Source organism: Enhydra lutris, unplaced genomic scaffold (genome assembly GCF_002288905.1).
Source record: "Enhydra lutris kenyoni isolate GAN:26980312 unplaced genomic scaffold, ASM228890v2 scaffoldscaffold35, whole genome shotgun sequence".
Taxonomy (NCBI): domain Eukaryota; kingdom Metazoa; phylum Chordata; class Mammalia; order Carnivora; family Mustelidae; genus Enhydra; species Enhydra lutris.
The window spans coordinates 18,439,776-18,507,840 of NW_019154119.1; the positions used below are offsets into that span (position 1 = coordinate 18,439,776).

Genomic DNA, 68,065 nt, shown 5'->3' on the forward strand with positions numbered 1-68,065 from the left:
TATACACACCCTCTCGTTTCACAACGGGCCCCCTAGCTTGTGCTCCCGCATTGTCCTCTCTGCCTGGAGCACCCTTGTCTTGGTTCTTGTGTTCCTTCTCTTGCCTCCATTCCTGACCTAATCCCTACTAGTCTTGGCTCTTAGATTGTCCCGTGGTTGCACCCCAGGTGCCAGGTTGATTCAGCTTCGTACCTTAAACACCCAGCATGGAGTCTGGTACGCTTTCGGTGCTTATACTAAAAAGGTTGTTGTTTTTGCCTCTGTGGTGCTGGGAGGATTAAGTCACCTGTGTAAAGCACCTAGCATGTTAGGACCTCGATGCCTGGCAATGCCTCTGTTTCCTCCTCCACCGTTTGAACCTACACCCCTCACCCCTCAGTCCCATTTTCTCTTCCTCCGGGAAGCTCCTCCAACCCCTACTGACCTATGGGTCCCTCTGCTCTCTGAACACCTCTGTCCGTTAACAAATACATGCTTAACTTTTGCTCTTTGGGGAAGATTCCCATGAGAAACGCCACTCTGGTTCTCTCCAATTCCTACCCGCCTGCCCCCAGGGACGATTACAGCCATAGCAGCACTACCTAAAATATATTCAGATGGATGGAGGGCAACTGGGATCTGATCATTCTAAGACTGTTAGGAGTTGTACGATCTTAACTCCAATCCCCATAGGAAGAATGAAACCACACTACAAAGCAAACACAATAACTTCCCATCCATTATGCTTATGCTCTCCGATGGAGTGGTCAGAATGGGGACTATTGTCACGATTTGGTAAGTAAACCTGAGACTCCAAGAAAACGCTCATCTGAGGTCATTCAGCTAATGATGAAGTTAGGATAAGATCCCAGGTCTCCTGACCTCGACAACCTGGTACCCTCTGGAACACTCTTGCTCGAGGTTCCATCCAATTTCTGCTCCTCCAGACCAGAAAGTCCTTCCTCGCTAAGCTGTCCCTAAATCTTGCTTCTGGAATGCACCACAGAACGCTCACTCTGCAAATGCAAGCTTTAGTGGGCATCAGGGGCTGTGCTTGAAATGGGGCTGGACAGGCTGAGTGAGAATGAGTCGGCCATCAGAGAGTTTGGATATAATACAATGCTTGGTGTCCCCGTCTCCATTAGGGACATAGAGAGCTCTGTGTGACACAAAGACAAAGCTTGGTAGCTTTAACCCTCTGGCTTTGCCACCACTCTGGCTGTAACGTTCTTCCCAAAGCCTCCCTGCTCACCTGTAGCTTGCCTATTTCTTTGTTGAACACCAGACCAGTGGGAGCCCTCAGGGGCCATGTTGTGCTGCCCCGGGCAGGGAATGTTAGGGATCTTGGCAGATTGAGGCTCCACAGAATTAAGAGCTCCAAAGGGAGCTTGCCCACATGCTGCACCAGGCACACGGACTGTGGGGCAGCTTCTGCTGCTCAGGGTCCGTGGTCCCGAATATAATGCACATAGATACCATCACTCTGACTCCTCCAAAGTAGACATGGAGGCAAGGAGGGGACCACCACTGGGGCAGGGGGGAAACCATGGGATGAGAATTGAGTACTGGCTTCAAGAACCGTCCACAAAATATGCAAAGGGAACTCCCTAACAGGAGGGAAAGCTTGTGGGGTGCTGCTGGGAATGCTGCTCAGAGAGTCCTGAAGGCAGAAAGTGGAACAGGGAGTTGCTGCAGAATCCACAGCGACAAGGACCTAGACGAGATTTCCGAGGCAAATGACCCTGAGGTGGAGCAGCAGAGTGAGCTGAGTCGGGCAACAGGCAGGGAATGAAACTGCACCCTAAGAGCTCCTCTCCCTTCCAGACCTGCATCTGCTTTGCCTTCTGCACCTCCCCACAGTAGCTGTTATTTTAATTTAATTTAATTTTATTTTATTTTTTGCAGGTGCTTTCACTTACGCTTTGCAAACCAGAAGTTTGCTTGGCTGTAACTTTCCTTCTTTTCTGTCCCTCTGCATTGTCTGCTTCTCCTAACTGGTGTTTGTTTGTAATAACTTCCCATCTAGTGTCATCTGTGAGTTTCATTAACATGACGATTACTCTTTGTCACTAATGTTAAAAAATTAAATTATTATTTAACACTCACTGTGCATGGCCTTTGAATCCATGGTGCAGAATAGAGAAACAGGTTACACTTTAACTGCACCCTTATCCTCCTGTCCCAGAAAATTTCTCCAGTAGCTGAGTGTGGTTGCGTTTTTGTCCTTTTCCCTTTCTGTATCACAAGGTTTGTTTTTCAGGATCTTCACTGTTATGTGCAAACAGAACACAAAATCTCCAGAGATTCTCCCTTCCTACAGAGACATTATGTAGCCTCATTAGTCACTTCTCATCTATTGCTTTTGCCATTAAGAATTCAGATCCTGAGGGGAGGGGCAAGTTGGTAGAGGAGTAGAGGACCTAAATATCATCAGGTCCCAGGAGTTCAGCTAGATAGTTATCAAACCATTCCAAACACCTACAAACTCAACAGAAGACAGAAGATAAGAAGAGCAGCAATTCTAGCAACAGAAAAGTGACCACTTTCTGGGAGGTAGGATGTGTGGAAAAGTGAATGCAAAGCAACTGGAAAATAGACCAGGAGGTTGGCGGTGGGGGGAGGGGGATGGACAGCTCCCAGCAAGCAGTAGAACAGTGGAGCACAAAATCAGAACGTTCAGAAACCTGCTCCACTGAGGGACGTCGCTCCAGAGGCTAAGCAGGGGTGGAGTCCTCATGGGGACAGTGTGGTCTCAGGACCCACAGGGGCACAGAAGGACTGGGGGTGCCTAGGTGTGACAGTGTTCCCAGGTATCAGAGCGGGGATGCTGGCTACAGAGACAAGGCCAAGGTGGGGGCTCTCAGGTCAGGCTTACCTTAAACTGTGATCTGAGGCACTGTTGGACAACTGTTCTTCAAGCAGGGACCCCACAAGCAGCAGATCTAGGGATACTCATTTCCTTCCTCAGGAGAAGCGGTGCAGAAGCGCCATGCAGGAACCTGCTGGGTTTGGAGACTCCAAACGGGGCTGAGCGCCAGAGACAGAAACAATTGGTCACAGGCTAGGTGAGCACAAGTGTGGCTGGAGACCGGAGAGATGGGAGGGATTGACTACTTTTCTCTGACAGTGCACTGAGGAGTGGGGCCCTGAGCTCTCAGCTCCTCCAGGTCAGAGATTGGGAGGCCGCCATCTTCATTCCTGTCCTCCAAAGCACTGAAAGCAGAGAACAAAAGCTCTGAGAGCAAACCAGAGAAGATTGCTTAGCTTGGCCCCTGGCAAGGGTGGTGTGATTCCGCCTCAGGCAAAGACATTTGACAATCACTGCCACAGGCCCCTCCCCCAGAAGATCAGCAAGAACATCCAGCCAAGACCAAGTTCACCAATCAATGAGAACAGTGGAACTCCAGAGCTAGGGGAAAGGAACACATAGAATTCAAGGCTTTTTTCCCCATGATCCTTTAGTCTTTCAAAGTTAATTTTTTTTAAATTTCATTTTTTTCTTATTCTATTTTTTAAATTTTTCCTCTTTCCTATTTTAACGTTTTTAAGTATTTTAAAAATCTTTTTAAATGTTCATTGTTATCGTCATATTTTATCCCCTCATTGTATTTAATCTTATTTTTTGTATATATATGTCTTTTTTTATCTTTAAAATTTGGGATACATGTGGTGTCTGGGTGGCTCAGTTAGGCATTTGCCTTCAGCTCAGGTCATGACCCCAGCATCCTGGGATTGAGCCCCACACTGGGCTCTATGCTTAGTGGGAGGACTGCTTCTCTCTCTCCCACTCCCACTGCTTGTGTTTCCTCTCTCACCGTGTCTCTGTCAAATAAATAAAATCTTTTTAATAAAAGTAGGATACAATTTCTTCTAATAGATCAAAATATACCCTAAATCTAGTGCATGGCTTTGTTCTAGTCTCCAGCCAGCTCACATTCTTTCCTTTTTTTGTTTCTTTTTTTTTTTTCAACCAACTTCTTATCTTCTCAATTCCTTTTTTAGAATCTTTTTAAGTTTTCATCGTTAAGTCACATTCCATTCCTTCATTGTGTTTACCCTTACTTTTGTATATATGTAAGTTTTTCTTTCTTTAAAATTTTGGGAGGCAGTTTCTTCTAACAGACCAAAATACATCAAAAATCAAGTGTGTGGCTCTGTACTATACACAGGTCTAATATATACATATATATCTTTTTTCTTTTACCCCCTTTCTTCTTCCCCCAGTTTCAGGTCTCTTCTGATTTGGTTAATGCATATTTCTCTAGGGTTGTTGCTACCCTTTTAGTATTTTGTTCTCTCATTCATATGTTCTTATCTAGATAAAATGAGAAGGTGGAAAAACTCACCACAAAAAAAAAAAAAAAAAAAAGAACAAGAGGCAGTACCAATGGCTAGGGACCTAATCAATAGAGACATTAATAATATGTCAGAACTAGAGTTCAGGATGATGATCATCAAGGGGCTAGCTGGGCTCAAAAAAAGCTTGGAAAATATTAGAGAATCCCTTTCGGGAGAAATAAAATCCCATTTTGGAGAAATAATAGAAGTAAAATCTTACCAAGTTGACATTAAAAAAAGCTATTAATGAGGTGCAATAAAAAATGGAGGCTCTTACTACTACTCTAAATGAGGCAGAAGACAGAAATAGTGATATAGAGGACCAAATGATGGAGAATAAAGAAGCTGAGCAAAAGAGAGACAAACAACTACTGGACAACAAGAGGAGAATTCAAGAGATAAGTGATACTATAAGATGAAACAATATTAGAATAATTGGGATCCCAGAAGAAGAAGGGGGTGGCAGAGCGCATTTTGGAGCAAATTATAGCAGAGAATTTCCCTAATTTGGAGAAGGGAACAAGCATCAAAATCCAGGAAGCACAGAGAATCAATAAAAATAAGTCTACACCCCATCATCTAATAGTAAAATTTACAAGTATCAGTGACAAAAGAAAATCCTGAAAGCAGCTCAGGACAAGAGGTCTGTAACATACAATGATAGAACTATTAGATTGGCAGCATACCTATCTACAGAGACCTGGCAGGCCAGAAAGGACTGGCATGATATATTCAGAACACTAAAAGAGAAAAACACGCAGCCAAGAATATTATATCCAGCTAGGCTGTCATTGAAAATAGAAGGAAAGATAAAAAGCTTCCAGGACAAACAAAAACTAAAAGAATTCACAAACCAATCCAGCCCTACAGGAAATATTGAAAGGGGTCCTCTAAGCAAAGAGCGAGCCTAAAAGTAACAGACCAGAAAGGAACAAAGACAATATACAGTAACAGTCAACTTATAGGCAATACAATGACACTAAATTCATATATTTCAATAGTTACCCTGAATGTAAATGGGCTCAATGCCCCAATCAAAAGACACAGGGTATTAGAATGGATAAAAAACCAAGACCCATCAATATGCTGTCTGCAAGAAACTCATTTTAGACCTAAAGACACCTCCAGATTTAAAGTGAGGGGGTGGGAAACAATTTACCATGTTAATGGACATCAAAAGAAAGCTAGGGAGGCAATCCTTATATCAGATAAATTAAAATTAAGCCAAAGACTATAATAAGAGATGAGGAAGGACAATATATCATACTTAAAGGGTCTGTTCAACAAGAAGATCTAACAATTTTAAATATCTATGCTCCGAATGTGGGAAGAGCCAATTATATAAACCAATTAATAACAAAATCAAAGAAACACATTGACAATAATACAATAATAGTAGGGGACTTTAACACCCCTAACTTGAAATGGACAGACCATCTAAACAAAAGATCAGGGGCACCTGGGTGGCTCAGTGGGTTAAGCCTCTGCCTTCGGCTTGGGTCATGATCTCAGGGTCCTGGGATCGAGCCCCGCATCGGGCTCTCTGCTCGGCGGGGAGCCTGCTTCCCCCTCTCTCTCTCTGCCTGCCTCTCTGCCTACTTGTGATCTCTCTCTCTCTGTCAAATAAATACATAAAATCTTAAAAAAAAATTCTTAAACAAAAGATCAACAAGGAAATAAAGGTTTTAAATGACACATCAGAGCCGATGAATATCACAGATACATTAAGAACATTCCATTCCAAACAGACAGAACACATTTTTCTCTAGTGCACAAGGAACATTCTCCAGAATAGATCACATCTTGGGTCACAAATCAGGTCTCAACTGGTACAAAAGGTTGGGACCATTCCCTGCATATTTTCAGACCACAATGCTTTGAAACTAGAACTCAGCTACAAGAGTAAAGTTGAAAAGAACTCAAATGCCTGGAGGCTAAAGAGAATCCTAATAAAGAATGAATATGTCAACCAGTATTTAAAGAAGAATTTGAAAAAAATTAATGGAAGCAAATGGAAATGAAAACACAACTGTTCCAACTCTTTGGAACACAGCAAAGGTGATCCTGAGAGGAAAGTATACAGCAATACAAGACTTTCTTGAGAAACAAAAAAAGGTCTCAAATACACAACCTAACCCTACACCTAAGGAACTGGAAAAAAAAAAAACAGCAAAGACAGCCTAAACCCAGCAGGAGAAGAGAAATAATAAAGATCAGAGCAGATATCAATGAAATAGAAACCAAAAGAACAGCAGAACAAATCAATGAAACTAGGAGCTGGTTCTTTGAAAGAATTAATAAGATTGATAAACCCCTGGTCAGACTTATCAAAAAGAAAAGAGAAAGGACCTAAATTAATAAAATCATGAATGAAAGAGGAGAGATCACAACCAACACCAAAGAAATACAAACAATTATAAGAACACATTATGAGCAATTATATACCAGCAAATTTGACAACCTGGAAGAAATGGCGAATGCATTCCTAGAAACATGAACTACCAAAACTGAACCACGAATAAACAGAAAACCTGAACAGACCCATAAACAGTAACAAAATTGATGTAGTCATCAAAAATCTCCCAAAAAAGAGTCCAGGGACAGACAGCTTCCCAGGGGAATTCTACCAAACATTTAATAAATAATTAATGTCTATTCTCCTGAAACTGTTCCAAAAAAGAAGAAATGGAAGGAAAACTTCCAAATTCATTTTATGAGGCCAGCATTACCTTGATCCCAAAACGAGACAAAGACCCCATCAAAAAGAAGAATTACAGACCAATATCCTTGATGAACATGGATCAGATCAAAAATTCTCACCAAAATACTAGTCAATAGGTTCCAACAGTACATTAAAAGGATTATTCACCACGACCAAGTAGGATTTATTGCTGGGCTGCAAGGTTGGTTCAACATCCGCAAATCAATCAGTGTGATACAACACATTAATAAAAGAAAGAACAAGAACCATAGGATATTCTCAATAGATGCTGAAAGAGCATTTGACAAAGTACAGCATCCTTTCTTGATCAAAACTCTTAACAGTGTAGGGATAGAGGGTACCTACCTCAATATCATCAAAGCCATCTATCAAAAATACACAGTGAATATCATTCTCAACTGGGAAAAACTGAGAGCTTTTCCACTAAGGTCAGGAACACAGCAGGGATGTCCATTATCAGCCCTGCTATTCAACATAGTACTAGAAGTCCTAGCCTCAGCAATCAGACAACAAAAAGAAATAAAAGGCATCTGAATCAGCAAAGAAGAAGCCAAATTCTCACTCTTTGCAGATGATATGATACTTTATGTGAAAAACCCAAAAGAAAAACCACTCCCAAACTCCTAGAACTCATACAGGAGTTCAGTAAAGTGTCAGAATATAAAATCAATGCACAGAAATAAGTTGCATTTCTATACACCAACAGCAAGACAGAAGAAAGAGAAATTAAGGAGTTGATCCCATTTATAATTGCACCCAAGACCATAAGATACCTAGGAATATACCTAACCAAAGAGGCAAAGAATCTGTACTCAGAAAACTGTGAAGTACTCATTAAAGAAATTGAGGAAGACACAAAGAAATAGAAAAACATTTCATGCTCATGGATTGGAAGAACAAATATTGTGAAAATGTCTGTGCTACCTAAAGCAATCTACACATTAAATGCAAACTCTATCAAAATACCATCCATTTTATTTTCAAAGAAATGGGACAAATAATCCTACAACTTATATGGAACTAGAAAAGACCCCAAATAGCCAGGGGAATGTTGAAAAAGAGAACCAAAGCTGGTGGTGTCATAATTCCAGACTTCAAGCTCTATTACAAAGCTGTCATCATTAAGATAGTGTGGTAGTTGCACAAAAACAGACACAAACATCAGTAGAACAGAATAATAGAGAGCTCAGAAATGGACCCTCAACTCTATGGTCAACTAACCTTCAACAAAGCAGGAAAGAATGTTCAGTGGAAAAAAGACAGTCTCTTCAACAAATGGTGTTGGGAAAATTGGACAGCCACATGCAGAAGGATGAAACTGGACCATTTCCTTACACCACACAAAAAAATACACTCAAAATGGATGAAAGACCTCACTGTGAGGCAGCAATCTATCAAAATCCCTGAGAACAGAGGCAGCAACCTCTTTGACTTCAGCCGCACAACTTCTTCCTAGAAATAGTGCCAAAAGCAAGGGAAGCAAGGGAAGCAAGGGCAAAAATGAACTATTGGGATTTCATCAAGATCAAAAGCTTTTGCACAGCAAAGGAAATGTCAACAAAACCGAAAGACAACTGAGAGAATGAGAGAAAATATTTGCAAATGACATATCAGATAAAGGGCTAGTATCCAAAATCTATAAAGAATTTATCAAACTCAACATCCAAAGAACAAATAATCCAATCAAGAAATGGGAAGAAGACATGAACAGACATTTCTGCAAAGAAGACATCCAAATGGCCATCAGACACATGAAAAAGTGCTCAACATCACTCAGCATCAGAGAAATACAAATCAAAACCACAGTGAGATACCACCTCACACCAGTCAGAATGGCTGAAATTAACAAGTCAGGAAATGACAGATGCTGGCGAGGATGCGGAGAAAGGGGAACCCTCCTACACTGTTGGTGGGAATGCAGGCTGGTGCAACCACTCTGGAAAACAGCATGGAGGTTCCTCAAAAAGTTGAAAATAGAGCTACCCTACGACCCAGCAATTGCACTACTGGGTATTTACCCTAAAGACACGAACATAGTGATCTGAAGGGGTACATGAACCTGAATGTTTGTAGCAGCAATGTCCACAATAGCCAAACTATGGAAAGAACCTAGATATCCATCAACAGATGAATGGATAAAGATGATGTGGTGTATATATACAATGGAATACTATGAGGCAATAAAAAATGAAATCTTGCCATTTGCAATGATGTGGATGGAACTAGAGGGTATTACACTAAGCAAAATAAGTCAATCACAGAAAGACAATTATCATATGATCTCTCTGATATGAGGAATTTGAAAGGCAGGGCAGGGCAGTTTGGAGGGAAAGGGAGGAAAAAATGAAACAAGATGGGATCAGGAGGGAGACAAACCATAACAGACTGTTAATCTCATGAAAGAAACTGAAGGTTTCTGGGGGGTGGAAGGTAGGGATAGGGTGGCTGGGTGATGGACATCGGGGACAGTATGTGCTATGGTGAGTGCTGTGAAATGTGTAAGCCTGATGATTCACAGACCTGTATCCCTGGGACAAATAATACATTATATGTTAATAAAGAAAAATAATTCAGATCCTGCCAGTGTCCCTATACTCTCAGGTAGGACGGTGGCTGGTTTACCCATAGATCCCATTAGACCTTGAGTCCCATGAGGACAGGGCCTAGGAAGCTCTGCATCTCTTGGTGTTCTCGTTATCGGTGACTTCCGTAAAGCAGGTGTCCAGGGTAGGAGCAATAGCACCGTGTCTGCTGTGTTTCATCCATGACCTGCAAGTTCATGCCTGGCCTTCGGCTACAGTGAATCTCTTCCAGAAGGTCCTGAGTGGCCTTTGTCAACATTTACATCTGTGGTTTTCAATTTCATCCTTGCTCTTCTTTTGATTCCATTTCATACCATGGGGAATGTCTATTTCCAAGGTGATTCTGTCCTAGGAAGTACTATGCCATCCTGGAAGCCCAATTTGGAAAGTCCTCATGCTGTTGTGAATTCCTCTCAATCCCAGAAGTGTGGCCATATTCCCCCATCTCTGAAACATTTTCTGAGGAGAGGTTCCCCTTCTCACCATGGGCCCTTGCCCTTGACGTGGCTCTTGGAGTCTTGCTCAGGTCCTGAGTTTTCTTTCCACAAGACGGGAGGTGGGTCTCTGCTCCACAGTCTACTAGTCACTGTTACTGGGCCCATTCTTAACAAGAGCCTCAGTTTCCCTCACCTATAAGGTGAAGAATTTTGACAATAATAATATTTTCTTTTCCAGGGTTGTTATGAGAATAAGTTTCAGCTGTCCACAATGTTGATCTGGAAGGAACAGGAACAGATCCAGAGACCGCGAAAGGTCATGGTGTAATAAATGGGGGGTGATGGTGAGACATGTTTTGTTCAGAGTATCTGAAAGCATCTGAGACAGCCTATGTGCTTCTAGAGGAACTATTTCCCCCTTGAGATTCCCTGGGGCCCCTATTCTCCCTCACTGAGCAGGATAAATATTTGTAGGATCAGGATCTTCTGCCTTCAAATGCAATACTATCTTCAGACCCAGAGTTCCACCACTACCAGGGACAAGACAAAAAAAGCCACCACACACCTGGGAGGGATGTCTCTGCATGTTGACAAAGGTGGGTCAGAAAAGGAAGAACTGAAAAACAGTGTAGAGTGGGCATGCTGGCCCAGCAGGCAGCCCAGGGTCCCTCCCTGTGTGGCTACTTCCTATTGGTGTCACTTGTGGTCATGGCTCCCCAAGACCCCATTTCTTCACTGTAATATGGAGATAATTGTTTTGGCAGGTCTGTGAGCATTCAAATTAACCAATGTAGGGCATAAGCAAAGTTCCTGGATCATAAGAGGGTCTCAATTTATAATAGTGATTTTTTACACCTTTAATGAGACATATACTTCTAGACTGTCTATATACCTCTAGTTCAAATTTGGTGGTTGATTTCTTTAACCAAGTGACCCCAAGTGATTTACCCTCCTTCCCCAAACACACACACACACACACACACACACACACGGCAACAGCTGAACCCCTTCATGGAACAAGCATTTAAAGATTTTATTTATTTATTTGACAGAGAGAGATCACAAGTAGGCAGAGAGGCAGGCAGAGAGAGAGGAGGAGGCAGGCAGAGAGAGAGGAGGAAGCAGGCTCCCTGCTGAGCAGAGAGCCCGATGCAGAGCTCAATCCCAGGACCCTGAGACCATGACCTGGGCTGAAGGCAGAGGCTTAACCCACTGAGCCACCCAGGTGCCCCGGAACAAGCATTTAATAGGTCCCTACTGTATTTCTCACCATAGTAGGAGTTGGTGATACAAACATGAACATCTCCTAATAATAATGTTCAATTCCTAGATAAAATGGAGTCCAATTGTCAGAACCTCTCAAAATTTATTCCCCTTTACATTTTGAGCCTTTCATAAAGGTTGCAATAAGTGGAGGTCCCAAGGAGTGGAAACAGACTATGCCCCACAAGGTCCTTCGGGTGTGGTGGGAAACACTATTATTTATGTTCTGGCATGGATTTTCTAAGTCAGGGACAAAAATAAGTTAAGAGAACAAACCAAAATATGTATTTAAAAAGACCCAGATAATTGCCCAGGGGAACAGATGAATGACTTTTGAGTTTCCCACGTGGAGAATTTTGCCCCATTTTCCTTCGTGTTAACCAGAGCCCTGTATAACCATGCATCAGTGTCCCAGGTAGAGTGAACCAGATGCAGGCAGGAAAGTGGTCAGACCCCATCCGAGTCATGAATTCAGGAAAGAGAACATTCGGGTGGGTGATGCTTTGGTGTTTGGGAGTCAGAGGAGGTGAGTGGGCATTCCTGATAGGACTGTCAACCCCATCACTGCTAGGACTCATTAATGGCTTCACATCTTACCACTCTCCTGTGCAATTGACTTGACCCTCCCCATTTATCCTTAGAAAGATGCTGTGAGGTATTGTTACCTGCGTTTTCAAATGAGGAAACGGATGCCCCACGCAGTCATGTGCCCAGATCACAGCACGTCTGGGACTTGTTTCTGACCACTAGAGGCCCCACCCTGGAGTGGGGAAGGACTGTTTCGGGGAGAGGGGCCTTCAGCAATAGAAGCTTCTGGACCCCACCTGGGCAATACTTCACGTTTTGTTCTTGTCTGCCTTCCCTGATTGGCCTCATCAGGGCAGGATTGTCTACACGTGGGCCATGCTCCCTGTTATGGACTAAGTTGTGTCCCCAGAAAAGATGTTGGAGTCCCAGTCCCCAAGACCTGTGAATGTGAAATGAGGTCTTTGAAGATGATCGTGTTAAGATGAGGTCATCGTGGACTAGGGTGCGCCCAGATACAATGACTGGTGTCCTCATAAAGAGGGAATTTGTACACAGAGAAGATACCAGGTGAGGATGAGAGAGATTAGGATGATGCATCTACAAGGCAAGGGAGGTGAAGGATTGCCAGCCAACCAGGAGAAGCCAAGGAGAGGCTGGGAAGAGATTGTTCCTCACAGTCCTCACCAGCAACACTGCTGGCACTTTGGTCTTAGACTTCCAGCCTCCGAAACCATGAGAGAATAAATTTCTATTGCTTAAGGCCCCCAGTCTTGACAGCCTTTTACCACACTCCCCATAGCTTTAGAATGAAGGCCAAGTCCCCGAGCTCTGCACACTGTGCCCTTGAGCTTGGACACTTGGATAACCGGCCCCCAGGTATACCAGTTGGACCAAACCCCTGCTTGGTGGACTGACCATTCCTTCAAACATTCCTGCCCTGTGTTTGCTTAGTTAATACCTACTCGTTGGCAAGACCCAGGTCACACACGGGGTCCTCCCAGCAGCCTCCTCTGACCTGCCCCCTTGGCTGAGTGCTGTGCAAGTGCCCACCAGAGCACCTGCCACTCCTTATTCTCATCACTGTTCGGCAGATCTGCATCCCCTCCAGACCAGGAGCTCCTAGTGACTAGGAATAGTGTCTTTGTGGCCAGCCATGAATCACTGGCTAACAAAACACACCTCCTCTGATCTGCACCTTATGATTCTAAGGATGGTTTTTAACATGCAACCATAGGACCAGGACCAGGTGCCTGTTCCTAGCCTGCAGCTTCCTGCTAATGAATAAGGTATATATTCTCCCATGAAGTCTAAATGAAGGAATGAAAATGAAGGTGAGTTATCAGAATTACTATGAAAGCAAACAGCATCTGTTTCTGTTCTTTCTTCCCCTAGTAGTAAAACGATGCCCATTGGTTGTCATGGCATGCCCATCAACTCTGGTAGGATTGTAAGTACTTGTCTTGGACTGGGAGGCAGCCAGGGTAGAGATGCTTTCCGATGCCGTGTTACCAGGCTGGCTCCACAAGGAGGAGAGGACACATGACCCTTCCCCAGCCACTCAGGTCCATTTGGCACCAAGAGTTGAGAACACTCCCAGCAGAGAAAACCTCAGAACAGAAACGTGTTTCTTCCAGTGATGGGAGATCCCTCTCCCACAGCCCCTTCTGCTCCCTTCCCCTCCAATCATCGTATTTTCAATCCCCCAGGCTAGGCGTCAACAAAGAACATACAAAAGATGAAGCCAGACAGGATTTATAAAAGTAACCTGTATTCCAGCCAAAATCTCTTTTAAAAAGAAATCCCTTCTAAAGGGGGACAAACTACATAAGACACAATACATTTAAAATATGTATTGAAATTACAAATCAAACTTTCCCATGGGATTCCAAAGTACAAAACACAACATTAAAAGGCATTCAAACAGTTCTTTTATACATCACAGTGTTAGTGGCACAGAGTGGACTGACGTTTCAAAAAACACAAACCAAACTTTTGTGTTTTACCACTGCTTGTCAAATACATACTGTATACATGTGCGTGACCTGTTCATGCATAGGTTTATACAAGATTAAAATACACCCATGGTAAAGTGAGCAAAGAATGAAGGGCGTGTGGCAGGTGCCTTCCCCTCACCAAGGGCTCCCGGAAGTGTGGAAGACAGGAGTACACAAATCAGAAGAAGGACGGAGCTCTCCTGGGACTGATGCTTTAGCAACTATATCTGAGTGCAGGCCCTTCCTTCCATTTGACATTTTTGGCAACACCAGCCAGAATCTGTTCATGTCATGTATTTTCATAAGGGCTTAGAGTAATTAGAAGGAACAAACAAGCTTTGGTATTTTTTTAAAGAGACCTTCATGAAGCTGTATACATGCAAAATGTTTTCCCTTGATGATTTCACTGTGATTTACATATATATATATTTATATTTATATACAGGAGTATTTATTAATAAATGAAAATCTGAGAAATATACAAAAAGCCCTCCCTGGTTCTTTGCAACCCACTAAGTTTTAAAGACCACCAAGGGAAAAATGTCCTCTTCGAATTGGTTAAATAACTTCTAACTCTGCGATATAGATGAAAAAGATAGACTCATCTTGGAGTAAGTTTTGTGTAGCTGAGACTCCCTCTCCCCGTGGGCCCTGGGTACTAATCAGGAATCGGCCTGGTTCCTAACCTGGTTTTATGAAACAGTATGTCGTAAAGAGATTTTGTCCCCCTTTAAAAGGGTGTAACGAGGTGATTCCCCCAGTCTCTGGCAACTCCTGGAGGGTGAGGAAGAACGGATTTGGACGGTGACTTATGCAATCGAAGGATTTGATTATGGCCAGACCATGGCGCTGCATGACCATCTGGGGGGCCTCCTCCTCTGAGGGCACCGGCCTCCGGCGACCAATGCGAAGCTCAAGGGCGGGGCTGCACGGTGCATGACACAGCCAGACCCAGAGACCAGGCACGTCCACTGAGACGGCACGATGGCTCAGAGGGACACAGAGGACCTAAGGTCAGCCGCTCCTCCAGCGACCCCAACCAGACACCAGTCGAGTCAGCCATGGTCTAACGTCTTCCCTCCCCTCCAGGATTCCAAGGCCTCCAAAGGAATAAACATGCATGGGCTTCCAGAAGGCCAGCACGAAACCATCCGTGATAGCGAATGCAATTTTCAACTAAGACAAGCTCGGCCATAGGACAGTCCCCCTACAAAGCACAGACCACCCCCACAAGTTTCCCCTGGGAGCGACGGTAAGATTAAAATCTAAGACGTGGGCCTGCATCCCCATGAACGATGGGAATGGCGTTCCCTACCAAAATCGAAGTAGTCAGCAGGGGAAATCCAAGTTTACGTAAGACCTCAATGCAGTCCTGCTGGTATCTTCCTAAGAACGGACGAGAGTAGTTGACTATGAAAGCAAAGCAAGTGGACGGAAGCACGGTTGGTGCAAAGACTCAGAGCAGGCAGGCGTGACTTTGGCTGCGGCCGGCCCCATCTCTGTGGTCCCCGCCTGGCTTGAAACATGCGCTTGGGAAACGTGTCAGAGGTGAAGGCACGAGGACGGCTGAGGCTATGGAGGAGTGTGATTTGCTTGTGGGTTTCTCTAGGCTAGACGGAAGGCCCAATCCACTAAGACATCTGAGCTCCAGCCCAGAGAACGCCTCCTTACGGTTCCACCCCCCAAGGAGAGGGGTGCTACTACGGGTGGACTTGGAGAACGCGCAGTGGGAGGCAGCTGGCGCAGGAAAGAAAGGTGGACCAGGATGGGGCGAGGCCGGCCCATGGACACTGGAAACAGAGGCACAAGCCTGCTGCTGTCCTTGATAGGCATTTGAAAGGGTCTGGCTACACAAGTGCATCCATGGGTCCCAGTCTCGGCCACCAACTCGATCCTAGGACTCCCAGAGCATCACCGTCTCCAGAAAGCCATCTACCACCAGACCCTGTTGCAACAGTTGGAGCTGCAGAGAATCAATCACTGCCCAGGCTCCACTGAAAAGATGATCTTATGTGCGTTCTTGTTTCGTCACTGAACTAAAAATTCAACCGTGGTCGTAAGGAGAATGTTCTGAATGTGATTTTGACACGGACTAGTTTCCTAATGGCTTCAGGTCATAAAGATAATAAACACTACAAGTGGAGAGTGAAGGGATACTGTGTTCTCATCTATCACACGATAAGAAATCAGGAAGATGCTTCTATACGGGGAAGCAAACCGGGACCCGAGGCCAACACAGAAACGTAGAAGTCAAACACGCCCGGAAAACCACCACATTTTACAAATGTGCTTGCAACGAGCAAACTGGTCTGATTTTGTTTCCATTTCCCTCCTTTGTGGAATGTCTAGGAAGTTTTAAAAAGCGCCACTATAATAAATCTACAATTGCCTTTCTATTAGTTCTGAAGTCCCAAGTTCAATCAGTCAGTTTGTTCCTTAAAAGTGAAGGTGACTTTGAAAGTGCTATTCAAGCCCGCTCTCTCTAAAGAAGACAGTTTCTCCGCTTTTTAAACATCGGCGGCTGCAGTGTGTGTCTTACTGACCCGCCCATTCCGCTGCTGGGGGAACAGTCACCCCCAGCCTGGGAGGAGCTGAATGGTAAGATCTAATCAAAATAAGTGAAATGGAAGGTTTTTTCCAGTGGGGCAAAATGGTTAGCAACAGGGCTTGGAGCTGTGTCAGACACAGATTTCTCCAAAGTAACTTAGTCATTTAAAAAAACTGAAAATCAGGAAGCTTCTCCCCCAGGTCCCAGGAGTCCTCCAGTCTTGCCAGGAAGCCCTGCTGGTGAGGACCAATAGCACTGTTCTCCTCTCACTGTCTACACGAGGAGGTGGAGGTGAGCAGCCAAACCATCGTGACTCCCAGCAGAGCGAGTCCCGAGTAAAGCACTTGGTTTCCAAAGACATTAAAAAGTATTTGCTCATACCTGGATGAGAAGAGAGAAGCCCTGAGAGAGAGAGAGAGAGAGAGAGAAAACAAGAACAAAAAAGGAAAATGTAATGATGAAGATACTCCTCTTAAACACACTGGTATTTTCTAAGAAACGCAACAATAGAGGAACCCATGTTTACAACAGTACACCACTTGTCGTGTTTGAAACGTCGTTACAAGTTTCAAGAAAAACACAAAGAGCGCATAAGGCTTTCTAAATCTCCTGAAAAGTGGCCAAGCCAGAAAAGTCGTTTAACGATATCTTCCTAAAATGCACATTTCCAGAAAGGCATAGGATGGTGTAGATGCACCTTGTTGATTTTTCACTACTCAGTTGGAAAAAGAAAAAAGAAAAAAGAAAAAAGAAAAAACAAACAAAAAAAAAGAACACCCTCTAAAAAAGGATTTTACTAAATGCCATTAGTAATAAAAACAGTTGTCATAAACAGAGTGCTTTTCTCAAGTCAGAATTATCGGATTCTGTCTGAAGTGAGTTGCAATCCTCAAAAGACTTCTTCTCCCAGCAACATGGCACCATCTTGATGCCAAGGAGGAGACGGACGACATTTTGCACAAAAGGGTCTCTTAAGCAACCATCAGACACTCCTAGTCTATCCCCACTGGGAGAAAACCGCCCGGTGCGCTCCGTGCAGCACCTCCCTTGTCAAGTCGGCAGAGATGGATTTTGGTGACGTGCCCTCCCCACGCCAGCCTGCCTTCCCCACACCCAGGTGACTGCCCCCAGGGCCTCAGCAGAAGTTCTGACATTAGTCCCTGAAATCACGGCATCCAGCGTGACACTGTGAAGCTCAATGGGGCACATAAGGCAAGAAAGATGTTTAGTGAGAGGGGACGGTGGGGCGGGGTGGGGGAGAGCCACGCTTCCCAGAGGCAGGGTCTTGTTCCAGCATCGTGCCTTCCTCTAGGTAGGTAATGGGTCGTCGTCACCTTTACTGCACTTACACTTGCAGCAAAGTACAAATGGAGTGGCCAAGAGCAGGAAAGGCGAGGCCACCAATAGCAGGAGCCCAAATCCAGCAAAAATGCCCACGACCTGCAAGAAGGAAACACAGGACAGAGGATAAGGTGGCTAGTCTGCAAGTTCCACAGACGGAGCATAAGCCACACAACCACCCACCCACCCATCCTCTACCCATCCATCATCCATTTATGTGCCCATCCAGCCACCCGTCTACTCATCTATCCGTTCACCCATCATCCATCCATCCATCCATCCATGAACCCATCGTCCACCCATCCCTCACCCACTATTCATCTACCCACACATCCGTTCACCCAACCACCCAGCTATCTATCCACTCAGCCATCCACCCATCCACCCATCCACCCATATATCACCCATCCCTCATCATCCTTCCATCCATCATCTACTCATCCATCCATCCATCTATCCATATATCATCCATCCATCCTCCCATCCACACATCCATCCATCACCCATCCCCCTATCATCTTCCTATCCATCCATCTACCCACCCATCCATCCATTCCTCTACCCATCCATATCATCCATCCCATCAACCTCCCATCCATTCATTGACACACCCACCCAACCATATCATCCATCCATCCTGCCATTTACCCACACATCATCCGTTCACCCAACCACCCAGCTATCTATCCACTCAGCCATCCACCCATCCACCCATCCACCCATATATCACCCATCCCTCATCATCCTTCCATCCATCATCTACTCATCCATCCATCCATCTATCCATATATCATCCATCCATCCTCCCATCCACACATCCATCCATCACCCATCCCCCTATCATCTTCCTATCCATCCATCTACCCACCCATCCATCCATTCCTCTACCCATCCATATCATCCATCCCATCAACCTCCCATCCATTCATTGACACACCCACCCAACCATATCATCCATCCATCCTGCCATTTACCCACACATCATCCACACATCATCCATCCCCCTATCCTCCTCACACAACCATATACCCCCCACCCATCACCTACCCTATCGTGCATCCATCAGTCACCCATTCATCTACCCGCCCATCCACCAATACTGCCTTCCCTTCGCTGCCTTCCCTTCACTCCACCTGCCCTTTCTTTTTCTTCCTTTCCCTTTCCTCCCCCTTTCTTCTATCTAAGCACCCAAACCACTATCTATTTATATATCTAATTAGCCAACAAGCCTCCCCTGAGCCAGACACTGTGCTGGGTATTACAAATACAGAAACACATCGGATCATGGATCCTAGAGGAGCACCCAGTTCACTGGAAAGACACTGAGATTTAACTGATTGCCAATACACTGCCATCACGTTCCAGGTATAAAGGGAGTCCAAGGGTCAGACATTTGCTAAGAGGATGGAGGACTGAGATTACGAAGATGAAGGGGTAGCTAGTGCACCAGAAAGACTAGGATCGGGCATTCCAGATGGGAGAACAGGAGAGACTCAGGCACAGCGTATCAGGGAGGAAGCCAACCCATGACATTTCCGGAGTTTAAACCCAGGACTGCTTTCAAAACTGTTACAAGTTTTGGCTTTGTTTTATAATGCATGCTTAGGCCTAGGGGTGAGTAAATGTAGACAAGCTGTCAGGGAAGTCAGGCAGTGTGGCTGGTCAAAAGAGCCAGGTGTTTCCTCTTTGAAAGCCTCTGGCCCTGGCGGCACACCCCCCAGGCAGAGGGCAGCCCCAAGGGCCATCTGAGGGCAGAGTCAGACCGCCACCTAGTGTTCACAATGATACATACACGACCGCCCAGGCACGCTGTTCTAATTCAGACTCCCCTGTTAGTGTTTCTGTGCCTCATCATTCTCAAAGATAAAATAAACCATCGAGGTACAAGATCTCTAAGAGCCGTTGTCGGCTCTGAAGCTTGATCCCAGGCCAGGGCACCCAGATGTGTGGAAGAGAGTACACCTCTGCTTAGACCTCCTCCTGGAAACTGTCCTGCAGGCGCCACATGCTTCTGCAACCACACCGCTCACGCGAGGAGCCCGGCTCTCCCGCCTGCGGACTACGTCCGTCCGTCTGAACGTAATGTCGATGGTGGGTTACGGGATGTGAAATCAGGTCAGGCTTTGTTAAAATCACGTGCACACCAATACCTCAGAAGAGATGAAAACGCCAGCAAGGGGCTATTTCGAGGGCGTCCGTGCAATCCCTGCCACTGGGAGCACACGGTCAGTCCCAAAGAAGCCAGGGACTCCTCGCAGCCACTAACATACCAAAATCCTTGACCAAACGCTCCCATTCTTGGGCAATAACACGCCTTCGTTTTCACCCTCTCTTGCCTCTTACTCTGCCTGCGTTTCGTAAGCAAGGACACCGATCTCGTGCCGACTGGTGACGGGAGGAGCAGATGTTGCCAGAAGGAAAGCAGCCAGAGGTAAAGAGTGACATAGGGAGCAAATGTCGCAAAACAAAAACAGCCAGTCAGTGAGTGTGTTACAAACGTGTGTCAGGCCCTGGGTCCGTCACTGCAGGAGACACGGGAGTCAGTGGGTCCAGGCTCCGAGGGCGTCACGGCAGCGCAGCACCGCTCGTGCTGGCAATCTTGGGGAGTCCACGGCCTGGCAGGGGTTCTCTGACCGCGCGCGGCCCCCGGCGTCTCCCACAGTAAATGCATCATGGATGTTCAGGAGACGAGCCAGCTGCAGGGAACCGGTAGGCTCTGAGTCACCTCCCCCGGAGAGTTCTACAAACCACACTCCAGTGCTGGGGGACAAGACGCCAAAATCAAAGATATGTGAGGTGAATGAACGGAACGTCTTTAATTCACTGATGCCGGGCATCTGCCTCCAGCCTCAGTGCCTGCCAAGCACGGGCCACATGCGGCAGAAGGTGGGTGACAGGGGTGAGGGACCCAGAGCTGTGGCCGCTCACATGGCTCTTCCCAGGTCCTCCTGCAGGGACATCATGGCGACAGCCTGAGAGAGCCACCGCGGGAGTGTTTGCACCACGCAGCGCTGCAGACTGGGGCGTCCCCCGCCCGGGAGCCAGCAGTTAAATACCAACCATGGCACTGCTGGGGTGTGCACTTGAGGCGAGGGATTCCGGGAGGTACGAGAACCGGCAGTGAGCCGAGGCTACGCCGATGCCCACCAGGGGACAGCACCCGCCTCTCTCCTGCCCGCCTTTGGTAATAGCTCCTCTTTCCTCTGCTGGTGAATATTTTTTGCTCTGAACTCCTGAGGCTCCTCTCTGTTCTCTGAAAGAACGGGTTCTGGTGCGAGGGCAGGCAGACACCAGTCGTGACAAAGGGGTGAAAACTGCCCAGACACGGATTTGAGATGCAGAAAACAGGTGCTTGGAAGCTCGGGGGGCTTCCCTGGGGAGGCTGCAGCTCCAGGCGGCGTGAGCCAGGCGCAGATGTGCTGAGGGGGCCGGAAGAGAGAGTCTCAGACAGTTTGGCTGAGCAGAGGGAACACAGGTAACCGGACGTGTGCAGGCAGGACACTGGGGCGGAGTCCGGCAGAGCCAGACCAGGGAGCGCAGGATCACCGCTCGGAAGCTGTTTGTCATGTTGAGAGACTAGGGAGCAGGTGAGTTCCAGGGGCTTTATGGGGGATGGCCCACAGGAAGGAAGACGGAGCCAGGAGACCCTTCCGGGACTCCCAGCAGGCCAGGCAGGTGGAAGGGAGGAGGATGATGGGGAGGAGAGGCTCGGACCAGAAGACAGTTCAGAAAGCAAAATCAGCAAGACGCAAAGGGATCCAAGAATGCTGCACTCAGTTTTGGCCAGAGGGGACAGATGTGCGACCTCGGTAATAAGAGAAGAACGGTGAGTTCCACTCAGATGTTCTGAGCGTGAGCTACCAGCAGGTCCCCATGTGAAGATATCTATGAGACAGTCAGTGTGTACTTGGGTCTCGAGCTCTGGGGAGGAGCCAGCAGATTTCAGGACCATCAGCACACAGATGTTCAAGCGAGGGACTGCCTCCCAGAGAGGGAGCACAGATTGTGGAAAACAACCGAATTAAGCCATCCCACCATCTGTGTGCAGAAGAGAAGGCCATCTAGAAAGCTGTCATCAGCTCAGGCCACCAGAACCAAGCACCGCAGACGTCTCTCTTTTCATCATCCTTGGGGGCGCGGGGTCTGAGGCCGAGCTGCACCCATCTGCACGTGGCTGGCCCTTTGCACCTGTCTGTGCCCTCATCTCCTCAGAAGGGCAACAGTCATGCTGGATCAGGGCCCACCCAACAGCCCCACGGTCACGTCATCACCTTTCTGAGGGACCCACTTCCAGATACAGTTACATTCGGAGGCACTGGAGCTTTGGGCTACAAGATGTGAATTCCGGGGGGGGGGGAGCTAATTCAGCCCCTAACAAAGGAGGACCCCTGGGAGGAGTATCTGTGTATGTGTATATGTATGTGTATGTGTGCTGCCAAAGTGAGCACAGGATTATAGGAGAGTCAGGAAAAGCTGAGCATCCGGGAAGCCCCCAGGTGGGGTGGGATCGGGGGCTGATGCAGGTCTCACAGGGACGGACACAGGGACTGATGGCACCCCTCTCCAGGAGACTTGGGTCCCATGCGCTGGTTTTTGGGGCCCCCAATGGGCTGCCTGCACCCTCTAGACGGGACTCTCCTCAACTCCCTCTACTCCTATCCAGGCTCCCGAGGGCTCTGGGGCACCCACATTCCAACTCTGCACCACGAGTGCTCTGGGAACCCAGACAGCGCGGTACCTGCAAGATGGGCCATGAGGGCCACAGGGCAGACGGCCGGCCTTGGCCGTGCAAACCAATGCATTTCCAAGAGGGTTGGACAGTGGTGCTGCCTGAGGGGAAGCGGGAAAGGGAGCAAGGCCGGGAGTGGGGTTTAGGGCACACAAAGGAGACACACTGGCTGCAGGGGAGTGAGCCCGGGAGGAACTGGGGGGTCCGGGTCACCCAGGCCTCTTGTCTGAGTGACACGGAGGCTGGAGAGGCACGTCACAAAATGGGGGGCACATGGAGGAGGAGGGGATCTCAAGGGAAAATCCAAGTTCCACTCATACATGTTCTGTCGCCCACATGGGGAAAGCTAGTGGCAGCTGGGAGCCGAGGGGGCTGTGCGGTCACAGGAGGGACCGGGAGTGCACAAGGAGGGCTCCCCTGTCACCGGGGTCACAAGGGCTGGTCCCACCTCCCTATAAACAGAATAAGAAGTCATCGGTGACCCCTCCGTGATAGTCCACTCCGGTATCCTCGTTTCACCAGCACAAAGTCTATGGCCAGAAAGCAACGCAGCTGTCTCGAGATCTGCTGAAGACCGAAGGCATGGGGCACCCTGGGTTAGGACAGGAGCTCTGTGAGACATACCCTCGGGCCGGCTCCCCGCACGGGCCGTCCAGGATGGGCTGCCTGGGGCACGCTCCCGCCCTTCAGCCCGGCCCCGCAGGCGCTCGTGGGCACAGCTCCAGGCACGGGTGTGCGTACAGAGCCCAGTTATCCGCTGGCTCTCTTAAATGCCATCCTTTGGCTAAAAGGGAGCTCCCCCTTCATTGCGTGGGGGGTGGCCCTAGGGTTGGTTCCCTGCTCAGGAGCAAAGGAAGAGCCAGTGTGGAGCAGACCCTCGCCGGCGGGGTGACGGCGTCCTCAGGAGATGGATCTAGGGCGGAGGTCACGGACCTCCACCCCTGACGCCGGACGCCAACGCTGGACCCCGGGCCAGCACCAGAGACAGCGACCGTGTCTAAGTGAGGGTGTCTAAGGGACGGGCGAGGGGCAGAGGAAGCGCAGACACGTAAGCATCTCCTGCTCCCATCGAGCACTCTGCGCGGGGTGGGGGGGCGGGCAAGCTGGACGTCTCTCACACCCTGCAGCCAGAGCCTTCCAGACCTCCCTGCCTCCTGTTCGCAAGACCACTGTGTCCACACGAGACCCTGTGACACCGAATAAACGAAGTGACGTCACTCGGACAGAATGGAATTGTGCGAAACTTTTACGTGACAGACCCTTCTGCTCACGGCAGGACGCCTTGTGAGAAAACTCACGGCGGGGTTCTAGAATGTATTTGGCACGTGATATTTTTAGTCCCACAAAAATATGGGGAGCAGCCTACAAGGAACACAAGGACTCATGCTAAAATTCTCCAAAAAAATCTAAAACAATGTTATCTAACTTCGCATCTAAAATTGGGAAAGCGAAGACACAGGGACTTTGTAACGTCAACAAACGACACACAGTGATCGAACACCACCCCTAGAAATGGGGAGTCACTGCGGCGCAGTCTCCGGAGGAGGACCCGACAGCCCTGCCGGACGCCTCAGCAGCTCCGCCACGCGGGCCTTAGAGACGGTGAGTCAGGGCACTTCCGGGGCCTCTGCCCCAAGACTGGCTCTTCCAACCCCTCCCTGGGCAGCGCCACCTGCCTCAACCAGCCACACAGGGGTGGTGAGCCTGAGGGCAGATGGGGGCCAGCCTCTCATACCATCTCTGACTGCTCTGCTCCACCCCTGCTCTGTCCCCTCAGACCATCACCCCATGGTTCTACCCCCAACCCTCCCTGTTCCCTCTGCCTGTGTCCCCCCATCTGTCCCCCCTCTGCCTGTCTCCCCCCCGCCTGACTGACTGTCCCTCCTCTGCCTGACTGTCCCTCCTCTGCCTGACTGTCCCTCTTCTGCCTGTCTCCCCCTGTCTGGCTGTCCCCCCTCTGCCTGACTGTCCCTTCTCTGCCTGACTCCCCCCTCTGCCCCGTCCCCCACTCCCACAGCCAACTCCTCCTCATCACTGTGAAAATTATCCAAAGGAAACCTCATTTAAAATGGCATCGGGGGGTCAGTAGGTAGACCTCAGCTGTCCTCAGGGTCAGACCCAACAGGAACCCACATGGGGATACTACTTTAGCTACTCCTTTGCTTCCTCAGCAGGAGGAAGGACGGTTTCCTCCTCCCCACTTCCCCCAGGAGCAGCCCAACCACGGAGAGATGCTCACAACTCAGCCAGGGAGAAGCCACGACATTTGGGGCTCGCAGTTTATTCCAAAGGACTTCTGATGTTTGTAACAGCCTTCCCTACGGCTGCCTTTCTTCTATCAAAGGGACTTGCTCTCCTTTGTTCTCCAGACCTGCCTATGGTTTGGCTGTAGCTTGCTTGTCCCAAGTGGCATTCCTATGCTATTCCCCAATACACCCGTTTTTGTCAGTAGAGCCGCTGGGAATTTTACTTTTAGGGCTAGTGTCACTCAGCACTCCGCCATGGGCACCACCTCCAACGGCCCTTCCCGGCCAGGCCCTCCTAACCCATCTCCTCTCCCGCTGACTCCTGGCACCTGTTATCCCTGTCCCTGCACGGAACGCGGGTCCCGCAAGACAGGGACACATCAATCTTATCCCCTGGAGTATTTCCAGCCCCAGAAGAGGGCCCGGCATGCGGCGGGAGATGAATGCATGTTCCAAGTATGGATGAACATGAATGCATGGGCCCTGCGGAAACCCCACCGGCCGCCTAGACACTCCCAGGGAGGGACTTTTTCCATTCTCTCTGTTCCCCTTTCCTGGGACTACCTGGCTTACCCCAAGGCCACTAGAGAAAGATCTGCATTAAGGGCCATGCAAGGATTAAGCCACCCAGAGGCTCACCATCAAAGCCGTGGGTCAGGCGTGGGGAAGCCAGTCTGACCTTAAGGAGCTCTCACGTGCTAATCACGATGCATACGTACTGCCACTTCGGGCCAGGGCTACCCTGAGGGTACCCTGCAACCTAACCCTTCGGTACCCTTAGGGCTACGGTAAGCATGATCTTACACCAAGAAAGTCAGGTGGGACCCATGCTGACCAGCTCTGCTTTTCCATACAGCGTGTCTCCAAGCCCCTGGCGCACCGGGTCTCTCTCCCAGAGATCAAAGTTCCAGGTGAGTCACCTCCTACCTGTGTCCGATGCCAGATGACAGACGCCCTGGAATGGCCCAGCTTATTCCGGCAGGGTCCTTTATCGTAATGGATCAGAAGGAAATCATCCTGCGAAGACAAGAGAGAGAGAGAGAGCAGGGCTGATGGCAGGTTCCTCTTGGAACAGTGAGCGAGTCCTGCCGGGGCCGAGTTTCTTTCTTTAGTTCCAAAGCAAGTGCGAGTCTGAGAGGGAGTGGGTGGCCGAAGAACACGCACCCGTGGTGCTGGGCGGCCCGGTAGGATCTCGGTGCTCCATGGTCCCGGGAGCATCCCTGGAGGGACGCGGCTGTGGGCACTAGAGGGAGCCCTGCCCCAGATTTCGGCCTCCTGCCTTTGCAGACACATAATCTCTGGGATGTGGGGCTTATGAACAAGTAGGTCACAGGCTCCTGCTACCCCAGGAGCGGCTCGGGGGCCCTGGCTGTGTTTGATTCCACTGGAGCACGTCGGCCTTCACATCTTCCTGCCGCCTGCCCGCCCGCCCGCCCGCAGGATTACCCCTGGATTAGAGGATTCCCTTGATCTCTGGCTCGTCCTCCTCCATTACCGTGGGGCTTGTCACCTGCGAAGTGCCTCTTCCTTTCAGCTCAGACCACGAAAGCGGACTCATTACTTAGCAACAACTGGGTCGGCAACCATCTGCCACCTACGGGCCCTCCGATGGTCTGAAGTGAGTTCTGACTCACCGAGACATCCTGTTCCTGCTGCTCCCCACGCCCCCGGGGCTCTCTCCTCCCATCCAACCTCCAGTCGTCCTCAGGCTCTAGGAGTTGGGCCCCCCCAACTGAGGACAAGCTTGAACTATGTGCCCGCCTCCGTGCGTGGCACCCCAACCCTGAGCAAGACCCGCTGAGCCTGCGGGAACGGGTTTTCTACCCAAACCCTCTGCTCCCCGCCCTCCGAACAGGAAGTACCATTTTCTCTCCCTTTAAACAAAGACACAGCTCCATAAACGGTACCCAGGAGGGGCTGACGGCTGTTTACTCACTCAACCAACGGTGTAAACAGACAGCCTCATCCTGAGAAAGGAATAAATAAGCGAACAGGCCCAGTGTTACTGAGGGCGGGGAAGTCACTCTTCCGAGAGTCCTGGGCTGCCGCGCATACAGCCTGGGGTCTGGCCCTTAAAATCAGCCTGGCTTGAACCAGACTGAGGGACCACGTTCAGCGAACCTGGCTCCCCTCTGGAGAACGGCGCCGGCCTGGAGTCTGTGGACCATCCAGGGCCTCCTCCTGGTGCCAGGCTGCACCGTGTGCATCACAGAGCACTAGTCTCTCTGGGGTCGCAGCGGAAGCCTTTGTAGGATGCTGGAAGGCCCAGCCTGCCACCACCTGCCTCCCTGCCCTTCCCTGAGTCCTTTCGACGGTGGGAGGAAGCCCGGGGATAAAGGAAGAGGAAGCCTCTTCCAGCCCGAGCTTCATTGTCTCTAAAACAATTTTTGACATCTGTCCACTGTGAACCTCGCTTCCTTGAATTTCTAATTAAGATTTTATTTATTTATTTATCTATCTATCTAGAGAGCATGTAAGTCAGGGGGAGGGGCAGACGGAGGGGGAGGCTCTCCCAACAGATGCCCCGCTAAGCGCAGAGCCCGACAGTTGAGCTCTACCCTGAGATCATGGCCTTGAGCAGAAGCCAAGAGTCAGTCGCTTAACTGAGCCTAACTGAGCCGCCCAGGTGCCCCTCCTTGAATTCTCAGTTCTGTTTTCCCTTCTGCTGACATCATCATACACGGAGATTAGTTCATTCTCCGTGCCTGGGTCTTGTGTTCCCAGACTGCCTATCACAAAGTTTCGCACTGTAGGCGAACAGATAGCTTCTGAGTTCATTTTCTGAAACAAACCCGAAATGTGTCCGGGCAACCCCAGCTCCTCCTGATCAGGGGCGCTGCTGCTCCGAGTCCCAGGGGCTGAACGGAAGCACGTTCAAATGGTACCTTCCACTCTAAGATGCTTTTTACAAAATATACATGATTTTCTTGTGACTTGAAGTTTATTGGCAAAGGCCTTGGGCAGAACAGCCCCCGGGCCCTGCCAGGAATCCGGCTGTATTTCTGCACGGGACTCTTTGTCTTGACTACTGTTCAGGGAGGTCCCATTAAGCCCCTGGCTGGAAACGGGAACAATGGAACACAGCAGAAAGCTGCCATCACAGAGATATTCAAAGATAAAAATAAATCCCCTCGGGCCTTTTGTGTCAAACTCTGGCCGCTGCTGCTCTAACCCCAAACTGTGGTATTTTTCAGAGACTGAAAGATGAAAGAGTGGATGCGGGTTCGTTCCTCACTCCTCCGGTGCCTTTGGGAAAGGCTGTTAAATCTTCCTGGGTTCCCCTGGGGAAAGGAAATACCTCCCACTCTCACAGAAAGAACGCACGGATCAAATACAATGGGTGTGTAGAGCCAATCGCACAGGGTGGGCACTGAACAATTACCCTAACAAAGATGATCTATGTACTCTCCGAAAAAACAAGAAAGAAAGAAAGTGCGAGTGTCCCTTGCTGGGAGGGCATCCCAGAGGGGATGCGGGGGAGCACTACGGGCGAACCCTTGAGGACCCGGCACAGGCTGGGGAACGAGGCACATGCTGGAAGGAAGCAGCCGCACAGGATCTAGACCCCCCGCGGAGTGGACACGAGCAAGCGAAAGACAAGTGACACGCGTTCCTGTGTTAGAAGCCTGGCCGGCCTCCAGCCAGGCGATCGCACTTGTCTTAAATCACGGTGATGGCCCTCGGTGAACCGCTCCACAGCAGACTCCCTTCCCCTGATAATCTGCGTTCTAAGGCCCCAGGGTCATTTCTCAGCAGCTCTTTGTTTACAAACAGGAAGTGCTTGGCCTTGAGGATGGATGACTTTCACAGTGGAAAAGGGCAAGGCGGCGCCTGAGTCTTTAGTTCAGGCAGAGTCGGGACGGCAGGGCTTCAGAACTCAGACAGACAGACAGACAGGGTGCTTCTCCAGGGACCAGAGCAGGGTCGACAGCCTTGTGTTCCGTGAAGACTGCTCCCGTTCCTGTAGCTTCATCAAAGCAGGGCAGTGATCACGCCCGGAGGTACACCTTCTGCTTCTGCCAGCCTGGGTCCAAGACTTCCCCCCAAAAACTCTTCAAGGAGACTGGGTAACACAGAGTAAAATGGACACTTCCCTTCCACTCCCCTTTAGGAAAAGTCATAAGGAGTGGCACACCGCAGACCAGACACTAGATGATACATCCTAATTTAAAAATCAGTTTTCCCCCTAAAATTGGAACATGGGACAATACAAAACTATATATAGAGAGAAAGACCATACACACACACACACACACACACACACACACACACACACACACATATATTATCTCATATATATACTGTATACATATGTAGTACACAGATCCGAAAACTTCGAGGCCCTAAGGACTTTGGAGTGCTTGAGACAGGCTTCTAGACGTCTCTTCCCACCACACAAGGTCACAGAACACACTTGCTTGGATCTAAGATAAAGAAGATTAATCTTGCCAAACTGATTTCTTAAACTTGACCTTGGATAAGATAATGAAGCCTCCAGGATAGCAAAAGGGTATTATCTTCCCAAGATTTGTTGAGCTACACACAGTTCTACTGTCCCTTTAGTAATTTATAGTTAATAAAGGAAAAACAGACTTCTCAAAACAAACAAACTCAAAAGAAGCGATCTAGCTAACACCTTTAAAGGTGGCCTTTATGTTACAGACCTGTTACCTTCTTTAAGATTCCATCTCAAACAGGCATTTACTTTCTTCCTGATAATCTGTAGACACATCCTGAAGACAACAGGCTAAGTTTCAAAGTTACTCCACTCCACCCACCATTAGGGACCCTTCTTCCTTCACCTTGGGAGCCCTGAGATAGCGGCCCCTTCTTGTCCCTCAGGAGCTAAGCTGACTGCTCTGATGTGGGCCCCAGGAGGGACACTTCCCCTGAAAAATGCTTTGATGTCACAGAGGGACGGAAGCAGGGGCAGGCTGTGGACAAATTCCTAAAAAGGTGAAGCAGGCATCTGTGGCAACCCTCCTTTATTTCAGTTATATCTTAATGGCTTAATACTATTTTTGGAAGAGCTGGACAGAGTTGTCCTGCTGTATAGGACAGACATATATAAATACATAGGACACATGACTTGATGTGCTTTGACAGTCACTAAGCACAGTCATTTTAACAGATGACTATATCTGCTACTTAACTGTGGTTTTAAAAACCTATGTACAGGGGCACCTGGGTGGTGCAGTGGTTAAGCGTCTGACTCTAGGTTTTGCCTCAGGTCATGATCTCAGGGTTGTGAGATGGAGCCTGGTGCCAGGTTCACATGGAGCATGGAGCCTGCTTAAGATTCTTTCTCCCTCTCCCCCTGCCCCTCCCCACTGCATGCATTCTCTCTTTTTACACTAAATAAGTAAGTCTTAAAAACAAAAACAAAAACCTAGGTACAAATAAACTCTTGTAAAACTAAAGTCAGAATGTCATCACTTTGGCAAAATGCCCATTTTCCTAATAGGGGTGAGGAAGGAGAATATGGAACTGAAAAGAAGTGTTCTTTGCATCTGGCCTTGAAACTCCAGAAAAAACAAAACAAAACAAAACAAAACAGGTGCTTCAAGAGGGGAGAGCCAGGCACTCCCAGCAGGAAGTGCAGAGATACTGGGGTACAGAGTGTTTTGGAAGCACTCAGCACAGGGCATACTTGCAAGGAGGTGGCCATATGAGGCTGGGAACTTCCATTCTGCCAGATGGCTCAGAGTGTGTGTTTTTCTGTTGTGAAGGTGACAGAAGGTCAGCAAAGTAACTGTGCCCCCACCACCCCATTTCCCTGTCCCCTGCCTCTGTTTATCCTTCCTAGTGCACTGACAGTCCCTGCTGTGCTCCCTGCTGTGCACTACACATTTGCATCCCCCCAAACTCCTAAGTTGAAGCCAAGTCCCCCCTGTCCCATGTGATGCTATCTAAAGTGGGATCTTTGGGAGGTGATTAGGCTCAAATGAGGTAATGAGATGGGCAGACGCCCCATGATGTGATTAGTGCCCCTGTACAATGAGGGCGAGACACCCACCTCTCTCTCTGCCACATGAGGACATAGTGAGAAAGTGTCCATCTGTAAACCAAGAGAAAGCTTCTCTTGTCTCTCTTGGCACTGGGTCAGATGCCAAGAACCGAATCTGCTCGGATCCTAATCTTGGGCTACCCAACTCTGGAGCATGAGCAATAAATGTCTTGTTTCAGCTCCCAGTCTCTGGCGTTCTGTGACAGCAGGTGGAGCCAAGACTGTCCCCACAGACCAAACCTGAGGCCTGAAGACCCCATCCACCTGGGCTGAATCCCAAGCCCGAGCTGACCTTCTGTTTCCCAGAACTCCTCCTACCACTGCACTGATGAATCCATATTTTCATAAGCACAGAGAAACATCCGATGATGTTACTTCTGTTTCCCAGACGCATTCCCGAAGCTCTTTAGGAAATGGCTGGTGGTTCTCCCCTCCCAGGCAGAAGCTCAAAGTCAAGCTCACGGCTGTACTCACGTCCAGAGACTCGAGGCAGTACCAGCAGAAGGCGTGTTTGCAGTTCTTACACATCATCTGGGCGCACCCCTCGTCCCGCTCGATGTAGACCTTGCACTTGGGACAGCGTTTGATGGGTGCGTCGTCCTCCTCCAGTTTGAAAGCAGAGCTGCGGGGGGAGAGTCCATCAGTGGGAGGCTCAGCAGGGCTGGGTGGGGTGAGAGGGTACGGTCAGGATCGGCGAGGCTGCAACCATTAGTGCAGCTATAGGGGGCCAAGGCCGCTTGTTATTAAATGTTATAAAATGAAACTAAGACTCCGTAAAACATTCACCAAAAAACCATGTGGATCAGCTAGTTGGATTTAAAAGCAATATCAGTATGTACTTAGGTTTAGATATGTGTAGACAAAAGAAATTATGGCAGAGGTTTCTAAAGAAGGTGTCCGTGTCATGGGATGATGGTCAAATTTTGTCTTTATTCATATATTTGTCTAATTTCCAAAGGATCGATGAGAATTTTTATGTACTTTGCTGTTATCAGGAAAAAAATAATAAATGTTAAAAATCCGTGCTCATTGATGAGTTAGATCTACTGGGCCTGTCTTTACAGAGTCACTTTCCTGAGAAGTCTGGTGAGGTCCACAGTGGTTGGCGTGACAGGCTATAAGCCCGGGGTCACGGCTGGCGTGACACAGACTGGCTGTAACAGCCGCACCGGGCCTCGGGCCTCTCAGTGTGGGCACGCTGGAACAACACATGTGACAGGAACACACTGTCACATCGAGCATGGGTGAACTTGGCCATAAACGACATCCAACCTTCTATGTTGCTAATAAAGAGAGGACAGAGACATTTTGGTGTGACCCCAGAAGAATGTTCATCCCATGCCATTAAATTTAAAGAGAAAGCTAAAAAAATGTGCATGGAAACGTCGGGAAGAAAAAGTGGTCAGCCGCTACAAATGGTTACCACCGACTATGAGAACGCATTTGTTGTATTATTTGAACTCACTGCATCAGTCCAACATCCGCAGGAGAAAAACAATCTCCCACTGGAGTGAGCAGCCTTCTAGACCCTGATGCATTCTGGAGCATACGCTCACGGAGAGGAGCAGATTCTGGCATTTGGAGTACATTCTGGAGGAAGGACCTTCCACAAGCCTCATAGTAAACATAACGATTAAAATCGTTTGCCTATAGTATGAGCTATCGGATAATTAGGAGGGGCTCCTCCTCAGTGAGGCGTGGGATCCCGCTGAATGTGGTTCTGTGCTGGTCACTAGCAGGTGGTGACCAGTGGGGACATCCCCGAAGGCGGCAGCGTGTCCTCACTGTGAGGAGCACGGTGTCTAGAGACAGGTCCTGACCATGTGGCTCGGGTACCAGCAGCGTGAGTGTGCCCGTCCCCTGCTCCAAGCGAGGCTATCGGCATCCACCTCGGGGTGCAGCGAGGCCGGAAAGGGTTTCTGTGCACGTGGTACACACACCCAGAGCCCGGCGGGCCGGCAGTAAGCACTCAGTAAGCAGCAGCTGTTATTCTAGTCCCCCTGAAAGGTAACAGTCTCTCCTGCTCTGATTCTTGTCCAGTGTGAAGACAAAACACACAGCAACCAGGCTGCACAGGACGGGACTCGAACTGAGCCAGGGCGGTCACACTCAAGGGCCTCCCGCGGGCCCAGGGAACACAGTCAGCTCTGCGCAAACACGAGCTGTGCCCTCTGGATTGCTGTACTGTGCCCAACAGTCACGGCCACCAAACCCAGGGACTGAGGCTGCCCATCGGGTTAGATAGCACTGCTTCGGTCTGAAAGCCAGTTGAGACCTTAAAGTAATGGAACTAATTTCCTCATGTGATTCATAAGCTCATTTGGAAGGAAATTCCATGAACGGGGACAATGTTATCAGTGGAGAATGAAGACTATGTCTCAGGGAGACTTTTAAATGGGAACAGTTGAAATATGTAAGCTCTGGTGTGGCGCGGCATGCCTAGAAATTCACATGGAATGGACGATGGTTTCCAAACACCTCCAGGCACCTGAATTACATTTCAAATTATTATTAATAACAACCGTTACTATTATAAACTCAAATTTATGAAAATAGATGGGCATCTTCAACCGCTTCCTCACCATCTGCCCAGGGCAGACACACCGCAGTCATCAGAGCTGGCCAGGTGCTGGACGGGAACATGGGCTGAGGGAAGAAAGAACATAACGCAATGCTACTGCATGGAAAAGGAGGAAGCGGTTCATTCCAGCATCCGAGTACCGGCCGGATGCCAAGATCTGGGGTGACAAAGTCCCAGCAAGCCCAGGCCGTGAGGTGGGGAGCTCAGCTTAGTGGGGGAATCAGCTACACACGCAGGTGAGCTCCAGCAGAATGTGCCTGGCAGTCTGATCAATACAGTATCTGGTGGGGGCACATAGGTGGGGTCAGCAGCCCTGCCCCGGGAATGGGGTAGCTTGACGAAGGAGGCATGTGAGCCCATCTTCGCCCGTGGCAAGGGGTCTCCAGGGAAAGAGGGGGGTGGGGGCACGCAGGCACAGGTACAAACGTGCAGACCCGGGAGAGGAAGGAGGGGCCGAGAGGTTCTCCATGCAGGTGAAGCTGCAGGCAGTGGGGGCACGGCAGCAGATGGGAGAGGAAAACAGGGAGCGGCTGGTGACCACACCTTTGGATGGCCAGTGGGAGTCCCTCGATCAAGAACACAGCCTCAACAGGCACAGGGCCAACACCATATTGGGGAACCATCTGTGCTCCAGACTTTATAGGACATCAATTGCTGAATATTACCAACTGCTTAGGACTCATCCGACTTAATTTCAAGATACATACACTGATGCTGCAGTGTCTCCCCGGGCTTCGGCCTCAGGGTCTGACCAGGGGACGAAAGGGGGGAGATGCAGTCTGTTTCCCCACCCCCCCCATCTTCCCACCGGCCCACTCTGCTAGGGAAGTGCAGCCCCTTGTTCCCCGACACCTGGAAATCTATTTTTGGTGATCCCTCTGGTATCTGCAACCACTGACCACCTACCCTTGTCGCTGTGCCCCCGTCTCAGATCACCTTCCACACGGTGGGGTCTTGGACAACTTTAGGTACCATAGGACTTCAAACTCCTCACGGTAATAAACTGTCCATACGTCTGTCCTTCCAGACAGGCTGCGTGTGTCTGCTTCCTGGGCAGACAGTGCCAGCTTACAGCGCCACTGCTTTGCACGATGCCTGACACATCATCAGTTCTCAAAAATAATCAACCTACCCGCCCACCCACCCAGGTTTATTAAACGAGGCTCAAGAGGAAGAGACTGATCCAGAAGGAGTCATGTCTTCTGGAGCCCCATTCAAGGAGATGTGGCTTCCTTCTCTCCCTTCTCCCCAGCCCTCTGCCACTCTCCCTCAGCCCTCTCCCACTGTAACTGGGCAGAGGGTACCTGGTCTCTCCGGGAAGGAAGGTGATCGGCATGGTCTCCGGGCAGCCTTGGCCAGGGTGCCAGCTGGCTTTGCAGGCAGAGCAGAATTCCATGGCACAGGCTTTGCACTGCACCAGCTGTGGGCTCTGCAGGCCCATGTCCTGGAGCTGGCACACAGCCTGGCAGGTGGACGCTGGGCACCAAGTCCGACAGGGGTCCAGGAGCACTTCTGGCACAGGGAGACAAAAACGGGCAAGTCAACATTGCACACGGAGGCTCTCGGGGGTGTTTGGACTGAGGGATCACAGCAGCGTGTGGCTTCACATTTTTAATAGGGAGGGAATGTCCAGACCCTGCGGTCTTCCTATGTCCTTCATGACCCGGTGCCTGTCTGGCTCTTGGTCCGCCCCTTGGTCCGCCCCTCCAGACGCTTCCCACTTCCAACCCCTCCCAAAACACACCCGGAGGCCTTTAGTAATGCTGCTGCCCGTGGCTCCTGGGAAGCACCCCCCCACACACACACACACACCAATGGTTGGTCTGGGTTCTCTCTGAGTGCCCACAGACCACGGTCCACTTCCTGGTCCACCTCCCCAGGATGCAACTTCCCAAAGTCAGGCCTGCATCTTTGGTTTTGCGGCCTCACAGCCTGGCCCAGTGCAAGGTGTGCAGCGGGTCCTTGGACAACATTTGGTAAGGAGCACAGAAAGAAAGGAGGGAAAGAACATGGCCGAATTCTTCTCATCAAAGGGCTCATTTGCCTAAGGCTGTCCCTTCTCCCAAATTTAAATCTAAGCCATGAACTACTGTGTGAAATGGCCAGGTTGCCTCTCCAACTGGAGACCAAGATGTTAAGAAGCCCCATTACAGTGACAGATTTTATTCTGAAAAGCAGGAGACCCTCCTGTTTCCACTCCCGATCCGGCCTGAGCTACCCTTCCTCGCGAACCTGGGTAATTGTTCCATTCACAGCCTGTAGGGGTAACGCCGAATCCTCAGGGAGGGGCAGCGGCAGCAAGGACCTGACAGGAAACCACACAGAACGCTGAGGCTCTGCCAAAAACCTATCACAGGCCGGAGGGCTATTTTCAAAGGCCTTCAAGTAGGCCACTGGTTTCTAAGCTTTCCAGCCACGGCTCTGGGGAAGTAACTGGAGACCACTGGGTTCTGCAGGGAAACTTGGAAGGCGATGAAAGGACTTGGGAGCTTCCTGGCCGTGTGACTGACTGACCGCCAGGGGTGGGTTAAGTTCACCTGCATCGCGGACAGGACGTGCACACACTGGGACCTACAGCCTCCTGGGGGCTGGACGGGGCTGGAGGTGCGCCCAGACTTCACCTACACGGGCTGCCACAGGACACGCGTAGGTGTGTCATGTTCCCCGATTAAACGAGAAGCCGGATTCAGCCCTCTAGGAGTAAGCTGTGTCAGGTACAACCCTGAAAACGGTATTCTATTCCAGGAATGAGCAAACATTCTCTGCAAAGGAGCAGACAGTGAGTGTATTTTAGTCTTTGAGAGTCGTGTGGTCTGTCTCCAATGACTCCACTCCGCTACTGTAGCCAAAAGCAGCCATGCTGATTCGCAAATAGCTGTTCCAATAAAACTTTATTTACAACATCAGGCTGTGGGCCGGGCCACTCTGGGCCACTGGTCACGGCTGGCCCACTCCCGCTCTAACCTAACTCCTCCCCTGACCTGTTATTTGGAAGGGAGAATTAATTAATGGCAGGAAGCTATCCAGTTGGTAGGTCTAGGGAGGATATAGTAGAACCTGCTAATATAAAGGGACTCTGGAATCCAGGAAAATGTGCTACTTTTTAGCTGAGCTTCATTACAGTAATGTAAACTCTTCATGAGGTTCCTAATGGTGAGTGAATGAGGAGGATTAGCTCTTGCCATCAGCTGCTTTTCTAGAAATGTCTGTGGCCATGAGATCGGGGTGGGGGGTGGCTCTGTGGGGCAACGTAGTGGTCACCTCTGAGGCATATGTGTGGGGAGCTCCCCTGAGCTGAGGGGACAGGAAGAAGGAGGAGGGAGAGTAGCCCCCCATGGAGGTCCCCACCCCGGGGAATGAAGGCGAGGCAGGTGACCCCTCCCCTCCCCGACCCTCCTCTCCCCAGTCTCATTGAGCTCCTCTTGACGGTCCCCACATGGCTCCCTATCTTTGGTGCTAGTGAGTAGTCTGGCGGGGGCAGCTCCATCCCAGCTAGATTCTGGGGCCCCCTATGAGCACAGCACCTGCAGAAGGGCAACGCAGGTCACTTAGCACACGAACCACCCCAGGGCACATGGGGAGAGCGCGTGCGCCTGCTCTGCTCTCTTCCCACTGGGACCCTGTGGTTAGTGCTGGTCCGTCTGGGAGTGTCAGTGAGCCTGCTGCCCTCCCACAGACCCTGCGGGTTCCCTCGGCTCTCGGCCCCGCCTCTGCTGCGAGGGGTCCGGAGGCATCAGGGCGGGCTGCAGGCCCTCACACACCTCGTGGCCGTGCCCAACCTCCCAGTTACTCTCCTCGCACAGCAAATGCAGCTACGAGGCTGCCTCATCATCAGAGACTCAATTATACAATGGAGCAGAGGCCAAGGAGACCTAGTGAAGGTTTCCATGGTAATGGCTTCAGTTGTGTGACTTTGTCCTCATGGAGCTGTGACAGGAACTGCCTGTTTCTGGGGAAAGATTCCCTATCGGAGAGGTAAAGGGCAAAGAGTCTGTCCCAGCCTGCCGAAGGCAAACACCCTTCCTGTGCTTCCAGGACCCCTCAAACCCTGCAAATACGGCCCCGGGACTCTTCTCATGGGGGGGCACCAACACTCCCATCACCGTGCCGAGTTCTGCCAGCCGGTGCACAAGACAGGAATCGATCAGGAAGAAAATCCACACTGGGAAGAAAGCTCTTCTTTTGGGGAAGCATGTCAGAACTGACATCTAAGGCTATGGATCGCATATATAACTAACAGTATACATGAGGCACACTGTATCTCTGATACATCGTATCTAATGTTTTACACACACATGTCTGTGTACAGCACAGGCTTGTTTCAAGCAAGGCCAGTCGCCTATTTTCTTGCATAGCAGAAGAAAATATTCTCAGCTCCCACCTCCCAAAGACACACTAACCCTAGATAAAGGAAGCAGATCCCCAGTAGCTCTGCTTATAAAAAAGCCCAAGACTTTTTTAAAAAGGTGCTTTTCTTTTTAAACATGTGTTCTTGGGGAAGCATGCAAGGAGAGTCAGAGTTCTGGCTTTCTCCACACGCCTGTCCAGGCTCGTGCTCCAGCCACACCCCTGCAGCAGCACATCCCATCCCGTGGGGAGTCCTTGGCCCCGGTCAGGTCTGCCTACTGATGGATCAGCTCAGCAAGTGGGCTCATCTGTCTGGGCTTTACTCTGGCGGAAAGCACCAACGCCACACAGGACAAGACCTGACTTGGGCATTCATCGGACCTGTTGTCCCAAGGATAAAGAATCCAGGAGGTCACAGATACGCCCCTGGATGGCAAGGACTTCAGGAGCGAGGAACGGGGAGAGAAACACCTGCCTTCTGACTCAGTGGCTTAGCCAGGAGCACGGGTGTAGTGCAGTGGGGCGTGCAAGGGGGGCAGCCATCGCGCAGCAGCGGCCCCCATCGGCCTCTGGAGTCTCCCACATGGTCAAGTGGGCAGTCAGAAAGAAAAACAAGCCCACAGTCTCCTTGGCAAAGATCCCAACTGGAGGAGTGGGGGAGGAGATGAAAATCAAGCTTGCTATGCCTGAAACGAACATAACATTGTGTCAGCTGTACTTCCACTTTAATGAAAGATCAAGGCTGGTATGTGAGAGGAGACGTTCTAAGACAAAACAGAGACAATGCTTACAACTTAGACTGATTAGGAACTAGGTGCTGTCAGAGCACCAGGGAGCTGGGTCCTCCTCCTGGGCGTCCTCCCGGAATGCATTTCAAAACGACAGATGAGGCCGGAAACTCCCCTTCTGATCATATCTCAAAACTTGTTCGCCGTACTAGCTAGTTCGCTGTACTAGCTAGAAGCAATTGCGTCACGTGAGCTCCAACATTTTAACATTTCACTCAGACAGGTCTTTGGTCACAGTAAGTCTGAGTTCATTGTGTGTTTTCACGTAATGCTAGCAAAATGTTCTCAAGTAATATAGCCTTGAGAGATTTTGTTAACATAAGTCAACTTGGCTTCCTTTTTATGCAAGATTAAAAAAAAAATCCTTGGCTTATCCAAAGCACTTGAAATTACAAAGTATTTGAAAGTACAATGTTGAAATTATTAGGTAGGAACGTTTATACAGCTGCATTTTTACATGAAATTCAAGGTCAGAGAAAGTTAATTTTCTTAAAACCCAAAGAACTACCAATTTCTGTCAAGATTCTCTCTGGAAAATATTTTCAGACAAGACTGAAAGTTTCAGAAATCCAAATTAATCAATTGTATAGCTCCACACGCTGACTTCTATATCGCATGGTGTTACATTTATTTTTTTTATTTTTTTTTACATTTAAACTATAAACCCAAACAAAATGATATATGCCATTTAAATAAACAAGCTCTTGAAAACAATTTCAATGCCATCAGAATCCTGTTTGATTAAAAATTAACTTGGCCTCCCACTGCTTTTTTTTAATTTTTTCCCCAGAAATAAGCCCTAAGAGGAAATGCAACTACCTTTAACATTTCTTAAGGAAAGAAAGACCTCTCCACATTTGGCTAAACTAGCAATCTCTTGATCCTTTCCTCTGCTCTATTCTGCTTTCTTCCCATCTTGAGTGTTTTCCTGTGAACACGCAGCCCAGGACTGCCTCTCAGTAATGAGCATCTGATGCAGACGAGGCTCTCTCTATACCAGAGCAGGAAGAGGGGAGAGCACCCTTGAACGATTATAGTCTGAGCTGAAAAGGTCAGAGTTTGGATGCACGGTAAAATTGTATAAGAAGCATCATCTAAACATGTCTGTTACTCTGCTCCTTTTCCGGTGAGCCCAAGGTCCAGGACACAAATGAGAATGAAGCCAAACGGAAGGCACAGACTCTTTAAAACATCATTTTATGACCTTGGCACACTTCAGAGAGCCAAGCCAAAGGCCAGTCCTGGACATCCAACACATTTCAATGCTTGGCAAGGCCACCGTGTAAATGATGTCATCTCTGCTCTGCACGTGCCACACAGTGCTCCTGGGAAACCCTGAGGTCTGTGGCAGGCCTGGCTCCTGCCAAGTGGGTGTGCAGGACACAGATCTGGTCCACGCTCCACCCTACGACCCATGAGAGCTGGAAGTCTGGGCAGGTCAGTTAGCCTCTGCAGGGGCCATGTTTACAGAAGGGGGCAAGCTGGCAGGGCCATCAGAATACTTACGGAGACAAGGGACTTGGGCCTGGCGCCCGCCTTTCCAGACCGGCCCCAGGGCAAAGGGACAGACTACACTGTCTGTCAAGATGCCAACTGCCACATTTCCACCTATGCGTGGCCTCCCAATGTCCTTCTGTGCCTTTGGAGCTTTTAAATTCTGCAGCGTCTAAGAATTTAGTCCCGGTACTCTTAGCCCTAACCTGGCTGAGGAATAATCATGCCCCATGAAGGTCAGATCTCTTTAAACCACCCCCTGCACCCAAATCTCCCTAACGAGGTGTTTTAGGATTCCTTCTCATTACCATGCGGAACCCCAACAAAGACTCTCCACCTGGGAGCTCTGCAGAGAACTCAAAACGACGCAGACATTTCAGGAATCTAACTTTCGTGGACACTTTCCTTCCAGTATGGCCAAACCAGGCGCAAGGCTATCCACCAGACGCGCCGCCCCCGACGCCCCCGCTCTCCGCCCAGGAACCACGACCCCTACCACGCCGGGCACCTACCTCTTTCAAACTGTAGCTTTTTGTATCTTTGCATAATTTCGGCGGCAACCATGCACTCAATCTAAGAAGAGAAAGGACACAAACAAGACCTTTAGTGGCTGTGGGCTGGAACAGAGCCCGGTCAGCCTGCGCACGGCCCACGACCCCCGTGCAGCAGGGCACCCGGCCCACGTGCAAAACCCGTCTGCTCGGGTGCTCGTGCCTCGTCCTCCTGCAGGCGGCCCTGTTTAGGGCAGGCGGCATCAGGGCAGCTGATTGCGGTTTCTAGTCCTTCTTTGATCAAGAGCTCCACGTACTGTTTCAGGCACTGAAAAGAAAAAGAACAGAGAAGCGTCTTTCAACACCTTGACCTCCTTCAGGGCGAAGACCCACTGACGCGTAACCCGGCGCGCTGTCCCGACGCGGCTCCCTGTCTTCACCGTGCGGCCCACAGCGACCGCCAAATTAGAGGTTTTGATCACCGGACAAACATTTACAGGGTGCCCCCCCATTCCAGGCAGAACAAAGGCAGCAGGTGGGATCCACACACACAACCTTGGCCAACACCACATCGGCGCGTCTCACGGTTTGAGGAGAAACGGAGAGGAAGGTCGGGGCCAGACCTCAGGCACTGCACCCAGTTCTTCCTACTCCATTGTTTCCTGCACTCCTTAGATCATTCTTACAAGAAGGGGAGGATGGTTTCACCTTTCGGGTGTGAACACTGAGTCCCCACAGAAGGGGCCTGTTAGCGGACCCCGACAGCAAGGGCAGAGAGCCCTGCGTCAAGCCCGGCCTGGCTCGACTTGGAAATGCCCCAGCACCCCCCACCATGACCTGTACATGGATGCCGACCTGAACCCCCGAGCCCCACTTCCCCAGCAGTCACTGACTCCCACCGCACCCACTGAAGGACTGCTGAAAGTCTCAGCCAGACAGAAAAAGGGGGAGACACCGCAGAGTTCTATCGAGGAGGAGGAAGCCGTACACAGTGCCCATGTGCTCCCGCCCTGTCTACGAGCCTGGGAAACCCTCGCTCCCCGGAAGAGCACAGTTAGAAGAAAGACGCGGCCTCCCCGGGTAGGCTCGCCACTGAAAGCAGCAAGAGAGACTGAAAGGTTCACAGGAGAACTGGAAGAGCACCGACACGGGCCGCCACATGACGAGGAACCAGCGCCAACCATCTCAACAGCGTCCCCACGTCAACTTCAGTCGCAGCCCTAGTCCAATATTTGGGGTTCATGACGCCAACACCACTGTCACAGTAACACGATTAAGTTATCATGATCCGGAGCACCTGGGTGGCTCAGTTAAGTGTCTGCCTTTGGCTCGGGCCATGATCTTGGGGTCCTGGGCTCAAGCCCCATGTCGGGCTCCCTGCCCAGTGGGGAGCCTGCTTCTCCCTCTCCCTGTGCTGCTCCCCCTGTCTGCGCTCTCTCATGCTCTCTCTCAAATAAATAAATAAAATCTATTAAAAAAAAACAGTGTATGTATGTACAATAATTTGATCTAAATGGGTAAGTTTCACCCTTCTGGCACATCAGAAAGTTTCACCACCGGAGACACAAAGCAGCCGTGTTGGCAATCCTCAGAAAGAGCCGTTTCCCCCAGAATGCAAGGCTTCGTGCATCAGCAGCAAAACGGGTGCCCAGAGCCCAGCCCAAGGTCAGTTTGCACTCCTCAGCCCTGCCCGGGCTGCCCGTGAGTGCAGAGGCTTCATGAACTTCCATAATGCCCAGAGCTCTGACATCTCTCCAGGGCGATGGTTATGGAGAGCTCCCAGAGGCCCGGGTTTGTGGTCTTAGAGGTACGCCATCAAAACCCACACCAGGAGGAGGCCAGGCAGCAGAGGAGGGGGCTTTCCCACAGAGCTGCAGGCAGGCCTGGCCCCCACCCCCCACTCTGGCTGTGAGCGCCACAGCAGCTGTCTCAGGGAGACAGCCACGCTATGGAGTGGTGGCCTGCGACCCTTGTGACTATGCTGTGTTTCCAGTCGGGAGCGACCTGGAGTGTATCAGGGATGGCTAGGTGACTGTGAGGCGGGAGGAAGACCACAGGCTTTGGAGCTAGACAGACTTCATGGAACTGCTGTAGGCAGAGGCCACAGAAGGGCTCCCTAATGAGTTCAGGCCACAGCTCCCTCGACCATAAAACAGGGATGGCCAACTTGCTGGGCTTCTGCGATTGTAAGAAAGAACGTAAAAGCACCCAGCACAACTTCCATGACCATAGCGACTGTTGGTGCCTCTAGTGTGTCTGTCTGCATGGTAGGATTCCTAGAGTCAGACGCATAAAAATCTACAGGAACCTTAGCCACAAGATAATGATTTTACTTTTTCTCATCAGTTTGCCTATCTGGGATCTCTGGAGAATGGTCCAATGCCCTCAACTCTCCCGGAGCCGTCCACCACAGCACACTCTGGGCTCCCCGAGAAGCACACCACCTAATGCCTGTGGGAAACTGCACGAGGGCATCTCAACGCCCCCGAACATCACTGCTCAGAACGGGCCTGCAGCCCAACAGTGAGCACGTCACATCCGGCTGGACCGCTGAGAGCCTCTGCGCAGAGCGACTGCGTTCTGGGAGTGCCCGTGTGTTTACTCTGTAAGAAGACGTGCGGATCCAAGCGCCTGGCAGGCCCTCCCTGGAACACCAGTCCAGTCTCCTTCCAGATGTGAAGCGGTCATGACTGCAAGCCCGGTTTTTCCATCTAATCGCAAGAAGAGGTCTCAAAAGGAGGGCGAAAGAATGGGCCAAGGAACTTCTCTCAGAATAGAGACACAGTGCAAAAGCGGCAGATGGGTTTCCTGCTGTGGCACTCTCAGGGATCCAATGGCCTCCCTGTGGCCTCAGGGCTCCCAGCTTGCAGAGGAGAAAACAAAGACTCAGGGAAGTGACGAATGGACCCAAGGACACACTCCACAAATGCTGGAGCTGGGGCTCACTTGTGCATGACTCCAAAAGGGGGGGGTGTTTTCTGTTTTTGTTTTTAATTTCTGTCTTCTTCCTCAATGAAGAACTCTTTCATGGGCAATCACTTAGTATGAACTTCCAGCTCCCTCTTACTTTTTTTTTTTTAGTAGGACATAGAATTATAGGTACTTTTTTTTTTTTTTTTTTTTTTTTTTGAGTAGGTTCCACACCCAGCATGGGGCCCAATGCAGGGCTTGATCTCACGCCCTGAGATCAAGACTGGAGCTGAAATCGAGTCAGACCGTTAACTGACTGAGCCACTCAGGCACCCCTTTTGTATGTACTTTAAGCTGGAGAAGTCCGAGTCACCCTACAATGCATCTGTACATGTCCCCGATGCTCGGAGGCTATGACACCAAGCCCCCCCACCGCCACTGCAGGGAAAGACGCTCCTGCAGGTCGGGATGGTGCCGTGTTCCTAACACCCTAATGGGGAGTAGGGCCCCCCAGGGGGTGGTCAGGAAGGCTTCCCAGAGGGGACACACTGGCCAGAGGGACAAGGACATTCCAGGAAAGGGGGCATCTGCTGCACAAAGGGCAGAAGGAAGGAGCGGGAGCGTCAAGAGCCACAGAATGTTCCAGGCATTTCATTTTCCGTTTTGTCTTCCAACTCTTGGAACCCAGTTCCAAGAGGAGACAGCACTGCAGATTTGCTTCAGTTTCCTGCCAAGGAGAAGTGGGCCACAGAGACCCAGCGGCCTTGCCTGAGCTACAACAAGTCTCTACGCTGTTTTCTCACTGGAAGGTCTGCGGGCTGCTGCAGACCCAGAGAGCAGGAGAAAACTGCTCAGAAACTGTGCTTCAAGGAGCCGGAGTAGCTTACAATCCTCAGGGATCCACTCCTTATGAACAGGCAAGACAAGAGATTGCAGTGGGATCCCAGCGGTGGGACCCCAGTGGTGGGACCCCAGTGGTGGGACCCCAGCGGACACCATCTGAAGAACAGGGGCCTGGGAAGCACAGACCTGGGTCTGACTCCCAGCCTACTCAGCTCCCAGCTGTGCACGAGGGACCACACCTCCCGGGGCCCCATTCCACGCGCTGTGGGAGGAGAGAAGCCCACCACCACCACGCCTGTTCCAACCGCAAGGCCAACCCAAGGTGGCCACGGTCACACGCTCGGGCAGGCACTGTGCGCCTTCCGTAGGTGTCAGCACGGCAGCCCCTATGGCTATGGCTGCTCTGAATATTAGTGCACGGTGGGCCCTGCACGAAGGTCAGGACCCAGGGAATGCACACCCCTCTGCAGGCTTGTGATTACAGATGCCCAGTAAGGACGGGGAGCCCCAGACCTGGCGTGAAACACTCTCTTTGAAGAGCACCAAGTTGGAAGTCCACAGGTGTGAGTCTGTCGCCCGTTTGGGGTTTCTAGATTGGTTCAGCAGGCAGGACCTGCTCCTGAGAGAGGGCATGCTGGAACCGTACCAGAGGCGGCAACTCTTGGGGGGGCTTCCTTCAGCACAATCAAAGCAAAGAGAGAGACAAGCCTGCTATGGGCTACGTGAAGCCAGGGCTGGATGGGGGCGTGCTCGTTCAAGGAAGGCAGAGCACAGAGTGCCCATTCCCACGTCAGGCCCACACGAAGCACATTGACCCCAGGAGAAGGGCTGGCTTGACCACAGGTGTGCCCAACATTGCAGCTGGTACCGGAGAGGCAGGAGGGGGCTCGGGCCACATGCAGCAGCGGGGGGCTTCGCGTGGGAGGTGGTGGGGACTCCTCCCAGTATGGCTGGAGTGGATTTACCCCAGCAGAGACTGCATTCAAGAACTCAGCCTCAGCCGGGTGGGATAAACCTGAGTATGGCAAGGAGACCAGGTAAGCGGCTCAGGCCAACTGTCCCCATCAGGGCAGTGTGCCGCCCCGGCTTCGGGAAGTAACAGTGATGGCAGCTCATCGGGGGAACTGGACACATCCCACCACCTGGCCTGGAGCCAGCAGGGACTGGAAAAATCAACCATCAAAACGAGGCATCCCCCGCGGAGTCCTGCGGGGGTCCCTGGCCCCGCTGACTGAGCACAGGAGGACTGTTCCGAGAACCCGGCTGCGGCCAATAACGGGCAGGCTCTGATGAGGCGGGACGAGTGCGGGGCGCAGGGTGAGGCTGAGGGAGATCGGGAGGCGACGGTTAGGACAGTCTGAAGAGGACTCAGTCCCGCTCTGACAACCTGGGGGCTTTTCTGGGGACTCCGAGGCCTTGGCACCACTGCTCTACGTGGAATGGAGAGTCTGGAGTTGAAGCTGGTCTGCTCCTGCACAGAGACCAGGGAATCCTGGACTCCCTTCTCCTGGGGCAGGGGCTGTACTCGCGGCTGGGGCAGGGGTGGGAGGAGATCCCGGAGAGAGTGTGAACCCCTCCTCTGAAGGGGGCACAAGCCCCTCCCTGGGGCGGGGGAAACACAGCCTCCTCTGTGGGTTGCGGGGGGAGGAAGCAAGCACAGCCCCCCACCCCACCACACCTGTAAGCAGCAAATGCGGACAAGGCTTGCAATCAGCTGATGTGAAAAACCAAAGTCACAGAGCAGCAAAGATGAGTCTTGACGCAAACCTCACCTTCACTGCAAAGACCTCCCAGTGGAAGGCAAGTCAGAGGTATTGTGTTAGAGGCAGAAACACGGAGAAGCTGTCATGACACACACTCAACAAATACCGATTTGCTCTGCACCTAAAGTCTAGGAGCCAACACTATGGAAGGCAGAGAAGTCTCGGGGGGACTCGTGCTGATGGAAGAGTCAGTGCACTTCTGTGTGCGGCTCTGAGGGGTCTCTGTGTGTGTGCAGACAGAAGGGGACACAGATATGTGACTCTGAGGCCCAAGCGGGGGACAACATGAGTCCACACACAGCTGCTCAGAATCGGGACACCTGAGGGTTCCTTCCATAGAGGGAAGCTCCACTCACTTCCCCTCAGTGCCCTAGGCTGTTTCGACTGTGCACAAAGCTGAGGACTCTTCCAGCAAACGGAGAAACCCACGGTGTGCTTGCTCTTTACCTCGTGGATAAGAAGGGGCAGGGCACTGCTAAGGATCTCCATCGGGGGACCTTGCCCACGACGGGGCAGGGGTCCAGGGCCCTAACTGCAAGAGACTTGGATGGGTCTCCTGTGTGAGAACAGGGAGGGGGGCTTTGGGATGGAGGGTCAGGTGCACATAACAGGGAGAGAGAAAGACCCCGCGTGCCCTTCCTCGGTTGGAAGGTGCCAAGACCCAGGGGTGTATGGAGGATGGTCACTGCCCCTGACCTGGAGTGGCCCACAAACGACTCCAGGGCAGCCCCCAGGCCTGTGTGTAGCTTCCCAGCAGAACAGATGCCAGGAGTCAGAGTTTTCTTAGGGGCCGCTAGTAGACAAGCTTCGGATCAGGACACAAGTGCCAAGTGAGGGAGGCAACCAGAGAGCATTCTGGAGCGAGGCGTTTCATCTCTCTGAGCTGCTGCGTCTCTTCATGAGATGGGGGACTTCTGCCCACTTCACAGGATTTTATGACAAGTGAGATGAATGTGGTATGTCACCAGCAATTAACAAACGTTATTCCCCCTCCTTTTCTACCCACAAGGCAGAGTTTGAGGGAACCTAGAAGCCAGGGATAAAGACAAAAATCACTGTGGCGTGCCTGTGAGCAGTGTGGGCAGAGAATCCGAGGGTCTGGGTGATGGCTCGAGACCATGCAGATCAGGGAGCAGGTCTGCACAGGGACACAGAAAGGCCTTGCTGAGCTACGTGTCCATGTAGCTGCCATCTTGGCAGTGGGAAGCCCTAAGCCGCTGGTCCATTCTCAGCTCCGGACCGCAAGGTATACCTTTCCCCATCGTGAGACCCAAGACTAGGACGAGGCCCTCTACAGCACTGGGCCCCAGCCCAGAGAGCAGAAGCTGGGGAGCTGTGCCCCCCAGAGGCCTAGGGCGCTCAGAGCCCCCAGGAGCCAACGTGCAGGACAGATGACAGGACAGGTGCCCAAACTCTACACCGGCAGAGAGACCTGTTTTAACCACTTGACACAGTTACAATCTCCCCTGCAGACTTGCATCTGAATGGACCCTGAGCTGAAGGACAGACACTTTGAACACCACCCCCAGCATTCCCTCTTACCATGTGGTGAGCCCCAGTTGGCTTCCTCTTAACCTGAAGACACTAGGATTTCTTAGACACATCTCAGATTAGAGGGAGAGGGGGAGGGAGAGCAGTTGCAATCGTGAAAGTAAGAAAAGTAAGAGTAGCATCTTCCTCACGCAACACAAGCTGTTGAGAACTCAAGCACCGACCACTCCAGTGACAGACATTTTTTTGAGTGTCACTGTGTGCCAAGGTTTAGGGAACGATGAAACAAAACAAAATCCCGCTCCTCTAGGGGATATCGGTAAGGAGACGTCACGACAACACAGTGGGACAGAAGGAACCAGATACAGTAAGAGGAGCTGGAAGTGTCCAGTAGTTCGGAGCAGTTGCGTGTAGGAACTGAGGACGGGGGAGGGAATAAGGAACAGGAGCTTTGAGTCTGGATAAAGGCAGGGACCCAATTACATGGTGGCATTTCCACCCCAAAGGGCCCAAACTACAGAGGGTCATCTGAGCTAGCTATTGGAGAAAGTGCGAATGGATAGAGCCACCGTGGACACACAAGCAGAAGTGGGACTGTCATGGTATAGGGGGCTGAATTGGGAGGGTTTTGATAGGAAAGGTTTCCACTGGGTTCTAAAGTGGCCCCTCTGAGCCAGCCTTGGGTGGTCAACTTCCCTGCCAGGCCAGAGCCACACAGGGAGCAGTAAGCTTAGGGGCTGGACTGTGGGTACATTTTCCAGTGAAAATATATGGCACCGTCCACCTCAGGAGCCACGGCGTGGCCATCATGGAAAGAGCAGTTGACTATAAACCTTAAGTCTCAGCTTCCCCCACCGTTAACTACTGGGAGACCCAACATACAGAGGAGGCCTCAGAGGCCGTCGAGGTCAGAAACAGCACCTGCATTTCAAGGCAGAGATGCCTGACCTCCCCATCCCGGTTTCCCCTTGGGCCCCTCCCTCCTTGAGGTCAAAATCCTTCAGAACCTAACAATAATCCTCCAGTGATTAGTTTATTAGAGGGCTTCCTTCTTTCCAGACAATTTTCTCTCTTTTCTCTTTCCCACCTTCTCCTGTCTGTCCCCCAGGAAAGGGGCAGTTACGACTCCTCTGGCCGCGGCCCGTGGTGGTGGGCCAGGGTGACCTGAGGCCCCCACACAGGGAAGAAATGGGGCGCAGGCACCTCCCCCACTCTCAGTCTGTCAACACACAGGTGCTTCCTCTGTTCTTGCTGCAGAAACAAGTGCGACTGTTTTTTCGACATTTTCATGTTTAATACCCGGTTGTGAGAAAAAAAAAAAAAATCTCCAGTGTCCTGCTATCTCTTAGAACTGCAGACGCCCCTCTTTGTGGGGACAGTGCTATCTATCTCCCCCCCCTTCAAAGTCGGCCCCCTTACATTAAGCACTTGATGTGAATTAGAGTTGCTTACTGGTTTTTACTACAATTTTCTAGGAACAGAAAACCAAAACAACAACAATGAAAGGAGGAAAGGTGGGGGAGGGGAAGAGCAGGTGACTGAGACCAGCAAGCTCGCCCAAGGGCACAGGACAGATAGGACTGACTCCACCCCTGGAGACCAAAGAAGACTTTCCCTCAGGCAAGAGGGAGGCAACCTACATAAAGGAAATCTTTACTCTGTCCAGACTGCTTCCCCCCAGCTCTTCCTCTAGAAATGAAACCGAGTCCCATACCCGCTGCTCATTGACTGGAGGTCCCCATCTTTGCCTCTCCCGCTCCCCTCTCCCTCCCATCCTTTCCCATCTCAGGAAAATGTCAAAAGCAATTTCCTGCCCTCCAAGCTGAAGTGACTTTCCTGAGGCTTTAAGGAGCTGCATTTCTCGCAGATCAACACTGAGGCAGACTCCCTGTGGTGTGGTCTAGTGAACTTTTAGTGACGAGCAATGGTGAGTCCTGGGTGGACAAGGTGTTTAAGGGGTACGGAATCCTGTCCCCCAGAAAGGCAGCGTCAGAAGATGGAGACGTGACGGTCTGCAAAGCTCCATCTCCCTATCTCTGAAAGAGACATGCCATCAAACGTGCCCACGTCCCAGAGACATCAGGAGACACGAAGTCAGGTCTATGCAACAAGGGCAGGGAGGGAGAACACGGCTCCTGCAAAAGGGTAGGGAAGGCTGTCTGGTGACAGATTTTAACCTAGACATTTGAAAAATACACCGGCAGGCCACCCAGATGGTCCATTTATAACACGGTTAAATTCAGAAGCAACTTTTTGGGGTTTTTTATAGTTGGAAGAAAACATTCTTTTTTTTTTTTTCTTTTTTCTTTTCTGGACTTTCTTCTTTTTTATTCCTTGAATGGGAGGAGAAATCAAGTAGAATTCAAGAAGATGAACTGAAAATAAACCCCAAATCCTCATTTTCCCTTTCTGAGGGGTGACAGGCTGGGTATGAGTGAGGCCTGAGGGAGAGGGGTCCCTGGGTCCCTGTGGTCATTAAGAGCAGATCATTGGGCCCCAAATAATGCTGGCTAAGGCACACGGAAATTTAAATGCGATTTCAGCATCCTCTGTAGCTTGACACAGAGCAAGCTGACATGAATAGCCAGGTGTCCTCTGTGCGCACTCACTAGCTTAGCACCTTGAGTTATAATCTCAAGGATGCAATCATTAAATTAAACTTAAAATGAGGTATGGTAAAGCTCTTTCTTTCTGGAAAGGAAAGCACACGTCATGATCAGCTTTCCTCAGTTGCATTTCCAGCTTCTACAACTCTGTTTAACCACTAACTTTTGCATCGCGAGCTCCTGGGATGGAAATCTACTGGGGTGCCTGACGGGTTCCAAGGCAAAGTCTTCCAGGAACTGCATGAGAGACTCTGTCCCTGGCAAAGGTGGGGTCCAAGGTCACGAAAAACGAACACAAAAGCTTCCTCCTGGAAGTGTTTTTAACCACAGTTTTCTCCCCAAAGGGACCAACCAGAGTGCAGAAGATGCACTGGCACTGGGCGATGGTCGTCATCTGCTCCACTGGATACTCCCCGAGACACAGCTTGCACGACACCAGCGGGTCGAGGGCCAGGTCCCACGTGGGCCGGTACCGCGCCGTGGTCATGGCAGAGCAGTCTGAAATGAGAGAAGTGCGGGCCGTCAGACCCCCTTGTGTGAACTCACTGGCAGAACCGAGGCAGGGATCCCTTCCGGCTGCAGCGAGATCCCCGGGAAGGGGCCCACGGTTCTAGACAACGCATCTGGGCCCTCTGGGTTGTAAGCAGGGGTTCCTGACTTGGGTCTGTGGGGGAACCCCTTTCCCACACAGCTGGTATGATCCTGTCGACCCTCAAAATGGCAAATGACCCATCCCATCCCTCCATCCCTCCATCCGTCCCTCCTTCCTCTGGGCATTGAGTAAGTCCTCTCCCACCGACCAAGCACCTGGCCCAGGAGACCAAGACCTTCGCAAGCGTGGAGAGGAAGCTTCTGCTGAAACAGTCTGGTACAATGAAGCTGCTCTCCAGGCTCTGTGTTGAACCATCCCGGGGGAGCAGTGGGTGAAGCCCCCTCCTCACGCTCAGGGCCCTCCGAGCGGAAGGCACCTTTCCTCACGGGCTTCCAGCCACGCTGCCAGGTGTCATCTCACCCTCGAGAGTCAGCTCGACACCGCCGCCTCCTTACACACACGCAGGTTTCCTAACATGTGAGCTTGAGGCGGGCAAGGGCCTTAGAGCAGACTTGCTCACGTGCGTGGGCCAGGTACACCTCACAGTGCCTGGTGTCTAGCAGACTCTCCCTACACATGAATAAAAGCCCCCTTCCCTTCCCCATCCTCCCCAAACCCTCCCTAACCTGCCCACAGCCTGCCTCCTGACAGCATGGATGTTTCTGTTCATATTTATCACACTGATTTCCACCACTTGCTGCTTGGGGAAGGCAGGGCAGGTGTGGTTGCTGGTTGGTAGCTTTGCACCCGATCCACAGTGGCCTCTCTGCACCTGCTGGTTGAGTGAACGGACACATCCTTGCCTCTAGGCAGGCGCATTCTCACCCTGAACTCCTGGAGCCTGACTGAAGCCAGTGAGGGCCAGTGTGCACCTGCAATCAGTAAGCATGTTCCTTGCGCCTCAAACTCAGAACGGAGTCAGGTTTGCTAAAATCTCAGACACGGTCCAGGGCCATATGAATGCTGAGAGGGACCCCCAGCTCTGAGGGTCCAAACAGACTTAGACAATGGGTGCCCTTCTCTGTCCCACTTTTGAACTGGGGGACAAAGAGCAAAAGATAGCAAGAGACACCTGCCTTCCCTGCTAGTTGGCAAGGCCATGGCATCGGGATTTGTCTTGTCCAGTTTTCCACTTACAGCAAAGGCAGGTGTACATTACAACAAAGATATAACACAGGAAGAAAAAATACAAATCAAAACGCCAACCAACGACCGGAAGGGACACAAAATGATTCTAGCATCTTAGAAAGATTCAGAGACGTAGGAGACACAATTTCCCGCCTTCGGGTCTTCAGATTCAATTCGGGAACTCTCTCTGCCACATAAAAAGCTAACTGATAATATAAGGCAGGATGTGGTCGATGTGAGAAATCAGCGCTCCAGGTATGTGGTAAAGATGCAAGGAAGTCTGGGTAGAATCGTTAAAATAGCTTCATGAGGAGGATGAAGTTTGAGTTTGGAAGGGAGGTGCCATTTCACACAGGTCAAAGAGAGCAGCTATCAAAACGGAAGAGAAGATACGCTAACATCTTTCCCTGGACAGAGACTGGCAGCCCCACAGTAAGAAGAAAAGGAGCTCTCTGCTCTGAGACAAAGAGGACACCCAGAACCAGTACGGGCAGCTCTGTGCCCATCACTGGCCTTGGTGCACTCGTGTGTGTGATGGGGCTGATGAGCCCGTCCCCTGGGGATGCTGTGAGGACCTGGCATATACAGGAAGTGCTCAGGAAAGACCAGGGAAGACCCCTACTCCCCCTCCCGAGAGGTCTCATTCAGCCATCCTTTTATGGATCTGTGAGAAAGACTCGGAGGTATCAGACATTTCCATCATCTGTACAAGTTATCTTTAGGGATAAGGAGCTGTCATGAGAACTTCTGAAAATGTATTTATATCCCTTTCTCAGGTTCTGTCAGTTGTAGCTCACTAGGTATCACTAAGCCAGTGTTCGGGCAGGACTCAGCTCTGTGGACTCTATGCTGGGCGTCCAGATGGGGGAGAAGCTATGGCACAATCTTGAATGCAGTCTGAGGAGATAAGACACAGTGACAAAGAACACAGGGACATCAGTGGTGTGAACTAACAGATAAACAGGGGAGAGCCTGACCTTCAAGAGCTAAGCAGATGAGGGCAGCTACTAAAGGCTGGCAGGAATCCGTGTGGGGAGAAAGGACAGAGATCAGCATTCAGGGCAGGAAAGGGACAGTGCCCATGAGGATCCGGACTCCTCCCAAGACTGCTAACAACCAGGAACACCTTAATCTAATCTAACAACTTCTTGTTGTTAGAAAAGAACTCTTTGACACAAATTCAAATAACTTTTGGATTGGTTGGTGCCTTCAACGTAATTTAAGCAAGTTGTCCTTTGACCAGCCGCCCATGGGGCCAGTACTCACAATCTGAGGTCACTCAGCTATCTGGGGGTGCAGAGGGAAACAGATGTGCACTCCCCTAAGTTCATTTTAATTTGGAACATTCCTCCATACCTTGAATCTATCCATACTAGTATTATTATTATTAATTATTATTATAACACTTTATTATTACTTTAGATGTCCACAAGCATTTTCTAGATCCTGGGCTCACGAGTCAAGGTTTTTGTTTTGTTTTGTTTTGTTTTTCCTTCATATTCCTCTGTATCTTTTTTTGTTTGACTCCCTAAGGATTTTGTTTTTAAAGTAACATTGCTTAAACTCACTCTCCAGAGTGAGGATTAGGTTTTGACTATGAATGTTAGCTGGCCGTATAAGGGATCAAAACCTATATAAGAGGCATGGCAGGCCTGGGCCAAAGGCTGCTGACTGGCTTGTCCCTCCCAGAGAGCACAGGGTAGGTGGCTGTGAGCTATGGCCCAGGCTCAGATTCCGGAGGGCACTGTAGCAGCAGTCTCAGGGGAAAGAGCTCCCCCCTTTGGAAGGGAGCAGACCTGGGTTCAAACACTTATTCTGCCACTTGGTCACTAACTTTGGAGAAACTTCACAACTTCTAGGAAATTTAGTGTTTTGACTTCTTAAAACTAAACACCAAAACCTCCCTTGCTTGTTGTGAAGAGTGAAAAGAAATATATTTAAGATTCCTGGGTCTTTTTACCTGTCTGGTAGGTGGAAGTCACTATTGTATGTCAGGTTCAAGACCCTGGACATGAACCCATGTGGGCTAATGGGAGAGACAAGCTGCTGAGCAGAGAAACTGTAGGATAAATTCAGTCTTTCAGGAAGTCCCCTGTGCTGGTGGAAATCTTTGGAAGAAACAAACCAAAATGAAAATGTCCTGCCTTTTTTTTTCCCTGAAAGATTTATTTATTTTAGAAAGAGAGAGAAAGAGAGAGAGAGAGTGAGAGCACACACACCTGAGGGGCAGAGGGAGAAGGAGAGAGATCTCAAGCAGACTCCATGCTGAGCGCAGAGCCTGAGGCAGGGTTCAATCTCACGATCTGAGATCAGCACCTGAGCCGAAACCAAGAGTCAGTCGCCTAACCAACTGAGCCCCCCAGGCACCCCTGAAGCCTCCTGCTTTATGGTCTGCTGTCAGTGCGGTCCAAATTCGGACCACACTCCAGGATGCGGCAGAACAGCAGACATCTAGGGACAAGCCTTCCTACAGTCCTCACAGCCCCGACCGCACATCCTGGGCAGACTGTGCATCACGGGAGCACTCGCCTGCCCCAGAAACCACCTCTGCCTCTACACTAGACCACCTGTCCTCTCCTGGCTGTTCGCTCCCAGACGTTCCTTGCTCTCCCCAGCCTCTGGGTTTGGCTCTGTTTCCTGTTTACAGCATCTCTGAAGACATGACCCTTTGCACAACTGCGGCCTTGACCCCTCACTTCCTTTCTTCCTGAACCACAATTTCCACTTGACCTCGAGACAGTGCGGCTGCCTGCTGCCCTGGGCACATGTCAACCATGGCCCCTCACTTCCCTCTCTGAGAACTACTCTCGAAGCAGGTCAAATTCCGACTTCCTGGCACCGTGTCAGTATTCTTTCCCCTCGAGATTAGAGACTCTCTGAGTGCCCCAAATCAGGATTTAAATGTAGATAACAATGGAACATATTTTCGAAAAAAAGAAAAAAAAGAAAAGATACTGTTTAAGCCCTTCATGGGCCACCCCTGCATACAGGATGGGCCGAATATGATTTTACAAACACTGAACAGCTGCAAAGCTGAAATAGGAATTTGCTAAGAAAATCACAATGCACAATAAAAGAAAAAAACAGTCTTTGTTTTCCTAATGGGAAGGTCAAGTCACATGAAGCCAACTATTTTAAGAACATCTGGTCAATTATGAGTATTACTCAATGTAAGGAATTCAAACTGTTTCTGAGGGAAGCGACTTGTTACTCGCTGCTGGGTCGTGCAGAGCTGCACGTGGTGTAAGACGCGTGGTCTGAGGAGGACGGAGGCTGGAAGGGAAGGCAGGCTGCATGTTAACCCCAGCCCACCCCGGGCATGGGCCGGAGCCATCCCACCCTTGCGCTCTGGTCTGTGCTCGTCTGTGGGTCCCTATCCTCCCAACTTCACCCCTGCAAAGATGGCCAAGGAAGGCAGGGTGTCTGTTGGCCACTCACTGACCACCTGTCCCTCCCCTAAGGACGCTAACAAACTCGCCTAAGCTGGCTGAGTCTCACCCATTTCCTCCCATCCACACGCCTTCCCTGCCCCATCACATGTCTGCATCCTCTGAGCCCTCCATGCATACCATCAGCCCCTGGTGTTATGAGGTCTCCCTCAGTTCTCTCAACCCTCTCAGCTGTCCCCCCTTTCCTGGAGTCTCTGCTGCCTGCGGTCAATTGATTCTGAACACCTGCTCCCCAAAACATCAGCCCTGGCACTGCCAGAGAACTTGGTAGTATGCGACTCCTTGGGCCCTGACCCAGACCTACAAAATCACAAACTCGTGGGGGCAGGGGTGGGGCGGGGGGAGCAGGGAGAGACCCAGCAATCTATGTCCCCACGAGCCTCCCAGGGATTCTCATCCACAGGGAGGTCCGAGAGCAGCTGGTCTGTGCCACTCCGCCTCCCGCACCCCCCACCCAGGTCCACATGGGCTGAAGCTCCAGGAAGTTACCATCCCTCAAACACCACAGCACAGCACCCGTGTCTGCCAGGCACCAGGCTAGACTCTGCATACTGACTTTCATCTATTCTCTCTCTCTCTGGGTGAGCGTGGCTCTCCAGGTCTGCTGCATGGGTCAGCTTATCTCACCAACTTGCGAATATATTATCCAAGGCTGCGTGCTGTTTTCTCTCCTCTCACCAGTGCCAGTCACAGGCAGATCTTCCTATTATATGTATGTTGTATCTACATGTATGTGTATATAAACACACGCACACATCTTGAGTGCTTCATGGGCATCATGCATTTTGCTAATCACTTCCATGCATCATTTCATTTATCTGCACGATAACTTTGAGATTTTAAAAGTTGCTGTCATTCCAATTTTACAAATGAGGCAGTCAAGGCACAGAGATCGGGTAACCTGGGTTACCCAGGGTGGGGTAACAGACAGCCACCAACCAGCACACGATCAGTGTGTGCAAGACACGAAGGCCCAGGCATTGAACGACTCTGCTCAAGCTCGTTTTGATCTCCTTCTGGGAGACAGGAGAACAGGGCCTTCTCGGTCTGCAAAGATACAAGAGAAAGGAATTTCAGTTCTGCCTCTGAGCTTCCCAGGCCTTATTCATTTTGGCGATGGTGGTGGAAAGCTGCGGCCTCGTAATTTGGGGCTGTCATGGTAGCAGAAACATGAGAATGGTAGCTGAGTAGAAAGTTAACTGTAGAGACGCCGACTTATCCAAGCACACAGTTTCCTGATCCTTCAGGAAGACACGCGGATGTTACCCCCTCCGGAGGAGAGGACCACAGCTCAAGGGCAGACATTCACGATTTCCAGCCAACTGGGCTGCCAGGAATTTACACAAGTGACCTGAAAACTGCAGTCCCGGGAAAACCTGCACACGCATGTATAGAGAAGTTTCATGCACAAATGCCAAAACTTGGAAGCACCCAAGAAGACGTCCTTCAGTGAGTGAATGAAATACACCAGTTTCTTTAGCTGGTGGGATGCCCAGACAATAAACTGTTATTCAGAGCTAAACAGAAATGAGTCCGGAAGCCATGAAAAGACACAGGGGATACGTAAATGCATATTCCTGAGGGAAAGAAACTGATCTGAAGAGTCTGCGTACAGTGTGATTCAGACTACAGGACATTCGGGAACATGTGGAATTAGGGAGACCCGTGATCGTGTGTGGGGGGGGAGATAGAGAGCCGAGCTACAGAGGATGTTTTAGGACAGTGAAACTATTCAGAACGATACTGCAATGGTGAATACGTGTCTTCGTACCTTTATGGAAACCCACATGATATGCAACAGCAGGCGTGAGCCCTACTGTCCCTGGACAGAACTGTGTCCTCCTCCCCAAATTCCAAAGTTGTAGCCCTAACCCTCCATGTGACTCTCCATCTTTAGGAGGTCCTTAAGGTTGCATGAGGTCATACAGGGCAGGGCTTACAGGGAGGACTGTTTGGGTCTCTCCCTTCTGCACTGTCTCTCATCGGCCTGTGAGGACACAGGGAAAAGGCAGCCATCTGTGAGCCAGACAGGGGCTCTCTCCAGAACCTGCCCACGTGGGCACCCACCTGATCTCAGACTTCCAGCTCCGAACTGTGGGAAAGAGAGTCCTGCTGTTTAAGCACTCCGCCCCCTCCCTCAGTCTGCGGTGTTTTTTGATGGCAACCTGAGCTGACAGGGTACATGACGGTCTTCGGGTGATTCTCATGTGTCCATACATGTTCATCCTTGGAACAGATGCCCTTCCTGGGGCGGGATGTCAACAGTGAAGGTGAAGGACGTTGTGCACGTGTGGGAACTCTGTATTTTGCCATCAATCTTGCTATGAGCTTGAAACTCTGAGGAAAAAGCTCTTCTTCTTTTTCTTTTTCTTTTTTTTTTAAAGGCTACATCCTGTATGGTTCTAATTATACGACATACTGGAATTGGCAAACTGCAGATCAGCAATCACAGGGGACAGGGAGGAGAAGGAGGATGGCTGAAGAGGTGGGAGCAGGGGGTGTTTTAGGGCAGGGGGGGGATATGCCGCATAAAGCCGCAGTGATATATTCATGTCACGGTGCGTTTACCAAAACCCATGAAAACTGAAACTTCACAGCACAGAGAATGAGCCTGGATGCATGCGTATTTAAAAACAAAAAACAAAAAACTTTAGGAAGCCAGGCCATCCTGAGACAGGGGAGAGAGAATCTAACTCTACCACAAACACACAAAACGACCTCACTGCAGGGGCGGGGCCAGTGCTGAGCCGAGTAAGTGTGGGCAAGAGTAGAGTCTGGAAGAACGCAGGCACACGCAACCGTCTACAGGCCCCGAGCCCCAGCGGATAGAGCCGTCGCCCCGGGAGGGTGGGTCAGCGGTGCTGAGACGACCATCCGTGTTCACTGGAATCAACAAATAAGCTGGCGGACGGCGGCGGGCAGGAGCCAGGTTTCTCACTGTTGGGAGTGGAAGGTCCCAGACGAGCCAGGGGAGGTGGCCCCCATGACCCACGTGGTCCCGGATCAGAGCGGGAGTCAACAGCGGGGACTCACAACACGCCTCATGCCGGTGCAGAGGGCTGCCAACAGGACCACTTATGGACCCGTGCGGCGGGCTCCCAGGCACACAGCTGTCCCCGCGCTCCGTCGGCTGATGGGGCCCAGACGCAGGTCACACATACAGGCAAGGACACCCCCGCCTGCAGCAAGCACACTGCGTGCCCAGATCTGGGCTCCTAAGGGCACACTCCAACCAAACCAATGAGGGTACGAAGGCAGACTGAAGGACCTGCGCGGGAAATGTTCCCGCTGATTCTGGAACGTCCTGTAATGCCACAAAGCAAGAAGTCCTCAAGCGGGGCAGCCGGCCACAGTGCTGGGGTATGTCACAGCAACACAGGAGCCAAACACACCGGCCCCCAGGGCCTGACACAAAGTGTATGGATTACAACACAAAATAGAAAGTAAATGTCCATAAGCTTACACTGACATAAATACGTGGTTGAATGAATGAATGGATAAATAAATGAGAGAAAAAAGACACTTCTCTCATGCAGAAAATAACCCAAGAAGTTTTGGTTGCTTCCCCACCAGGAGCAGGAGCCTAACTCCAACTCCAAGTGTGGCTGTGCAGGGTGACTTCCTCCGGAGAGGACACGGTGGACGTGGAGTGGGGAGTCACTATGCGGTGGAGAAAGTGGCCACGCACCCGAGCCAGGCGACCCAGCAGCCTCAGCTGTGGTGAGTCACAGCGACCGCATGAACCCCCTTGAGTGTACGAGACAGACACAGCACCTGTGTCTCCGTGGTCTTCTTCCCCAAACCCACAAGCCAGCATCAGACAAACCCCCACAACCTTCAGGGTCTTCCGAAGCAAGGCAAGTCGGAGAAACTGTCAGAGGCGCGGGAAGCCGGAGGAGGCAGGAGAAAGGAATGCCCTGAGCGTCCTGGATGGCACGGGCTTCGGGATGGAGGAAGGACACTGGGTGAAAAGTATGGGTGTGGGAATGAGGTGTGGACTTCAATTGCTCACGTTCCAGGCCAGGTCACAAGCTGTGACAAGTGCAGCAGCCCCTGCGGACGTCACTAGTCAGGGGAGCGGGTGCGGGCGAGCTCCCAGTCCTTCCCGTCTGCGTCAATTTCCTAAACCGAAATCCAAATCTGCTAACTGAATCTAATCTAAGTCTGTACATCTAAATCTGAAATGCATGAAAATAAAACTCTTATTAGCAAAAAAAAAAAAAAAAAACAAAAAAACCAAAAACAAACAAACAAACAAAAACAAACACCGACTTAACTTTTCCACTTAAACCCAAATAAGCCTACTGAAATGCAGATTCCACTGGAAAGAGTAACATTTTCAAGCCATTGTTTTCCCAAATGGCCTTATCAAGTGTGACCCTGAAAACCTGAGAAATACATTTATTTTCATAAATGTCACCTGAGAAATACTGCGCGAAGTCTAGTTGGAGGGTTTGTTGCTTATTTTTAACCATCAGACTGTGTGGTTTTCACCCTTCTGGGCAGCCTAGTGACGCTGCAAGAAGGGTCCGCGTCCGAGCGGGCCGGACCGCACTCACTCACTCAGGCGACCACAGATCAGCAGTGTTCAGGAGGCGGGGGACAGGGAGCTGCTCTCGGTTCTTTATCTCAAGCAGGCTTCCCGCCCTGCCCTCGGAGTCTGCAGGGGAGCGGGGAAGGGCACAGAGGAGGAGCCATGGAGCAGAGAGGGCCACCGCCTGTCCCTGTTGCCACCGTGCACAGCCCCCCTTCTTAACGGATTCACGCGAGAAGCTGCCATGGACTTGCTATGTGCACCTTGGGTGGGCTTGGTGAGGGAGGAGAGGGCTCCGCCCTTTGGAGCAGCCACAGCTGGACACTGAGGGCCCATGTCATGGGAGACATTTCCTGCCCCGAAAATGCCACCCCACATCCGTCCCGTCACAGCACGCGGAACAAAATACAGGATTTGAGCAGAGGCTGCTGCTCTGATGCCTTCTGTAGTGAGGCCCCTGGGAAGCCCACGCAGACATGACAGATTCCTGTGGAAAACCCCCCAGAGACCTTTCCAGTGACGTTGGGGGCTGGGACCTTGAGACTCTTGCTCCCTGGCTGGGCGGATCTGCAGACCTGCAACCTGCTTCCAGAAGGTGCGACTCCAGTGGGCAGCTTGGCTTGGGACACGGTCGGCTTTCGCGGCAGGGCCCTCACTCTCACTGCTCAGGGGGATAAAATACTTTGCAGGCAAGCTGCAAATGAGCTGGTAGCTTCCACGGCACAGCCAGCTTCCCACGGACGGCCCAGACAAGCCTGTGCCCTGATCTCCATCCAGGAACGAAATGCAGAGGAGACACGAAGGACCTACTGCTTCAGCTCCAATTTGCAAATGTTACACTGTGGCTACCAGCAAGGGACACTTTAAAAGTCAAACACAGAACACCATTACTTAGGCTGGAGGAGGTCTCTGGATTATTTGTCCTCTTTTGTAAAATTTCTATTTTTTTACTTATTTAACAGAAAGAGAGTGAGAAAGCACAAGCAAGAGGGGTGCCAGAGGGAGAGGGAGAAGCAGGCTCCTTGCTGAGCAGAGATCCCGATGCGGGGCTCGATTCCAGGACCCCAGGATCATGACTGAGCCGAAGGCAGACCTCACCGACTGAGCCACCCAGGCATCCCTGACTGTCTGTCCTCTCATAGAGGATTTCCTTACTCTGAGCCATTTAGGGATTTGCTAAGAAGGCACACAAACCCCCACAGCCCAACCCACTTCCTTCTACCCGAGGATGAACTCCCTAATGCATTCTTGCCAAACCCCGCCAGTGATACCGTCATTATGTCCCATCTGATTTTTCCAGATGTGGATACAGAGAAATGAGCTGCAGAATATACAGATGTCCATGATGAAGCCTGAACTGATCCTAACCACACTCTGACCCTAAGCGATCCTAACCGCCCTCGGGCAGACAAAGGGCAGTGTGTGGGCAGTTGGAGGCTGGTCCACGCCGTCCCCGGCTGTCTCCCTGTCCCTGTAAGTCACCGCTGGTTGGGAGCACGTGTCTGGCCAGCTCACGGGGGTGGCAGGTCCGACACAGTGTTGCTTCCTTTGAGGCAGTGGCAGAAGCCTTGTTGCTAGGATGATAAGCCTGGGAAATTCCTGTACTTGGGGCTTGGCCAATCCTTTCAGTTCATGCATTAAGACATAATGGAATAAGGAGCAAACAATGGGGTGGGAGCAGGCCTCTGGGAAGAGTCAAGAAACCAGCTGTTGCTCACTGACCATGCGACCCTCACGGCCTGTCACCAGCCCTCCATGGCTCCATGGCCCCTGCCTCGCCCCCACTTTGGCCGCGAGAGCTGGCCCCCAGGGTTCCTGAGGTCCACGAGCCCCTGCTGCTCCGACACAGTGGAGCAGGGTAGCTTGGCTCCCATGAGAGGCCTCTCCCCTGCGCTGCTGCCCCAGCAGCAAAGGTCTTCCCAGAGGTGGGCAACTGGTCTCAAGGAAGACAGCAGCTCCTGGACGCAGCCCTGCTACTACGGGTCTGTCTCTGAGCCCATGCTGTGCCTGCGCCCCTGAGTCCTGTTCTGTCCATCAGACCCTGTAAACACTCGGCACCCGCCCGTCCTACCAACAAGTCCACCTCGGGAGGTCCTCCCCCTCCCACTCCCGCACCGGCACACCCTGACCCTTTCACTGGCGTCAGTGAGTTAGCCAGCGTTGGTAGGTTCCCACAATTCCGAAGCACTGTTCTAGACACGGGATCGCGAGAGCCAGACGCGCCACGCTGAGCACCGTTGGATAACGAGAACCTTCTTCCCTCCCTGGCTGAAGCACCTTCCCCGGGAGGTCTCAGCCTGAAGGAAAAGGGATCAAATGAAAGGCAGAAAATGACAAGGAATCTGTTCAAAGAACCTTCAGGGAAGGTGAGAGGAATCCCCTCTCATGATGCTGCGGTTTTCACCTATTTGATCTACTCCGCCAGAAAACTGAGTAAAATCTGCGCCTTTCAGAGACGTTCTACTGTACCGATGTTCCAAGTCCGGTTACGTCTGGAGTGTGCCTTTGCCTTCCTTCTGTCCAGGAGCTGGATGGGGAGGGTGATGGGGGGCCGGGGACACTGGAAACACAGGACAAGGCCGGCACTGGCACTCCTGGCAGCCAGAGGAGGCGAGGGGCTTGGGGCAGGGAAGCAGGTGCAGACCGGCAGGAAGACACCGGGGCGCACTCGTGTGTCTCAAATAAGCAAGCGGCCTAAATGGTCCGGCCCGAGGTCCTGTGGTGCACGGGCAGGCCCGGACCAAGAACGCTCCAGAGGTCAGCCACACACAGAGTGCACACCTGGGCACGGCACGTGCTGTTCACGGAAAGAAAGAAACCCCAAATGGAGTCACGGGTCCCCAGCAGCCTCTCCTAGGAACGTGAGCTCTTAAAGCCCTTCTGAAAGTTCCTGATCTGCAGGATAAAACCTACTGTCGGGGCAGCTGGGTGGCTCTGTTGGCTAAGCCTCTGCCTTCGGCTCAGGTCGTGATCCCAGGTCCTAGGATCACGTCCCATGTCGGGCTCCTTGCTCAGCAGGGAATCTGCTTCTCCCTCTCCCCGCCGCTCACCCTGCTTATGCTCTCTCTCTGTCAAATAACTAAATAAAATCTTAAAAAACAAAGCAGAACAGCCCTGCTCTTCTTTATTCCCTGAAAAGAAGACGGCCCGGCCTGAAACAAGCCCTTCTTTCTCCCGCTGCTGCTGGCTTCTCGCCCACCGTCCCTCCCGCAAACACCCTCTCCTACGGCGCCCGCCAGAACTGCTGCACCTTGCTGGATGGGACGCTGCCCGGCTCAGGGACTGCTCAGTGAAGCCAGCGAGGTCTTCAAGTTTACTTGGTTGGATTTCATTTTTTAGCACGTGTACACACACACACACTGGAATTTCTGAAATGCAGGCCGATGTTGCTGGGGTGGAGAAAATGTTGCTCAGCTCACACAGGCTGCCACAGAGGGTGGGGACCCCCACCCACCCCATCACTAACTGAAGGGGACCCCAGAGTGCCAGGCTCCAGCACGGCTCCAGTCACCAGGAAGGTCAGCCCTGAGCAGAGGGACAGAAGGTCCCGCCCTCTGGGAGCTTATACTCCATGGGGATTGGCCATAGCAACCCAAGTCAGAGGTCGGGACCCGTTGGGCAGGACATGGTGACAAGCAGGGCCGATGACAAGTGCTCACATTCTGGACACTCTGAAGGAAAAGCTGCTGGGACGGCTGATAGTCGGGTGTGGGTGTGAGCAAGGGCAGTCAGGGGTCCCGGGCTCTGGCCCAGCAGATAGGACAGAAGCCAGGGAAGGAGCTGGTCTGGGTGGTCTGAGTTTCTCCAGCACCTGCCCACTGGCTGTGGGAACATCAGTGAGACCCTCTGAGCCGACCCTCTCCTCCCCCATGAGGCAGACAGTATTCTGGGAGTGGCTGGGCCAGGCAGAGCTCCCCAGAGCCTTTACTGAGCCGGGTTTGTGGACCAAGGGCCAGGCCCTCTCCTCCGATGGCCTTCAAACTCAGAATACATTATTTTTACACTTTTAAAGATCATAAAACCACCAAATCACAAGCCAACAAAGAAATGTAGGCCACCAAAACCTAAAATACTCACTCTCTGGCTCTCCCCAGAAAAGTCTGCTGACCCTCGCCCTATTGATGGGCATCTCAGCTCCACACATGGGGCCAACCCAGGCTTCCTGAACAAGGCTCACAAAGACCCTGACAGCCTCCCCAAGAGTTGGTTCCAGGTCACGGCCACAGCAAGGACTGGAGCAGCCAGAGTCCTGAAAACGCCAGGTGCGTGAGCCCGAGCGCTCGTCTGTACACTGAGACGTCTGACTCCCCAGTACGGGACATGAGGGGGACTCGCGACAGACGAGTGCAGCTTGTGAAGGACACGTCTCTGCTTCCCTGCGTTGGTGTCCCAGCTCACTGAGACCCTCAGGCTCCCAGGATGTGTTCCGGAAAGAGTTCAGCACAGGCCAGAGGGCCCAACCCACACCCTTGAGCCAGGGGACACTTCTCATGGGAAAGCCCACAGGAGGCTCTAAAGGCCCCACTGCTCTTGGGAGCATGGCGAGGAGCTCTCACTGGGCCCCCACGCAAGCCCTGCAGCCCACGTGGGAGTTGAGCCACATTCAGGCTCCACGTCTCTAGATCTGGAAGGCGTACCGTGTGCCATTGCCGATCCCGGCAGGGCACCAACGGGCGAGTCCCACCTGAAGAACAGGACTGGTTCTCCCTGACCTGGAACTCACCGTACCCGTGACAGATCCTTCCTATGATATCTCCACATGGATCTCTAACTTTGGGTATCATCAGAGCCCACTGTTAACGACTAATAAATTGTGACCCGCTGTGCACGGGGCTGGGCAGAATCCACGGCATTCTGGTCCATGGACCTCAACTATCTTTCCAGTGTCATAACCATCTGAGAACCGCCGCTCAAGGGCTCTCTTGTTAGAAAACAAGCAGGACAAGCCTTAGGAATAGTATGTCACCCCAGCGCCATGACGATTGGGACAACCACGCTACTAACCTTTATGTTTTCCAAAACACAACGGCACACGGCTCATTACAGCCTCCTCTTCCTCAACCCTCCGATCCCCCACATGAAACTGCCCACACCCCAGCCGCCCACACCCATCACTCCCTGTCACCTTCCCCTCTCTGGCCCCCACGGCCATGTTCTGACGTGTGCAATGAGCACATCTTGATTTCTTTGCTCTCTTCCCCCTCAAGAATGCAAGCTCCACGAGGAGGTCAGTATTACCATTCGACAACTGAAAAAAACCCACTCAAAGGAAAAATCTGCCATACGTGATTTTGTTCTCTCCCTTACTGCCTAGTTAACTAGGTAGGAAAAGACCTGTCTCCATGGGGCAATGTGGGTTTCCCTGGGGTGGGGAGCAATTCCCTTCCCCAAGAGCCAAGGAGACAAGCCGGTGGGTCTCGCTCTCCTTGCACAGACAGAATAGAGGCGGTTCCCCCAGAACTATATTCTGATCGGAATAGCATCTCTTGCGCTCTTAGGAGAAGCGGCCTTGATTTCTGGCTTCTCTGCCCCACCTCTGTTCTGCACTCCATCAACCAACACTGCAGGGGCAGGAAGTCGGCTCAATTATCTTCACTTAACACATTAAGAAGCAGGGCTGGGGAAGATCAGTGATTTGCCCGAAGTCCCACAGTAACAAGTAGCCACTCCAGGATACTTCTCCTGCCGTGGGAAACCCACATTCCCTTCCTGTACCACAAGCCCGGGCTGCACCAGGTCCCAGCGGTCACCCCACTGCCCTGCCTGCTAGAGCCTGGGAGGGCTCCTCCCCCCACCAGGTCACCCCCTCCACAACACAGAGGGGCTCACCCGGCTGTTCTAGCTTCTAGAAAACGGAAGAGGCTGCCCTCTGAGGGCATGTACTGCTGGTGCTTTAAGTTTTCCCACCTGAGAAGAATATTTTTCATCACAGAAAACCTTCTGGTTGTTCCATTTGCATCTTGCTTAATGATGCTAACAATATGACTATTTAGCAAGCTACAGTGCAGGAGCAAACCCAGCACTCCATTTCCCTAATGAGAAGATGGGTCACTCCCACATGAAGGCTCTTCTGTCTTGCCCAAAGTCAATGCCAAAGACTGTAATGCTAATATCTGGAGGGGAAAAATCTCTCCTCTTACTGAGCCTCCCAAGCTCTCCATGAAGAAGGCTGGCCCTCGGTTTGTCCTCACACAGGATCACCAGGAGGTTTGGAAGCACCCGCCCACCGCAGCTCCGTCCCACCAAGTCAGAGACTAGTCCCAACAGTCCTTGCACATCCAGACCCCAGCCACCACTCTAGAACTCACATTCGGGCAGGGCCTCCCCGTCTCCCCCAGTCCTGGCCCTGGGTGGGGAGACCCTAAGTGCTGATGAGCTCACAGGATGGACACGGAGCCACCAAGTCATGACAGAGAGAAGTGACGGGGGCGGTGCTGGAAACCCCTTCCCGCCCCACCTGTTCCCAATGCCTCGCCCGCCTCCACGCTGCAGCCGCCGGCCAGGCAATGCTGAGAGCTGTACCAGATGTTAAAAACAAATGGCAGAACTTACTCAAAATTAGCTCTGACATGGTGGCGTGGGTCGGTGGGGCACAGGCAGACCTTTCACTCCAAGAGAAGAAAAGCCCCGGACGACCAGGGTCGGTGCTCTACCCGCAGCCCACTGTCTCCTGAGCCTGTAGCTTTGTTCACAGCCCACCCCCGGGGGACCGAGCATAATCAAATAAACTGACGCAACCTTTCCTGAAGGGAGACGGAGACACGAACTTCTGATTATTCCCAGGAAAACACCAGCCACAAGCTGGGAGCGGGCTTCCAAGGGGAAGCATTCCTGCTGGGAATGCCCAGAATAACACAAGTCTCTGAACCATATTCACTTCCAGTGCAGCGTGACAGCCTGGGTCTTTCCTCCCAGGACCCGGGCGTGGAGCCCTCGGCCGCGGAGATCAGATGTTGGCTTCGGGGAAGGACGGCACTGCTGCAGCGATAATGGGTCTAATGGGACCAGTTTCTCTTACGGACGTAAAACTCTGGTCACTTGAGAATCATTAGTATAGTCTGACAGCACCAAAAATAACAGAACCCACTCTGTCCAACCACTGTTTTCCTCACTCACAAGTTAGCACCAGGCTCAGACATATCCACAGCCGTGCACGGATTTCCTGGTGTTCCAGACGGAAGCAGGTCCAAGTTCTGCAGGGTTGAGTAAGGTCGAGTCTCCCCTCCTCTCTTGGCCGGCTCACCCCACCCCCCGCCCCCGTGCCCCCTGCAGGAACAAAGGGATGGACTGCAGTGCTTTCTCAGGGTCCCTGCCAGCTGGGCACCTGGCACTACCATGACCACAGCCAGTTTCTCCCCCTAGAAACTGAGGGTCTTCTCAAGAGCCTCCCCACACACACGTCCTCACAACTCTCCAGGCTCCCCTCTCCTCCCCGGCACTCCTCACCGTCTCGTTTACCTTACTTACCGTGTGGACTCTGTCCCCACTCCAGAATGTGCTGTCCCTGACGTAGCAGTCTCCATGTGGTCCGCTCAACCCTCTGTCCAGAGACCCCACAGCAGCACTCCCACGGCAGACCCACACCACGAGAGGAGGTCGGCACACTCACACGCCGGACAACGCCTGGCCAGGGGGCACGTGGGGACAGGGTGCTAAAAGGACCGCCCCATCTATTACCTGAGGAGCTCCCTAGTGATGGGGAGAATCCTACGCCTGTGGAGCACCGACTGCCTGATACAATGTTTAACATCACACCTGGTTCTATGTGCTCTACGCGGAAAGTCAATATTTGCTGAGTGGATGGCTCAGTAACTACTAGCAATTAAGGGTGATTTTCTCTACAGTGAAATAAAAAAACACTCATTTTGGCCCAATAAATTTATGTGGAAATTGCCCAAAGGACCATGGTGTGAACATGCAGAAAATCTGCCAAGCTTCTCTTCCTGGGAACCAGGGCGCTGGCTCCTGGCCCCAGCTCTGCCCTCAGCCAGCTCCGTGACCTTGGCAAATCTCAAGTGCTTAGAACCCCGATGTATGCACGTAGAAAATGATAGGGTTCATTTTCCACCTGTAAAAGATCAACTGCACATTTCCTAAATTACAATAACTTGGTTAGAGTTAAAGAGACACCAATCAATTTGCATTATTACAAATGCAACAAGAGGCCTTTTGGACAAGGAACAGGCAATATTCACTGACGTCCTTAACAGTGTTGAAATCCTTTGATCAGGAAGCCCCGTGTCTAGGAATTCATCCACAGAATTAAAAACATCAGGGGCACGAAAATGCTCATTACAGTATTTGCCGTAACGTGGTTAAACTTAAAGAGCAAGG

At 51.1% G+C, this 68,065-nt stretch overlaps 1 protein-coding gene across 1 annotated transcript; it reads right to left on the reverse strand.

The window, feature by feature from the left end:
- Positions 1-17,620: 17,620 nt before the first annotated feature.
- Positions 17,621-50,530, reverse strand: LOC111154127 (E3 ubiquitin-protein ligase RNF144A). The gene is made up of 7 exons (XM_022513531.1): positions 50,381-50,530; positions 40,639-40,743; positions 40,437-40,497; positions 34,600-34,807; positions 31,189-31,336; positions 25,635-25,724; positions 17,621-17,831 (listed from the first exon to the last, which is right to left on the reverse strand). The coding sequence occupies exons 1-7, from the start codon at positions 50,513-50,515 to the stop codon at positions 17,700-17,702; spliced, it is 879 nt and encodes a 292-aa protein (XP_022369239.1). The 5' UTR covers positions 50,516-50,530; the 3' UTR covers positions 17,621-17,699.
- Positions 50,531-68,065: the final 17,535 nt, after the last annotated feature.

What these genes read in the sequence shown, in the direction of transcription:
- LOC111154127 (XM_022513531.1), bottom strand. Translation starts at nt 50,515, where the DNA reads ATGACCACGGCGCGGTACCGGCCCACGTGGGACCTGGCCCTCGACCCG. An exon ending in GCCGCCTGCAGGAGGACGAG is followed by an intron (nt 40,498 to 40,638) that starts GCACGAGCACCC and finishes TTCTCTTCTTAG; the next exon opens with ATTGAGTGCATGGTTGCCGC. An exon ending in ACTGCCTCGAGTCTCTGGAC is followed by an intron (nt 25,725 to 31,188) that starts GTGAGTACAGCC and finishes TTGTCTTCGCAG; the next exon opens with GATGATTTCCTTCTGATCCA.